This window comes from Astyanax mexicanus, chromosome 11, assembly GCF_023375975.1.
Source record: "Astyanax mexicanus isolate ESR-SI-001 chromosome 11, AstMex3_surface, whole genome shotgun sequence".
In the NCBI taxonomy this organism is placed as follows: domain Eukaryota; kingdom Metazoa; phylum Chordata; class Actinopteri; order Characiformes; family Acestrorhamphidae; genus Astyanax; species Astyanax mexicanus.
This window is the reverse complement of record NC_064418.1, coordinates 27,554,701-27,615,648: the sequence shown is the minus strand read 5'-3', so window position 1 is coordinate 27,615,648 and position 60,948 is coordinate 27,554,701. Positions and strand designations below refer to the sequence as shown.

The 60,948-nt window shown below is 36.8% G+C and overlaps 3 protein-coding genes across 3 annotated transcripts; 2 read left to right on the top strand and 1 right to left on the bottom strand.

The window, feature by feature from the left end:
- Positions 1-11,069: 11,069 nt before the first annotated feature.
- cln5 (CLN5 intracellular trafficking protein) lies at positions 11,070-13,887 on the bottom strand. The gene is made up of 4 exons (XM_007251693.4): positions 13,645-13,887; positions 13,156-13,330; positions 11,871-12,096; positions 11,070-11,768 (listed from the first exon to the last, which is right to left on the bottom strand). The coding sequence occupies exons 1-4, from the start codon at positions 13,767-13,769 to the stop codon at positions 11,278-11,280; spliced, it is 1,017 nt and encodes a 338-aa protein (XP_007251755.1). The 5' UTR covers positions 13,770-13,887; the 3' UTR covers positions 11,070-11,277.
- Positions 13,888-15,696: 1,809 nt separating this feature from the next.
- rsph1 (radial spoke head component 1) lies at positions 15,697-23,829 on the top strand. Its single transcript, XM_007251675.4, has 8 exons — positions 15,697-15,860; positions 16,929-17,042; positions 17,291-17,396; positions 17,496-17,586; positions 18,042-18,177; positions 18,285-18,356; positions 21,761-21,856; positions 22,807-23,829. Exons 1-7 carry the CDS (start codon positions 15,810-15,812, stop codon positions 21,827-21,829), a joined length of 639 nt encoding a protein of 212 aa, XP_007251737.2. The 5' UTR covers positions 15,697-15,809; the 3' UTR covers positions 21,830-21,856; positions 22,807-23,829.
- Positions 23,830-29,237: 5,408 nt separating this feature from the next.
- stx19 (syntaxin 19) lies at positions 29,238-39,136 on the top strand. Its single transcript, XM_007251674.4, has 2 exons — positions 29,238-29,538; positions 35,491-39,136. Exon 2 carries the CDS (start codon positions 35,588-35,590, stop codon positions 36,473-36,475), a length of 888 nt encoding a protein of 295 aa, XP_007251736.3. The 5' UTR covers positions 29,238-29,538; positions 35,491-35,587; the 3' UTR covers positions 36,476-39,136.
- The last annotated feature ends 21,812 nt before the right edge of the window (positions 39,137-60,948 follow it).

Here is a 60,948-nt window from a genome sequence, read left to right as displayed (position 1 = left end):
AGGGTCATGACTGTTGTCGGGAAAGGCCGCACTACCCCTTACAGCGCCGTTTCCAGTGCGTTTCCCCCTGAGTTCTTTTAAATGGTTGAGATGAGTAGAGAAGTCAAGAAGAGTCAGGATACCAAAGTCTTCAGCTAATTTAACAGTTTATTTCAGAAGATCTTCCGGGAACAATGCTCCGCTCAGAGAGTCGAGGAGAATGTTCGAAAACCAAAAGACATACACAAGATTATATAGATCATCCCACTATGGTGTGAGTGAAGAAGGTTGAACAGCCCCCCCCTTTGGTCCCATAAACTGTATCCTATCTTGACATGACCCCGTGCCTGCCTGACACCTACGTCTTCAGTATAATAAATCTATTGTCCTCCCGCCTGGTTCTGACAACATAAATAATAAAAAATAAATAATAAAATAAAGTTTATCTGTTGGAACATTAACTATCTTGTATTGTGTTAATGAATATCGGTTGAAAAGGATTTACAACACACATTAGACAGATTGGCAGACAGAACTATCAGAGCACTGCGCTTTGTCAGTTTAAGGCCATCCTTTAATTGGCCTTTGCCAATGTAGGGCCAGGATTGATCATATGTGGCCCTTATTTTATCTGAAACATACCAAAAAAATTTCCTTCATTGCTAAAAGGCACAATTCTACTAATATTTATCCAAAATATCTAATAGAAATGTATAAAATCGGATTCTCAGGTCTGGACAACTGCTTTAACTAATTTGAATTTAAGGAGATATGAAGTGAACTAATGGCTAGATGTTTAGGATGGAGGGGTAGGACAGTCCAGCACAGTAAAGTATAATATATTGCGATCTACATGACAGCAGACAGCTGTACAAAATCATTTGCAATTGCACTCCAAAGCATTTGCTGTTTCTGTAAAATTATGACAAATGGTTTCTGTGATGAGCACAATTGATTAGATGATGTGAAAATTAATTAATATTTTTGAGAAATTAAATGTTAATCTGCTCTAAAGGGACAGAGAAAAACTGTAAAATAATCATAAAGGAATAAAAATACTCACAGCATTGACAAATTCTCTACCTTGGTCAGTCAGAATCCGTTTTGGCACTTCAAATTGGTAGACAAATTTCAAAATGCTCTGTGTGACCTCTTCTGCAGACTTTGATTTTAGTGCATATGCCTGAGTCCACCTAGTACAATAGTCAATTATGACACATATGTACTGGTGGTTTTGCTCTGTCTTCACAAGCTTGCCGATGAGATCCATTCCCACCAATTCAAATGGAACTTTGGTCTGTCAAAAAAGGCAAAAACATACATATATACATTTATAATATTCATTGTAGGAAAAGAACAGAAACTAGTAAAAACCTGACCATAATAATACATACAAACATACATACAGATTTAAATTCCAGCATTGATTATTGAATCAATCAGGAATAAGAACAAATATTTAGCATTTTTGATAGTGACAAAATTGATTTATTTAACAATCAATAGATTTATGAAACCTACAGTCAGTATGGTATCTTTTTAGTAAGTATAAACATCAGTATAACCTATCTTTGGTAATTGTGTGCAGACTCTTTTACAACCTATGATTAATAATAATAAAAAAATGTCACAAGTGATTTGCAAAAATTGTATTTTACAACACAATGCCAATGCTTCACATGTCAGGGTGAAGACAATTTAAGTAATGTGAGGAGCATATTTCGTAAATTTGTACAGTCCTGACCCTGATATGTAGCCAACAATTGTAGAAAAATCTCCTACTTCATTATGACTACTGTTACTGTATACTAGAACAAATAAAAGAGAAAAAAAAACACATCAGAGGACTTGAGTAAATAATTTGGCTCCTTTCGTGACTGCTCAATCAGTGTCTAAATCTAACTTGACAATATAATTTAAAAAGGTATTATAGTATAGGTAGTATACTGTCACATTTGTTCATTTTATTTACTTGAAAATATATGGGCCAGAAGACTCAGTCACAACTGGGCCAAAACAAAGGCAAGGATGAGGCCCACAAGTGTGCCAGATAAAAAAGGGGTATTTTAAGTACTCACAAGGATTAAATATGCAAGTGTTATTTAGCAACTGATGTAAGTGTATACCTTGATCGGCTTGTATTCCGTGCTGGCCTTTATATCTCTCTTGTTTTTCTGGCAAACTGTGCACTGTGACACCTATATCAAAATATGAATAGATAAACATAATACGATCCCACAGTTGATTTGCTGAAGTAAGAAGTAATTGCAACTCAACATGATTAAATATATAAACATACCCATTTCTCAATATCCCCAGACATGCCAGGCCAGTAGAATCTTTGAGAGATTGCATCCCTTGTCTTTATTTGCCCACAGTGAGCTCCGATTCCACTACTGTGAAACTCGACAAAGAGAGCATCAGCCTCTGCCGCACTACACACCACCTTCACCTTGCACTCTTTTTCGGTTCCCCTGTGTCTTATGTAGTACAGTTCGTTGTCTAAAGAAGTCAACAGAAATCATCATGACTGACGTTTCTACAACATATGCAGGCACATATTACAGACAATAATTAGTATCACTAACAAAATAACCATTTTGAAGTATGTTAATGGCCTGTATCCTTACCAGTGATGCAGAAATTGGATGCCCTCCGTCTCAGTATGTACCTCTGATGCTTATCAAAAACATCAGGGTATTTGCCAGTGAGAAGAAATTCTCTGATTTCTTTGGCAGTTTTGGAGTCCATAATAAAATCAATCCATGTACCGTATACCGTAATCCGAAACTAGCTAACTTGACCACAACTAAAAAAAAACATCAGTTACAGAGCATGATGGGGGAAAACAGCCCCTCCCCCAACCCTACGTTTAACGTCCATGCACTGCAAGTGTAAACAATCAATATATTACACATTTTCTTCTTAAATATTAGTGTTCTCACACACTTAAAAATTATTATTATTATTATTATTATTATTATTATTATTATTATTTTAATGCCTAAGAAACAGATTGAAAGGACTAAGTGAAGGAATGCTGAGTAAACTGATTTGAAAAGATTTGAAAAGATTTAATTGGTTTCACACAATTTTAAATGAAGATGGAATAGGGTCACATATTCTGATGCCCGCTGTCAGAAAGTGTGACCCCTATTCTAAATCATTATGGTCAAGTCCAGTAATAAATGTTTTGTATAGCTGAAAAGGTGAAGTAATAGTGAGTAATCTGAGAAGATTTTATTGGTTTTACACTATTGTATGTGGAGATGGTATAGGGTCACATATTCTGATACCAGCTGTCAGAAAGTGTGACCCCTATTCTAAATCATTATGGTCAAGTCCAGTAATAAATATTTTGTATAGCTGAAAAGGTGAAGTAATAGTGAGTAATCTGACAGTATTTGGTTGGTTTTGCACTATATTTAATAGAGATGGTATAGGGTCACATATTCTGATACCAGCTGTCAGAAAGTGTGACCCCTATTCTAAATCATTATGGTCAAGTCCAGTAATAAATGTTTTGTGTAGCTGAAAAGGTGAAGGAATAGTGAGTAATCTGAGAAGATTTGGTTAGTTTTACACTATATTTAATAAAGATGGCATAGGGTCACATATTTTGATACCAGCTGTCAGAAAGTGTGACCCCTATTCTAAAGCATTATGGTCAAGTCCAGTAATAAATGTTTTGTATAGCTGAAAAGGTGAAGTAATAGTGAGTAATCTGACAGTATTTGGTTGGTTTTGCACTATATTTAATAGAGATGGTATAGGGTCACATATTCTGATACCAGCTGTCAGAAAGTGTGACCCCTATTCTAAATCATTGTGGTCAAGTCCAGTAATAAATATTTTGTATAGCTGAAAAGGTGAAGTAATAGTGAGTAATCTGACAGTATTTGGTTGGTTTTGCACTATATTTAATAGAGATGGTATAGGGTCACATATTCTGATACCAGCTGTCAGAAAGTGTGACCCCTATTCTAAATCATTATGGTCAAGTCCAGTAATAAATATTTTGTATAGCTGAAAAGGTGAAGTAATAGTGAGTAATCTGACAGTATTTGGTTGGTTTTGCACTATATTTAATAGAGATGGTATAGGGTCACATATTCTGATACCAGCTGTCAGAAAGTGTGACCCCTATTCTAAATCATTATGGTCAAGTCCAGTAATAAATGTTTTGTGTAGCTGAAAAGGTGAAGGAATAGTGAGTAATCTGAGAAGATTTGTTTAGTTTTACACTATATTTAATAAAGATGGCATAGGGTCACATATTCTGATACCAGCTGTCAGAAAGTGTGACCCCTATTCTAAAGCATTATGGTCAAGTCCAGTAATAAATGTTTTGTGTAGCTGAAAAGGTGAAGTAATAGTGAGTAATCTGAGAAGATTTTATTGGTTTTACACTATTGTATGTGGAGATGGTATAGGGTCACATATTCTGATACCAGCTGTCAGAAAGTGTGACCCCTATTCTAAATCATTATGGTCAAGTCCAGTAATAAATATTTTGTGAAGCTGAAAAGGTGAAGTAATAGTGAGTAATCTGACAGTATTTGGTTGGTTTTGCACTATATTTAATAGAGATGGTATAGGGTCACATATTCTGATACCAGCTGTCAGAAAGTGTGACCCCTATTCTAAAGCATTATGGTCAAGTCCAGTAATAAATGTTTTGTGTAGCTGAAAAGGTGAAGGAATAGTGAGTAATCTGAGAAGATTTGGTTAGTTTTACACTATATTTAATAAAGATGGCATAGGGTCACATATTTTGATACCAGCTGTCAGAAAGTGTGACCCCTATTCTAAAGCATTATGGTCAAGTCCAGTAATAAATGTTTTGTATAGCTGAAAAGGTGAAGTAATAGTGAGTAATCTGAGAAGATTTTATTGGTTTTACACTATTGTATGTGGAGATGGTATAGGGTCACATATTCTGATACCAGCTGTCAGAAAGTGTGACCCCTATTCTAAATCATTATGGTCAATTCCAGTAATAAATGTTTTGTATAGCTGAAAAGGTGAAGGAATGGTGAGTAATCTGACAGTATTTGGTTTGTTTTACACTATATTTAGTATAGATGGTATAGGGTCACATATTCTGATACCAGCTGTCAGAAAGTGTGACCCCTATTCTAAGGCATTATGGTCAAGTCCAGTAACTAATGTTTTGTGTAGCTGAAAAGGTGAAGGAATGGTGAGTAATCTGAGAAAATGTGGTAAGTTTTAAACTATATTTAATAAAGATGGTATAGGGTCACATATTTTGATACCAGCTGTCAGAAAGTATGACCCCTATTCTAAAGCATTACGATCAAGTCCAGTAATAAATGTTTTGTAAAGCTGAAAATGTGAAGGAATAGTGAGTGAAGATTTGGTTGGTTTTACACGGAGATGAATAGTGTCACATATTCTGATGTCAGATGTCAGAGTTTGAGTAAAGGCCAGTGATTGCCTCACTCTCACAAAAAAAACTTTATAACTCATGTTTAAGATAGGACCTGACAAAGGCACATTTTTACAGTTGAATCAAGTATCAGCCCATTTTGTCTCCAAAATAACAGAAAACAATGAAAAAATAACCTAACCCTTTTAATAAATGGAATTAAAATGGAATCTTTTAACATCGGATAGGGCATTATAACTACCATTTGAATAATTTTTAGATCAGTTTAAATATGATACACATTATCTAATGTATGTTTAGCATAATAGAACAGGTGTAAAGTATGAGATAATCTATTTTCTTCTGTTTTGCAATACTACTCAACATAAAAGTAATTGGATAAAAGTAAACATTTTCTTAGTGTTACTCAGTTTTCTGTTTTATCTAATATTTTACTGGTTCTGACGTTTTGGTTTGTTTAGGGAAAAAGCTTGTATTTTGCAGTGCACCCCCCCCCCCCCCCCCCTACTTTCTTCATACGACGTGAAAATGCAGAGAATTAATAATGAAACGTTCATGTTCAAGATCATTTATTTTATTTATAGACAACATAAAAATGTAAACACCCTTTTTTCATCGTTCGACAGCAGCAGAAAGAGAAAATAAAGCGAGTCCGCGTAGCTTACGCAGTCTACGCAGCGCGCTCGTGCCCGTGAACAGAAACTGTGAAGTAGCGCCCTCTGTGGTCACAAAACCCGACGGTCACAGAAAACGGTGTAACACCGGTTCAGGTATTAAGTCCCGCCTCTCAGTAGAAACAGCCAATCAGCTTGCTGTTTTTGCGGGGCGCGGAGGAGCGGGGGAAGCCCCTCCCTTGCTGTGAGATTTAGCAGCGGGATCGGACGCAGCAGCTTCAGCTGATTTAAAAACAGATCTGGATATACGGAGATTTTTCTCAAAAAAAGATAACGGTATGCTAAACACGTAAACTGTGATGATATGTTTCTGATAGCTGGTTAAAATACACTTCTTGTATCAGCACACAGATTAAACCCACTGTGATTAATAAACTGCAGCTGTGTTAGTGAGTTAGCTTGAGTTTGGAATTAGCTAGATAGGGAGTCAAGGTTTTAGAAAATAAATAAACTATATATGTAATGTTCAACTTGCCCTGTACCTGATCAGCTAATCACTATTTCACATATTTCACTGTCGTTATTAGTTTAGGATTACAGGAGAAAATGAATATAGCTAATTAGCTAGAAGCCAGATGTAGTGGATAGTCAGATTTTAGTACAGTACTTTATGTTTGTAGTTTAAAGCAGTTTCTTAACCCTGATCACTTAACTAAAATTGTGTTTTCCACCTGATCTTCATTTCACCTAGATTTTCACCTGATCTTGATTTTCACCTAGAGTGACAGCTGTCACAGTGAAAATGAAGCGGAGTTATGAAAGTGGTTGTGCTAAACGAAAGAAACGGGCAGAGAGCAAAAGAATCGCAGATGCACTGCCAAAATTCACCTCCTTTTTTACACCTCCTGAACCGATCAGTGTTTTTGGGGCCGATTCCGATCGCCGGTCGTCTTTCACCACGATGGGCCGATCGCCGATACCGATCTTGGGCGGGGCCAAATGCCACATTAATGCCACACAGGTGCCTGGCAAACCTGGCTGGTACCGATTCCCCTAATTACATCCACACCAAAGCAAACACTGGTAATTTACGCTGCTAGTAAATAAACATGAATGTTACTGACCAAAATAAACGCTTTTTAGGAGAGATATAAGTTCAAAATCAGTTTTAATGACGTTAAATAAACATCACTGTGACAGCGCTAGTCGCAGTTCCACCGCAGTAAAGGACGAGGAGGTGAATCACTTATCTAACCAGCCTTTACTGATTTCTGCTCCAATAACCCTTTCAATAACCTCCAATAGCCTTTAATAGTCTTCAGTAGCCTTCAACAGTCTAACCTTGCAGCCGTGGTGTGTCCACTAAACTCCGTAGTTATAAACATCATGAGGTTAGCAGCGCGCTAACTGACCTGTTTATAATGTAATCCGAGCAGTGCCTCCGTGACAACTGCTGCTGTTAGCTGCTTTGGCTGAAAGGTGAACTGTAGAGAGCTGTATTATCCGTTTTTAAAACCTTTTCCTACACAGATGAACTTAAAAAAAAACGTGTAAAAAAAAACGCTCCAGACTGGCTGAGCTGAGCTCTGTAGCCCGTGGCTGGGCTGTAGCTGTGACTGAGTGAAGAGAGCGGGGCTTGTGCTGCTGCTGCAGCTCCCACTAGTGGTTGGATGAGGAACTGCAGCTTCTTGTAAGTGAGCAGTTTCACCGGTTTCACCAGTTTCATCCACACACAGCTCTGATAAACTGCTTAACCCTAAACTCCTGAATCAGATCGGCTAAAATCATAAGAATATCTGCAGAACAGTGTTAATATGCAGAAGAATATATAGAACAGTGTTAATATGCAGAAGAATATACAGAACAGTGTTAATATGCAGAAGAATATACAGAACAGTGTTAATATGCAGAAGAATATACAGAACAGTGTTAATATGCAGTAGAATATGCAGAACAGTGTTAATATGCAGTAGAATATGCAGAACAGTGTTAATATGCAGTAGAATATGCAGGATCAGGGTTGAGAAACACTGCTGTAATGTGACTTCTGTTCATTTGTAGTTCACAGTAAGACCACATGTCCTGACGTTTATAAAAATCTCTATGAAACATAAAGTTACATTATTTTACACAAGGACACCATCTTAAGAAGAGCTCTCAGTAGAAAAAAAAATAAAAGTGCACTTTTTTTTTTACAAGAGTGGAGAAAATGTAAATATGAAAATGATACACAGACTATTAAATGTTTGAATAATGTGTCAACATTTATGCCTATGTTACATCACATATGCAGTCTGTTGTCCCCCCCCAACAACCCCCCCCCCCCCACCCTTCCTCACCCTGTTGGAACAGGAAAAAAAAGTTCAGGCTCAGGATTTTTTTTCACTATCACCCCTGTATACATGTATTATTAAAATGTGGTGCCAGTGTGACCAAATGAGATTAGTTAGTGGTAGGTGCTAAAACAGGCTTGTTCACGCAGTCTTCAGATACTACCTACTTTGCTGACTTTGGCTTTTAATGATTTGTATTTTGTACTTTAAACAGATATCTTATACTAAGGCAATGCCTTTTGGTTAAGCTGATGTTTTTTGTATGAATGGTTTTGTACAGTTAATATAAAGCACTTTAAATGGAAACCAAATTAATCATAACATATACACTATATGTTCAAATGTTTGTGTATACCCCTCCTAAAAACATCTTTCAGCTTCTGTAAGTTGCACTGATTGCTAACATAGATGTGCAAATGCACACATACACAATTGGCTAGGCCCTGTAAAGAAGTACTGCCAATAGAGTACGAATCTGGAGCAGATAAATATGAACCTGTTGGCACCATGTCTAATGCCAGCAAAAACTCCACAAAAAATAGCTACTCCAACAATAGAAAGACCATTTTTCCCAATTCCCAAGACTTCAGAAGAATCTATGAATGAGCAGGTATTCCCATAATACAGGTGTCCATACAGTGTATGTATATACATATATATATACATATATAAGAAATTTTACTTTTGACGGTTAATTTGTACATTAGCTATTTTTTTTCAGGATGAGTGTAAAAGCTGCTTTCAGTAAAGCTAGGGCTGCATTATAACACCATTAGTTAAGACAACCTGAGAGAGTAGGTTTTAAACTGAAGGTCTGTTAACTTTGAAGTCATTTGAAAGTGTCTTAATGGATGTGCGACACCTAGAATGAGTAGGTGTGGCTTCGCAAAACAGACAAGACAAATTATTTGATGTAATTTAACAATGCCATCCTGAACACATGTTCTGGTTGTATCACTCGTTTAAAAACTTAGAAATGCATTCAAAGAAATCGGTCAGGATCTGACTGCATATTTCATCATTGTGTCAGTTCATGTAGCTCTCGTCACTGGAATGAAGCGCATATTTTTTTCCTTTAAGAAGGAAGACCCGTTATGTCTGTATGTAAAATGCTGTGTGTTTTACTTTGAATAGAAATGTACTAATTTCTCCTGCAGCCCAACTCTGTCTGTGTTTAAAGTTTTAAAGCTAATCTTTCGTTTGAGTGAGAATGCTTCTTTGGTAGATCTCCTATCTCTCCTTGTGTATAACTTATTGTTAAACCTTTTTTATTAATCAACTCATTACAATTTAATGGTTTTATCTTTTCACAGGTGGAATTTATAACTTAGTTATTGACAAGCATGACTGTGTATTTTTTCCATCAGAGAAATAAGCTAATATAAGTACCGGTAATATACATTTTAACGAACAGGTTGTAAAAGAAAATAGTGTTAGTAAAGGTACAGAAGTGCCAGTGGAAGCTTAAATAAGTTGGTCTATGTTAAATCACACTAACGAGTGTAAAGATATCTGGTAGAATTTGATTTAGAATTTTGATCAGTTATTTGAGTTATGATCATACCTTGTTGATGAGCTGTGTTGTTTGTGCACAATCCTGGAAAATATGAGAACAAATGTCACTCAGTTGTATATACTGATTTATATGAGTGATATGTTTGTTATTGTCTATTTAAAAGAAATCAGACTCATAGCCAGTGGTGCGTAACTTATAACTGACAGTTTAACATACATAAATACATTGTTTTGGGGTGAAAACTTGGTATGTAAGCATCAGCTTGTCATTTTCAACATGCTTACTAGCTTCACATTTTGCATTGTTCTAATAAAATTGCATTAAATTCCTAATGTGTGGCTTTTTCCCATTAATCCTCATTTTATGTTTTGTGCTCTCAACTTAGTCACAACCTTTTTTACACAACCACTTAGTGTTCAACAAGCCCAAATGATATTATACCGTATTTTTTTGGACTATAAGGCGCACCTAAAATGCTTCATTTTCGCCAAAATCGTCAGTGTGCCTTAACGTTATAATCCATTGCTCCTTATGTATGAATTCCAACAGCCAGGTTGTAAGGGGGTAAGTAAAGCTACCAGTACTGATAAATTACATAGTATAAGGGAGATAACTGGGGCTGAGAATCACTGTTAACTGGGCTAGTTAGCCCAGCTAACCACGGCTGGCTATGCTGCTAACAGTAGCTGGTTATACTGCTAACCAGGGCTAGCTAGCATTGCAAACCGCAGTTGCCTATGCTGCTAACCACAGCTAGCACTCACATTTGGACAAATTACTGGAATTCTAAGCTTACTGTAAATAAACAGAAGCGCTTTACTTACCCAAATAAATAGTTTTCAGTAGAAAAATCTGTGTATATTAACATCCAGCGCTCGTTTAAATGTTTTTTAAAAAATTACAGTTTTGTTTACTTAGGCGCTTCTCCATTAGAGGGGAAACATGGCGACACCCATGCTAGCAAAATGTTACTCCAGCAAAAAATCAGGACTATACCGTAAATTCACATAGCCTTCTAGGTTTTAGAAAGGAACTGTTTTATGTAATGTCATCTAAACACTGTTAATGTGTTTTTCCAAATGTACCTTCCCCTAAAAAAGTAAAAAAAAAAAAATATATATATATATATATATAAGAAAACATGCATTTCATTGTTTGTGACAAAGACCAACTAAGTATTGTAAAATAGCATGATGAATAATTCAAAATAAATGAGATCTGGGAAAAACCATTTAATATCATGCATTCATTTCATAAGTCTCAATAAAATAAGCAATGACTGGTCAAACAAACAACAAACTGAATAACTGGTTTGGTAGATGAAGCCATAGAAAAATATGTAAAGTATGAGCCTTTTAATCCGTAGTTAGTCAGACTTCATTGGATAATCACAGTCAACAAAATCCTCATGTAAAAAATGCAGTCTTAATGTGGTAAAGGAACTTCCTCGTAAGTAATTTGGATGTACGGTGCCTTCATTGGCAGGTGCCAGTACTCAAAGTTGTAGTACAAATAGAATGTCTTCTCCAGTACTACTTTTTTGTAGGCTTCCATCAGACTGAGGATGAACTGAATCATTGATTGATGAGGCTGGAAAGAGTGGTAAAACTCTCTAATATCTGTAGCCAGAGCTTTCATGGAGGACTGGCCGAAGATAGAGTCATCGTCGCCGAGGTAGGTCGGCTCTCCGCTGTACAGGTATATTTTGGTATAGTTTGTCTGACTTCTGCTCGAGAGCTTGGCTCCCAGCTCTTTGATTTTCCTGTATGTGCGATGTACAAACTGTGAGCAGTCATATGATTCAAACCATGTTGTGGAGTTGAGCCCTGGGTCTGAGCGCACTGTCCATGTCTCATAATAAATCCCTGTCTCATTGTCCTCCTGAACCCATCGTGCCAGATTGTTAAACTGCTCACCTAAGAAAAAGAAGAGAAAAACTGTCAGTGACCTTTGTTGTTAAGCCTGTGAATTACACCATTAACTGTATGTACTAAAACCTTCTGCACTGAGCACAGTACCTGACATTTCTCCCACTTTCTCCAGTGTTCCATTTTGTCGCCAGTGCTCGTCATCTATGCCCTCATAGAAGCATGCAGCGCCTTGATTACACCAAAAAGGAGCTGCTGTGTCCTTTCGTAAATGAGGAAAAGTGCAGTTTCCAAGCTGAAAAAGCTCATACCATTCCATAGTATAGTTTCTTCCTGTCTCTGAGCTGGAAAAACCAATGGCATCGTGCATTATATGCTGAAACAAAAAGAAATAGGGCACTTACTACTGTGATCCATGAGAGACTATGCGTTACAAGACTATGAGATAAGTGGGTTGCTAAGTAAGATTTCTTTTTTAAGGATTATAAGACATTACCTTAGAATAGAACACTATTAAAACAGTGTAACTAACTGTATTAATGCAAATATGTTTTTTTTATCTGATAATGTGATACCCTAACAACAATCCCAAACTTATAACAAACTTATCCTGGTTAAACTTTGATCACAGTCAAGCAAAAACTAGTGTCCTCAAAATAACAACTTCACAGTAGGCCAGTCACAGAAATGATTGCACTATTATTGAAGAGACCATTTAAATGCCACTGACAAAGTGATAATAGAACAGCAAAACAAAGCATTCGTTCCCTTTTAAAGACAACACCTTTGTAATTAATCATAGTTTAATGAATTTATTTAGGGAATTTATTGTTACTTTTTCCCCCCCATATATACTTTTTACACCTACTGTTGTCCACACTGTGTGTGTTTAGCAGTTATTTTGCAGTTATTAAAGCATGTGAAGAAGCATACAAATAAATACAATATGATATCATGGTTATTAAAATGATTGAGGTAATGTCCATTTATTGTACTATAAGTAATTATCGTAAAAGGCTTAATTCACAGGAACTTCACATTCCTCCTTCCTTAATTTAGACCCAAATAAGAACTGCCAGAAAAATACCACTGTTTTTATTTACTAATTCATTACTAATAGTGAAGTAATTAAATAGCTAGAATTATGTTAGATGGTTTAAGTTTAGTTTAGTCTGGATTTTTAAGACTTTTTCTTGGAGTTTATGGAACAGTACAAGGACTCTTTCCGAGATTTTTCTAAATAAAATACATTTTCCGAGGAGGAGAAAAATAGAAGTTATTTTAAAGCGTTTATTTTGGTCCAGTTATTATGTTTTTTTACAACATAAAGAATAACTGTCGAATCCAAATTATTTTAAAAGTAAGTGAGAAAGTGGCAAAAATATATATATTTTTTTGGTGACAGTGATTAATGCATTCTGCAATAAGAACTTACAAATTTTCCCAAGAGATCCCCGTATTTAAATTCCCACACTGGAGTCTGCAGCCGAAACACAGAGATCACATCAGAGTCCCTCATGTAGGGAATACGACCATCAGGGTCTCCGGTGGGGCAGAAGGGGTAGAGAGCTTGACAGTATGGGTCAGTGACTGGACGACGGTCAAATCGCCTGTTTCAAAAGAGAAACACACTGCAGTGACTGTGAGTGTGAGTGAGGCCTGTAATCTAATATAAGCAGCAATATAAGCAAGCATTGTGGACCATCTGAATGGTGCTTGTCACTATATAATACCAGTCAGCTGAACTGTGGAATAAAAAAAACATGCTAGTCTCTGGAGTGATCTAACACTGGTTATCTAGACTAACTAACGTCAATACTAAAAGACTAGGTTTACAAAAAAAATAAAAATAAAACATACACAGAAGCTACACCACTGCATGAACACAGTTGAAACAGTCGGATAAATAATACACAGTTCTTACTTGTAAGGAACAGGCCAATCTTGAGTCCCATAAACACTCTGATCAGAGCTGATCAGGGCTAGAAAGCAGATCTGCAGAAGTGAGTAAAAACAGCGTGCTGGACTCATCTTCAGGCCCGTGTTCATGCTGGACTCCGTGCAGCGAAACTTTCCTCCACTCCGTCCACTCACTTCCTTGTTTTGCTTTTGCTAAATGACTGAGGGCACGTGGTACTGCAACAAGTATGTCACGAGGCCAAAACCGTTTTGTGGACACTATTTTAACTGTGAACCGCTAGAGGAAGCCCGCGAGTTAGTTCTCAGTGAATGGAGTGGAATGGAGCTAAACGGCTAAAACACAATTATAAAAGTAATTAATTTTCTTGTCGAGACATTCTAACTGTACAACTGTAGAAAGTAGACTAAAATATTTTGCTAAAAGATCAGAGAATTACTGCTACTGTGTGCTGACTGCTTGTTGAACTGATGCAGATGAAGTTAAAGCTAGAGAACCTTAAATGAGTTTAAAAGGATTATAACTGGGTAATAGATTATGTATGCACTAATTAAACATTTAATATTGTTCTTTGTTGGAAAAACGAGTACATTTTTCAGTTTAAAAATGATCAAACGTTTATAAAATATGATTTTGCTCACATGATCTACATAAACTTTATCCCACTGCACTCTGCAGTGTATTCATAGTTAGATTGAACCTACTACTGCACTATACGCACCTGTAAATAGCAATGTAACATCTATATTTGCACAGATATACATCTCTGAAAAAGAATAAGAGACCACTTTTGTTTCTGAATCATTTTCTCTGATTTTGCTATTTATAGGTATATGTTTAAGTAAAATGAATATTGTTGTTTTATTCTATAAATTACAGACAACATTTTCCCCCAAATTCCAAATAAAAATCTAGTAATTTAGAACCTTTATTTGCAGAAAATGAGAGATGACAAATAAATATGAAGAAGACTTCATATTCATAAAGTTTTAAGAGTTAAGAAATCAATATTTGGTGGAATGACCCTGTTTTTAAATACAGTTTTCATTCATCTTGGCATGTTCTCCTCCACCAGTCTTTCACATTGCTTTTGGATAACTTTATGCCACTACTGGTGCAAAAATACAAGCAGTTCAGCTTGATTTGATGGCTTGTGATCATTCAGCTTCCTCTAGAAGACTATTTTCAATTTGGTAAAAATCAAAGAAATTGTTTTTAAGTGTTCTCTCATTTATTCCAGAGCTGTATTAGTATTGTATGTTTATTTATGTGTATATATGTTTTGTTATGTTGTAAGTATTGTGTTTGTTCTGTACACAATTTTGTCACTCACCTCAGCACTTGTACTTATATGTGATGTGACATATAATCTAGTGTCTATCAAACCCAGAACATACTCTTAAGTAAGTATTATTGCACAAATTCCTACGCTCCAATCTCCAGCTCCATGATTGGCCAGTAGTTCAGTGTAGTAATTAAATTGTTTGAACTGCTTATTTTCTAGCCAATAAAACTGCACGAAGCGGGGTTTGTCAGAATGCAGGTGTTTTAAAATAAATGTGTTTTATAAAAACATAACTTGTGATAGGAAACATAAGTATATGTTATATATATAAGTATATGTATAATACAGAAAAAGCAGAGCATGATATGATACGTCAAAATAATTAAACCATGAAAACGTCTACAAATAAGCAAAACTTTTTCACATTCGTTACTCAGGTAGATTTATAAATACTAATGTTTTATTATTCCAGTAAACTAAGTAAGGTATTTATATTATTTTTTTTGAATATTTGTACTCAGTTAATTCATTTAACATTAATTCATTTAACATTAACATTAATTCAGTTAACATTTCAAACAAGCAGAGTTTGAATAATGTTTCGCAGCTGCTGTCTGCTGGAGGAACAGAGAGTTTAACCGCAGAGGCAAAAGGTTAAAAATGTTCACTGTGGAATTAAATAAGCGAAATGAAAGAGAAAAACCCTGAGAAATAATTGATTCATTTTCAATAGTCGACCAGCTGCTGGAGAGATCAGTTGGCGGATTCTGCGCATGTCTGTTGTAGTCCGTGCACGCGCATTGTCATGGTAACAGAAAGCGTTTCTTTACCGCTCCTCGACTGCGCCCGTTTACTGCTGGGTTTCTTTGTTAACTGAGAAAAAACGATGTCAGACTCCGGATCTGAAATCCTAGAGGATGAGCAGAAGTCAGCTGGAGTAAGTTGGTGTGTGTGTGTGTGTGTGTGTGTGTGTGCTGTGTGTGTGCTCTGGTGTCAGTAGCTGTGAGTGAGTTAGTAACTGTGGTGGTGTGTGTGCGTGTTGTCTGCGTGTGTGTGTGTGTGCTCTACTTAATGTCAGTAAGTTAGCTGTGGGTGAGTTAATAACTGTGCTAGTGTGTTTGTGTGTGTGTGTGCTGTGGTGAGAGTCGGTAGCTGTGGGTGAGTTAGTAACTATGCTGGTATGTGTGTTGTGTGTGTTTTTGTGTATGTGCTCTGGTCAGTGTCAGTAGCTGTGGGTAAGTTAGTAACTGTGCTGGTGTGTGTGTGTGTGTGTGTGTGTGTGTTCTGTAGTGAGTGTCAGTAGCTGTGGGTGATTTAGTAACTGTGCTGGGCTGGTGTGTGTGCTCTAGTGTCAGTAGCTGTGAGTGAGTTAATAACTGTGGTGGTGGCGTGTATGTTGTCTGTGTGTGTTTGTGTGCTGTGGTGAGAGTCAGTAGCTGTGGGTGAGTTAGTAACTATGCTGGTATGCGTGTGTATTTGTGTGTGTGCTCTGGTCAGTGTCAGTAGCTGTGGGTGAGTTAGTAACTGTGGTGGTGGTGTTGTGTGTGTGTGTGTGTGTGCGTGTGTGCTCTGGTTAGTGTCAGTAGCTGTGGGTGTGTTAGTAACTGTGCTGGTGTGTGTGTGTGCTCTGGTTAGTGTCAGTAGCTGTGGGTGAGTTAGTAACTGTGCAGGTGTGTGTGTGCTGTGGTAATTGTCAGTAGCTGTGGGTAAGTTAGTAACTGTGCTGGTGTGTGTGTGTGTGTGTGTGTGTGTGTGTGCTGTAGTAAGTGTCAGTAGTTGTGGGTGAGTTAGTAACTGTAAATGTGTCAGTAGCTGTGGGTAAGTTAGTAACTGTGCTGGTGTGTTTGTGCTGTAGTGAGTGTCAGTAGCTGTGGGTGAGTTAGTTACTGTGCTGGTGTGTGTGTGCTGTAGTGAGTGTCAGTAGCTGTGGGTGAGTTAGTAACTGTAACTGTGTCAGTAGGTGTTGGTGGGTGATTTAGTAACTGTGCTGGTGTGTGTTTATTAGGAGTACAGTGGGGAGCGGAATGAAGCCGGGGAGAGACACGGCTCTGGCAAAGCGGTTCTGCCCAACGGAGACATTTACGAAGGACAGTATGAACACGGGAAAAGATCCGGGAAGGTATTTAATTTAAACACATAGAGCACCCATTAGCAAAAACTGCATCTGTGTGGACCAAGAGAAATTACTTGTATTTAATTGAATTATTATTACTTGTATTAATTACAATGTTTTAAACTTGTATTTAAAATAGATTATTTTTTTTGTAATATTTATGATTTAGTACCTTACCTTACCTTCTTCCCGCAAGTTGCTGTTGTTTTTATGTTTTTAACAAAAACTAAAAGCTGAAATGTATAAATTTTCAGGGAACATACATATTCAGGAATCAAGCTCGATATATAGGGGAATATTACCTGAACCTAAAACATGGACAGGGCATTTTCTACTACCCAGACGGTTCCAAGTATGAAGGTGAGAGTTTAAAAAAAATCTTCAGAATAAGTAGAGTTCATTACTTTAAAGGTTCAGAATACAGTCTGTCTGTTCTGTTTCCTTCCTGTTCTCTGTTAGGTTTCTGGGTGGAAGACCAGCGGCAAGGTCATGGCGTTTATACATATTCCAATGGGGACACATATGATGGAGAGTGGGTGCAGCATCAGAGGTAAAACTGACAACCCAGTCCTCATAACTCACTATAATAGGCTATCTTTTATACATAGCATTTATTCTGTCAAGGAAAGTGTAGTTATGCATATTTTTTCTTACACCAGGGCAGTTCTTTACAAACATACAAGCAAAGAAAAGATCTTAATTTAGCTAAAATGGTTTATATGATATAAAAAAATAGACCAAAATAAATATTGATTACCATGAAAATATCCCATGGATAATTTTCAGTAAATCATGAATAACCAATAATTTTAAGGGCTGCAAAATGGAAATATGTATTTATATAAGCATATTTGAACTATAAGAGTCACAATGAGAGGACAAGGCCTTCTAAGGGGAGCACCCTGACTCATCCAGAAAACTGAATCATAAACAGATGCTACCAACAATAGCAAGGTCTATTATCTACTGACTTTTCCTAACTCTCCTTTTCTCTTCACTTCACAGGCATGGCCAGGGAGTGTACACATACCATGATACAGGCCTTAAGTACACTGGCACATGGGTCAAGGGTAAGATGGAGTCCGCTGGAGAGTTTATACACCTAAGCTACAGATACCAGGGCAACTTTTTCAACAATAAAGTAAGTCAGTTCTTTTTCACTCACATGCCACTGCACTTTGCTTTAAATGAATGCATTGATTTCTGTTGCATCAGTATTATGTTCTTTAAAATCACTTTTATTTTCAGCCCATAGGTCAAGGGAAGTATATATACGATAATGGCTTTGAACAGCACGGAGAGTATGTGCAGGTGGAGCAGGTCAGTTCTTGAATCTAAATGTGTTATATTGAGGAGTTTTATTAAGGTATACATTTGAAGTATATATGTTTCAGTTTTTAGTTCAAGCTAGTCAGCTTCCTTCTGTCTTGCATTATGATGAATGTGTGGTATGAAGCATGTGTATGAATACAGTCGTGACTAACACTCTCATATATACGGAGCCCGGGAGGGGCCGTGGATAAAAAAAATAATAAAATCGAGTGAACGATGTAGCAGTTCGTGCTCACGTTTTCTTTAATTCGAGTGAACGATTTGCAATTCGTGCTCACGATTTCTTTAATTCGTGCTCACGATTTCTGTAATTCGTGCGCACGATTTCTGTAATTCGAGTGAACGATTTCTGTAATTCGTGCTCACGTTTTTATGCGCAATAAGACAAGAAGCTCGGAGGGAAAGGAGCATTTTCTCTCTTGATCTGTTACAGGGGTGCAGTAATGATAATCAGTTATCTACCTTTATAACCTGCTGTTATTAATGCACTAGTGTTACAGTTAGATGTACAGTACAGTGAGCAGATTTTGCCTGGTGGTGGAATCTCTACAGCGCGTGGGGGAGAGCCGTCCGCGGCATCGGTTCCCCCGCCGCCAGACACCTGCCGCGCGCGCAGGTCTTCACGGAGCTTATTTACCAACAATGTAGACAAATACAGTCAATTCCAGTCATGAATAAAGGAAACAAACATTTTACTGATGCAGGACAACTGTGTGTTATTAAAACCAGATCAAAACAAAGTTATAATGCAATGTGCAAATGTGTTTATTAATTTCTAAATAACATTCAGCCAGCCTCCAAGGAAATGCACACCTTCTTAAATCTGGTTACATCATTATTACTTTTATGATAGATTTAATCTATATTTTAATAATTTGTATAATAAATAAACACATAATTCAGAAAATATACATTTAAGAAGTTTATAATTATTATATTTTTTTTATTTGAAGCTTGTGGCATGTTTCTGGGCAGGACACTGTGATTTGAGAATAAGCAGATATTCAGGACATTTCATCAGATATAGAAACTTAATTATTTTAGGAAACATATTGGAATAAATTATCAAATTGATCCAAATTATTATATGAAATGCCTATTTACTAAATATCTTAATACATTGTATTAATAGTATTTTAGACCAGCTATTTTGATTTTATATAGTGTTACATATTTAAAGCAGCTCTTATATGAGCCATTCATAGACAACTGTCACACCTTGCATTAATTTTGTATTATCTTTATTAACTTTTACAGTGTACATTTGGACCTAAGTCTTATAGCTGTATATTTATATAATTATACTTCTTTACGTTATACTATTGTTGGAAATAAGAAATTATAAACAGTTCCACATTGCATTATAACTTTGTTTTGATCTGGTTTTAATAACACACAGTTATCCTGCATTAGTAATGTTTGTTTCCTTTAATCATGACTGGAATTGACTGTATTTGTCTACATTGTTGGTAAATAAGCTCCGTGAAGACCTGCGCGCGCGGCAGGTGTCTGGCGGCGGGGGAACCGATGCCGCGGACGGCTCTCCCCCACGCGCTGTAGAGATTCCACCACCAGGCAAAATCTGCTCACTGTACTGTACATCTAACTGTAACACTAGTGCATTAATAACAGCAGGTTATAAAGGTAGATAACTGATTATCATTACTGCACCCCTGTAACAGATCAAGAGAGAAAATGCTCCTTTCCCTCCGAGCTTCTTGTCTTATTGCGCATAAAAACGTGAGCACGAATTACAGAAATCGTTCACTCGAATTACAGAAATCGTGCGCACGAATTACAGAAATCGTGAGCACGAATTAAAGAAATCGTGAGCACGAATTGCAAATCGTTCACTCGAATTAAAGAAAACGTGAGCACGAACTGCTACATCGTTCACTCGATTTAATTGTTTTTTTTATCCACGGCCCCTCCCGGGCTCCGTACATATAGGACTTACATGGATGAAATGTGGCCTAGGTGGGTTCCAGCCAGGTGGGCAAGTGTGTTTTTACAGCTCTGGAAAAAAATAAGAGACCACTTCACAATGATGAGTTCTTTTTAGTTTTACCAAATTCAAAACCACTAGATATAATCAAGAGGAAGATAAATGATCACAAGCCATCAAACCAAGCTGAACTGTTTGAATTTTATCACCAGGAGTGGCATAAAGCTATACAAAAGCAGTGTGCAAGACTGGTGGAGGAGAAGATACCAAGATACATGAAAACTGTGATTAAAACCCAGGGTTATTCCACCATATATTGATTTCTGAAATTTTTTAAACTTTATGAATATGAACTTGTTTACTTTGCATTATTTGAGGTCTATAAGCTCTGCCTTTTTTGTTATTGCAGCCATTTCTCATTTTCTTAAAAAAAATGCTCAAAATGGCAATATTTTTATTTGGAATTTGGGAGAAACGTTGTCCGTAGTTTATAGAATAAAACAACAACATTAATTTTACTCAAACATGTAACTATAAATAGCAAAGCCAGGGAAACTGATTCAGAAATGGTCTCTTAATTTTTTTTCTGGAGTTGTATATGTGTATGGACCCCATCATTACAGTCAAATGAGGGGTTCTTAAAACCTAGGTGGGATCCAGATTTAAAACCCCTAATGGTCCCATCACTGACATGCATATGTGGAGCCCACATGGAACACATGTTCAGAACTGTCTTGTTTCTAGTTGGGCTACCTACACAGGTCCCACATGAGCATGTTATCTGGGATAATATGTATAAACAAACATCTGGCATGGGAATAAGTGATGTATATGTTAGTAATATGTAGAGATGCTGTCTTTCATATACAAAGTATGATCTGCTTGATACATGTTCTAACTGATTAAAGTGCTTTCCCCTGCTGAAACTCCAGCCAGCACTATATGGAGATCCTGTTCAGGATGGGAAGGCCTTGATGTTGCGCTCCCAGCATATTCCTCAGGCCGAGCGCTATATCTCCATTACAGCCTTAGGAGATGAGGTTCTATGCGATCAGACAGAGACTGTTGCTGTGCCTCTCTGTTATAGTGTAGAGTCTGACTGTGGCCTTTGTGCATGCCAACAGAGGCTCATGAACTTAGAAGACCTACCCTAACTCTGTGCTTATTTCTGTCCTTGCTAGAAGGTTTGGACTTAGAGAATCAACCTAGTAGAAGTTGGATGCTGGAGTTTCAAATGTTTTAAAGTTTGATGTGTGTGAGGTTATGCTTTACTATATTTTATAGTTACTTTTTTAAGTCAACATGATTGGACTCACACACATCAAGCCTTTCAAAACATCTAAGCCTCTTTCAGTAAGCTGGAGAAAGTGTGTGAGTGTAATAAATATTAATAGTCTAAGTCTGATTTAGTAAGACATTTTCTGAATGAGTCTTCTTTGAATTACAGGAGATAGGAGAGGCAGAGGAAGAGCAGCCTGTCACTGACACTATACTGAAATGGATTCCAAAGATGTGACTGGTCTTCAATTTTGTGTTTATTCTGGTAACGTACACTCATTATTAATATACATAATCATCTGCAGTACTGTATTTTTAGCAGCTTTGGATCTATTAGTATTTATACTTTATTTTCAGTAATACTTAGTCACTGAATCACTTTCAATATGTGGAGGCCTCTGTAATGTTGAGAACTGATTGTTGATCAAATCAAATGACATAAAGCAGCTTTCATTGTAAAGCAAGTTTCTAACTAAAGGTCCTTAGATATGTATTTATTTATTCCTTATTGTTTCCTATTTCCTACAACACACCTAATTCAACAAACTATATATTTTGAAACCAGCTATTTCCTAAAAGGTTTCTGAGTGTGTATTACAGCAGGGAAAAATGTATGGACGGAAAGCTGTGAAATCTGTGACACCTGATGTTGTTGCAAAGCAGATTTAGCCCATACAACATTCACCTGTGAGGCTCTTGTGTAGAATGTAGGCTATGTTGAACATACTGTATGTGGGCATGGGCTCTGAGTGGGTTTGTACATACGTTGTAACTGGGACCCAAATAGGCCCCAACATTACAGCACAACACATCCAACATAATTCAACACATGTCCCATTTAGGCCTCATGTACACCGTTCATCCCAGATGGGGGCCATGTTTAACTCCTACTGAGTCTCATCATTGACTTTCATATGTTTGTTCCCAGTTGGGCTACCCATACAGACCCCATATGTGCATGTTATCAGAGACTGAATTCAGTAATAATACAAAAAATAAACCAAAAGTGATCAATAAACAGAGACATTCTATATAATATTCGGTTATTTTGTTTTTTACTGGACCTACAAAACCAATATGACAGAAGCCTCTATCACTGAAAAAGATTTAGCTTGACACAGACTACCATTACTTTAACCATGTAGCTCTGAAGAGACACTTTAGACACAAAAAGATGTCTTATGACAAGCTTTACTTTTATTTTTTTCCTTGTAGGCAACAAAACACCCATGATGCACAAAAAGAAGGAGCCCAGTCCAAGAAACCGACGAATCCTCAGATATATATAATACAGACCAAATGTTTGGACACACCTTCTCTTTTTCAATGCGTTTTCTTTATTTTCATGACTATTTACATTGTAGATTCTCAATGAAGGCATCACAACTATGAATGAACACATGTGGAGTGATGTACTTAACAAAAAAGGTGAAATAACAAAAAAAAGTATATTCTAGTTTCTTCAAAATAGCCCCCTTTGCTCTGATTGCTGCTTTGCACACTCTTGGCATCATTCTCTCAATGAGCTTCAAGAGGTGGTCACCTGAAAAGGTTTTCCAACAGTCTTGAAGAAAGGAGTTCCCAGAGGTGTTTAGCACTTGTTGCCCCTTTGCCTTCTTCACTGTGGTCCAGCTCACCCCAAACCATCTGGATTGGGTTCAGGTCCGGTGACTGTGGAGGCCAGGTCATTTTTAAATATAATAACTATATATAACTCCACATGTGTTCATTCATAGTTTTGATGCTTTCAGTGAGAATCTGCAATGTAAATAGTCATGAAAATAAAGAAAATGCATTGAATGAGAAGGTGTGTCCAAACCTTTTGCCTGTACTGTACTCCTTGAGTTACTGTATGGAAAATAAGACAACAGGAGTAACATAAAGCTATCCAAAAGCAAGGTGTAAGACTGGTGGAGGAGAACATGCCAAGCTGCATAAAAACTGTTATTAAAAAACAGGGTTATTCCACCAAATGTTCATTTCTGAATTCTGAAAATATATAATTTTTTTATAATTACATTTTAGTTTTTTTTCCAGAGCTGTATATTAGTATTTACACCATAAATCAATCATATAAACATATGACATATTTGAATAGTATTTTACTGCATTGGCTGAGGTTGTTTAAGATGTCAAACTACAAACTTTATCATTCTTGCTTGCATTCAGTTCAGCTTTTGTCTTTTGTAATGTTTTAGTTGTCTTTTATGACCTTTGATATTAAACTAATTTTAACTAGCTTGTCTCTGGTGTCTCTCTGTTGTGTAGCTGAATTCAGGACATGCACAGAAGACACCCATGAATTTATACGTTCTGATACAGATCAGACGTCAAAGGAAATAAATAGAATTCTGACAACCAGCACAGACTATTCCTGATACAGTCAGAAGAGGGAGGTATTTACTACCTGTTGCTTGGTGGTTTCATTGGCCTCTGTTTGTTTACTTAACAACACACAGTATGAAGTGCTATTAATCACTCAGATTCTTTTACTGCCTACAGTGACTTCAGTGACCTAAAAAAAATATTTATTTTACAATCAGCAACATAATGTTTTATATATAATTAGTGATATTTAATATTTAACTAATACATCAGACATGTACATATGCATACATACATACATACATACATACATGCACACCAACATCTTTACATAAAAAGTGGCATTTGATTTGCTGTGTTATTAAACCATAACAAACATCCTTGATCAGATTGCTGCATAGACTTCTTAGAAAGCAGGTTGATAGGTTTGCATGTGATGTGTGTACAGGTTTGCATTATGACAGAATCACCATGGAGCAGGGTGGTGTGCCTTACTCGGTTACACCTTTCTTTACTCTAAGCACACGCTCAACTTTGTCTTTAATTCTTGCTAACTGATTGCATTATAGTCAAAACCACTTTACTCAAACTGTTTCTATGTACTGTACAAAAAAAAAAATCAGTAAAACCTTTCCTGTGTCAGACAATTCAGTAAAATCTAAACTTATTGAACATAATGAGGAAAGTTTTTGGATAAAATTGTGCCAAATGTAATGAAAAAAAAAAACACTTTTAAACATTACATACAGGGATGAACCAGTCATGCTTTGGGCTTGTGTTGCAGCCAGCTGCACATAAATCATTTTGTCTGGTAAAAAGGGAATAATAGATTAAATGAAATATGAATTTATGAAACAGCATGATGAAAACCTTAAATATTTATTTGCAACACCAAACATGGAAAAAATTTGAGAATAAGAATGGAAAGCATATAAAATGCCTGTGAATTGAAAGACCCTTACCTTGCTACAAAAAGCATTCACAAGCCCCCCTCTAAAGGTAAAACCTGGAAATATAAAATAATAATAATAATAATAATCTTAATCTTTAACCTTTCACTTGCTTATGTTTACAGTAACATCTTTTTAAATGGGGTCCCCAAACTTTAGCATGTCAGTTGCTTTTGGGAGTTTGCTCCCCAAACTTTAGCTGTATCTTTATACATTAAAAATAGAAATGAAAATTCATAGGAGATCAAATCTATTGTTGTGTGGACAGACACTCACGGATGTAAAAACAGCAAATGGGTTTAAAGTTAGAAGGATCTGTAAAAATCAATGTCGGGCCAGGTCAAACAACAAAAGCAAAATCAAACACATGGACAAAACCAGTAAATATGAATAAAGAAGAAGAGAAAAACACAAAAGCCAAAAACAAATTACAAATAGCCAGACAGAGTTTACAAACACATAAACATAATCAAAGGGGTCAAAAGTGTTTACAATAATTACTCCGGTAGGAGTATAGATAAAAAAGGTTTAAAACTCAAAGTAACTTTTTTGGTTTCAAGTAACGTGTTTAGTTTCAAAGCTAAATGTAGCTAAAAGTACACTACCCCCCCCCCCCCCTTTTTTTTCTAAAAGCCACAGTGACAATACTGTTAAAATTAATAAAATGTAAATGTTGATAAAATTTTGGATGCACTATGCGTACCTGTTTCAGCCGCATATATTCCCATTGAAAATAAATGTATTTAAGAACATATGTTATGTAAATATATTAAAGAAGCTTAGTTGGACATTTTGCTCGCGTTCTCTTGAATCTCTGCACAGATCATCTTCATACTAGGCTTCATACGTCTGCTATGTTCTTGCTGGTGTGTGGGCCGTGACGTGTACAGGTGTGATGGATCACAGTATAAACCAATAGGGGGTCGGAATAGTATATGTTTATACTTCTCATCCAACCATTATCAGATTCATTTTATCTGGATTTTTTTTTTGGATGATGAGAAGCTGGAATGAAAACAAGCTGAAATGAAATACAAGTAACAAGGCTATTTTTAAAATGTAAGGAGTATAAAGTACAAATAATTGTGTGAAAATGTAAGGAGTAGAAGTAAGTTGTCTAAATAATCAATTACTCCAGTAAATAATACACTTGCAAGAAAAAATATGTGAACCCTTTGGGATTACTTGGGTTTCTTCTTCTTGTCATAGACAAACACAAACAATTATATGTTTGCATGTTTTTATTAAACACAACATAAGTATGTGAACCCCTAGGCTAATGACTTTTCTAAGAGCTAATTGGAGCTAGGATGTGATGAGATTGGATGTGTTAAAGCTGCCCTATAAAAACACACCAGTTTTGAGTTTGCTGTTCTTAAGAAGCATTGATTGATGTGAATCATGTCTCGCACAAAAAAGGTTGTGCACTGTTGCTACTCTCCCTAGGTGTGGTCGTCCTGTAAAGATGACTGCAAGAGCACAGCGCAGAATAATCAATGAGGTGAGGAAGAATCCTGGAGTGTCAGCTAAAGACATAGAAATCTGGCACATGCTATCATTTTTTTTTTTGACAAAACAAATCTACAATAAGTACAACATTAGACAAGATTGGACTTTATGGGAGGACACCACGGAAGAAGCCACTGCTGTCCAAAAAAAAAAACATTGCTGCACGTTTAAAGTTTGCAAAAGAGCATCTGGATGTTCCACAGCAGTACTGGTAAAATATACTGTGGATGGATGAAACCAAAACTGAGTTGTTTGAAAGGAACACACAATGCAATGTGTGAAGAAAAAAAGGCACAGCACACCATCATCAAAACCTTATCTCAACATTGAAATATGGTGGAGGGGGCATCATGGTTTGGGGCTGTTTTGCTGCATCAGGACCTGGACATATTGCTATCATCAACAAAAAAATAAATTCCCAAGTTAACCAAAACATTTAGCAGGAAAACTGTCCATCAACTGACCATCTGTCCACCAACTGAGGCTCAACAGAAGATGGATGATGCAACAGGACAACGACCCAAAACAGAAAATCAACAACCAAATGGCTTCAACAGAAGAAAATATGCCTTCTGGAGACAAAATGAGTGGTATTCTGGGTAATGCAGTCCAGAGAGTCAATATAAGAAATAGGTCCAGGAAAATATGCTCATATACATATATCCTCAAATAAAATCCAAATCTTAAGATGTGTTCTTAAATGCTTCTTAAAGTGTGCACTGAGTTCTGCTACTTGGCAGTAAAATAACTGATCCACTACTCCACGTTCTGTGGAATGTACACACAGTCCTTATTACAGACCATTTTAAGCTCTGTGATCATTTAATGCTGCACTGTCTTTTCAAGAGGGTCGGAGTGTGTTTACACTTTGTCCTTGTTTACATTTTTCCCTGCATGCTTTCATTATCCGTTTAACATCTATCACTCCAGTGCCTCTGTGACTAGTGTAGGAATGAAAGCAGGCTGAAGAAAACAGGAAAAATTGTTTGAAGGGAGGTTATTTGGAGGAAGCTGACAGGCCTTTGAATTTTAGATCTGCATGCCCGTCCAAAAGTGAAGAAATCCAGATCATATAGCAGCTCATTGTTTTATGATTGTGAGCTAATTAACCAAACTATTTTTTTTCCTTCTTTTTGTTAGAGTTACTGGTTTTATTATCGAGACCTGCATGAAGAAAAACAGTCATTCTGTTTTGTTATTCTGTGCTATCTGTCTCACCCTCATTTATCTTTGTGTACTGCAGAAAACATTGAAACATTAAAATAATTTCTATTTCTCTTCCATATCCAGTAAAACAACATAAATGTTTTGCAACCGTTGACTACAGATATCCTTACAAATGGAGAGGCTTTAGAGGAAGCTAGCACTTAGCACTTAGCACTCTTTGATGAAAGAAATTAGGTCCCACTTTATAATAAGTGTCCCTAAGTAGTATGTAATTACACGGTAACAATCCATGTAACTACAGTGTAACTACTGATGAAGTACACAATGATACAGATTAACTACAGAGGTACAGGTTATGTAATTACACATGTGTATTTAGGTTAATTTTGACTTGTGTAAGTACACATGTGTACCAGGGTGAGTGTACTTACACAAGTGATAGAGTAAGTGTACTTACACATGTGTAACAACGTGTGTGTACTTACACATGTGTAATAGTGTGTGTGTGATAAGTCAAGTATAAACTTATCCAACATCTATTGTCTAGTATGTAATTAGGGCTGATTGAGTACACACACGTTGTTACACATGTGTAATTGAATTCTAATTAAATACCCCTGGTTTAGATCAAAGAATATTCATGTGTTAGAATGGCCCAGTCTTAAATCACATTAAGCTTCTGTGGCAACACATGAAAACTGCTGTTTACAGATGCTCTCCATCCAATTTGGCTGAGCTTGAGCTGTTTTATAAAGAAGAATGGGCAAAAATCTCAGTCTCTAGATGCGTATATCTGGTAGAGACACACCCAAAAAGACTTGCAGCTGTAATTGCAGCGAATAGTGGGTCTACTAAATAGAGGGGGGGCTGAATACTTTTCACGTCCCACTTTTCAGATTTTTATTTGATAAAAAAATTAAAAACCATGAATCATTTTCATTACACTTCACAATTATGCAATGTTTTGTAATGGTCTATTATTTAAAATCTCGACAAAATACATTTAAGTTTGTGGTTGTAAGGTCACAAAATGAGGAAAAGTTTAAGGAATATGAATACTTTGGCAAGCCACTCTATAACTGGTCAGTAATAAACAAATACATTTAATGGGCTTAAATATAAGTTAGTCATTTAGATCACTTTTTTTTATTAGTGAAGAAATTGATTTAAACACATTTATATGATAAACACAAACCTAACATTTTTCAACATTTCCCTGATAAATGTAACAGTTTTCTGTTTCCCGTTATAAGGAGTAACACTACCAACACTCCCAAACAGGTTTTCCCAGTTATGATTCACACAGCTCTTTGTCTCTTGTTTCCACTGCATTCTCAATTACATATTTTTATCATATCATATTTTTATCACCTCACATTTAAATCTAGTGGTTGAAAAAAGGGAAAAAATAGCTAAAAAGAAGGCAGAACATTTGTGTGTGTGTGTGTGTGTGAACTGTGTGGGGGTGGGGTAAATTCTACTGTACTGGGCTGAGGAATTCTAAACCCTGTCAGAAACAATCAGAACAGTTCGATGAGCTTATTGTTGCATGAGGTCGCAACAGGCCCAGAAAACAGGCAGCGATTGGGCTGCAGCATGTGCTCATTCTGAGCTTTTTTTTTTTTTCATGTCACTCCTACTCCAACTCCAGAAAGCCTAACAAACCTCTCTCTCTCTCCATTGGATAAACAGAGTTCTAGCGGTGGCAGGAGGTGTGGTTGAAAACTAGCTCCACAAGATTTCCCAGCAGTCTGGACTGTATAACTGACACTGGCTGAGTTAAGGCAGACATTTTTACCTCTGGGAGTTCCTCTAAATCCAGGCTGGAGCTGGGAATGCCTCGCTACGATCCTGATTGCTACAAATTGACTTTAAGTAAAGTTACTTTTACTATTTTTTGAAGATATCCAAGGTGGCATAGAAGTGTGGGCTGAAATCCAGGGCAGCTCATGATGATGCAGCATGATTCAGTTCTCCAGGACCTGAGGGATAAGAGGTAAAATCTTTGTTTATTTCACAGGATTGATAGAGTAAATATCACAAATAAATATGCCTACAAAATATTCACAAATATGCATTGTTTTTTTGTTTGTACTGTAGTTCAATGCTATTTTTTTTTTTAGGAAAAAAACAAAATAAGGGATGTACAGTATGGTTTCTATATATTGTATGTAGAAATATTAGACATTTATAGTATGACACTATTATAAGGTGTGAATGTACTGCTTATTGTGCAGATTCTATATTAGTCAGTACTTCTCTTTTTGGTTTAAATTAGTAATTAAAGGTGCATACAGATATTCCATGATTATATAAAAGAATCAGACCACAATAAAGGAATATAAACGGAACAAACTGAATTAAAAGAATGAGATTATTTTCTGTCCTGATCTTTAACTACACTCTAAAAAACAGAGGTACGATATGAGTACTTTTTTGCACTCAAGGGTACACTCTTCATAATTGTACCCTCAAAGGTACAATATTGGTCTTTACAGGGTCAGATTTGTTCTCTCTGAAGTACAAAGTAATTTCTAACAGAAATAAGTACAAACTTGTACCATTTAACCTGCAGACAAAAGGTACATTCAGTATTCTGTATCACTGTACTAATAAACAATATATATTTAAACTGCACATTTTTATTTGAAAGCCAGATTTTGGATCATCAAGTTTTTGAGCCATATTTAGTTGATGATAATGTTTATAATATTTACTGGCACAAAAACCATGGGTACAAAAAAGGACTTTCACTGAAAGGTACTTTTTTGTACTTCAATATAAGGTACAGCCCCAGTGACAAGCTTTGTACTCTTTTAAGTACAAATCTGTACTTACTTTTCTTAGTGTGTAAGCAGGATTTGATATTGGCACACACTAAGAAAAGTAAGTACAGATTTGTACTTAAAAGAGTACAAAGCTTTTCGCTGGGGCTGTACCTTAGGTACAAAAAAGTACCTTTCAGTGAAAGACCTTTTTGTACCCATATTTTTGTGCCAGTAAAGATTATAAAGATTGTAAACATTATCATCAACTGAATATGTGTCAAGAACTTGATGACCCAAAATTGTCTGGCTTTCAAATGAAAAATGTGCATTTAAAATATATATTGTTTATTAGTACAGTGATACAGAATACAGATTGTACCTTTTGGCTGGTTAAATGGTACAAATCTGTACTTATTGCTGTTAGAAAAGACTTTGTACTTCAAAGGGAACAAATCTGACCCTGTAAAGACCAATATTGTACCATTATGGGTACAATTATAAAGAATATACCTTTGAGTACAAAAAAGTACTCGTATCGTACCTCTGTTTTTTAGAGTGCAGCTTATATACTGAAACAATACTGTTGACTAGTTTAACCATCCATGCTCTGATATAAGAAATTACTGCCATTATAACTTTTATTAAATGTATCTAAACTAAATTCACATGAATCCTAAAAGTCTGTCCTTACACAGAGAAACCAGCCCACGGTTGAGATATAGTATGTCAACACTATGAGACTTTGTATAAACATGGGCAGAGGATCCTCCCGTGAGGCATAGAAGTGAAAAGAGAGCAAGTCATGAGGTACCAGACCATTTACAATTATTAACTACAGACTTTAAACATAGTTTTTTGTAAGGCTGGACAATATAGCAATATTTTATTGTGTTATTGCAATAAATCTTGTTATTCCATACACAAACTACTTTTCTCAGCATGCTGTGGATATCATCAGTCTAATATGTCAACAGGAATTGTATTATAATAGCAATTTGTAAGAATTTATTGAAAGTAAATTCTGTATCATACAAATGTTAAATCTTTATATATTGTGATTATTATATTTTTCCCATATGAATCATTCTTGTTTGTTGATGTTTGTTGTAAATCAGAACAGAACCATGTGAACTGAATGCGAACAGATTTAGTGAGGAGGTAGAATAACTTTTCTTGGCTATGTGACACTGCCTCAGGAGGCCTCTCACCCAGAACCAGAGTGAACAAAGCCCACTCTTATATTTATAAGCTCTACCTCTAAGGGGATTGGGTGGGCCACACACACACACATCCACTCACGCATACAAGGTATTTTTAGTCTTTCCTCCTTGAAATCCATCTAGCAATTTGATAGCTCCGATTTGCACTACTCTGTTAAATTTCACTTTCTCTGTATTCTGCACTACAACAAACAGCTCTGGAAAAAAAATAAGTTTCTTTGATTTTACCAAATTAAAAACCTCTAGAATATAATCAAGAGGAAGATGGATGATCACAAGCCATCAGACCAAGCTTAACAGCTTGAATTTTTGCACCAGAAGTGACATAAAGTTATTCAAAAGCAGTGTGTAAGACTGGTGGAGGAGAACATGCCAAGATGCATGAAAGGTGTAATTAAAAACCAGGGTTATTCCACCAAATATTGATTTTTGAACTCTTAAAACTTTATGAATATGAACTTGTTTCTTTGCATCTTTTGAGAGGTATTTTATGTTTTTTCAGCCATTTCTCATTTTCTGCAAATAAATGCTCTAAATGACAATATTTTTATTTGACATTTGGGAGAAATGTTGTCTGTAGTTTATAGAATAAAACAACAATGTTAATTTTACTCATTTTAACATAAACCTATAAATAGCAAAATCAGAGAAACTGATTCAGAAACTAAAGTGGCCTCTTATTTTTTTTCCAGAGCTGTATCCTACACAAGATTACACAGCCTTTCCAATGCTACAACAAACAACAGGACTTACTGTGCTCCATAGCAGCGATTATAGTGTAAAGTCTTTGAATCAAAATATTTTTTTAATATCGCAGTAGTCTAATTTTCTTTCAAGGGTAAGGCCATTGGAGTGAAGTGATAGTGAAAGCTTAAACTTTTACTCCCCTTTTGCAAATAACAACTCAGGAAAAGCTGTGGAGTCTGGACATGATGTGCTTTTGTCTCAGAACATTGACCAAACTTTCCCAAACTGGATCTTGCATTATAATACATAAAATAAGCCAAGACTATTACAAAAAAATCTTCAGATTTTGGAATTGGCTGTTTTACTGCTCTGTTTTGGTTATGCCATTTCCTTATCAATGAAGGGACAACAGTGTTTGAGGTTAACTTTATCACAGCTAACAAATTTTGGTACATAGAACATTTTCAAAATTTTACAGCTTAGAACATCTAACCTTTCAAGTTTTCTGGATGTTCCTAAAACATTTTATTTAACGTTTTTAAACTTTCTGCTACGTATTTTGAAAACGTCAGAATCATTTTATGGTTACTAAAATATTCAATCTGTTAAGTTTTCTGGACATTTCTAAAAAGTTTTATTTAGCATTTTGAAAATATCTTCTAACATTGCTGCGGTGGTGTAAGGACTGGTTAAACCGTTTAAGAAACGTTTATTAATGTTTTGGAAATGTCTTTTATTAATGTTATGAAAAATGTCTCACAATATCACAATTTATGGTTCCTAAAACATAAATTTTTTCAGTTTTCTGTACATTCTAAAAACATTATGACAATGTTTGTAAACAAATGATACGACTTGATGAACTGTGCAAGAATATAAATATCTCACAGGTTGTCAAATGACAGCTGCATTAAATGGAAACACCAGTGTCAGCATCTTCGGTGAATGCTGACTGGTTAATGAAAAGAAAAGAAAAAAACGACTGCAATGACTTTTTATTGGTGATTCTGCCTTGAAATCCGGCATCCTGAAGTCGCCACTTCACTTTTGGGGGAACATTGAACAAGGCTGTGTACCAATTTTAAATGTTCCATTAATCTTACTGTGGGAGAGTTTTTTCTAACATTGGGGGAACTTTGAATAAGGGCATGTAACATTTTTAGAACACCAATTTGCATTGATTGAACTTTTAGACAACATTAGCCAAAATTGTGAGAATGTTTCCTGTTAAAGCTGAAAAATCTATTTAAACTGGGTGGGTGTGATGCGGTCTCCTTTCCTTCCAAGTTATGTTCAGTCAGAGAGAGAGAGAGAGAGAGAGTGCTCAGTCAGAAACTTCACTTCAACTAGACACTTTGTTTTTCTATGAGTGAATAAGCTACTGAGCTCTTAGTTTCCCCTTCTGAAGTCTCCATTGCTCCACCAGTCGCTCTCGTTCAGTAAAACTGAGCCGGATCATCTTTTAGAGGCTGAACGTGTGACGCAAGTATGTAAAGACATGTGATGTGGCCAAAAGAACTCCCGCAAAAAGCGACCCGACACCCCAGTTTTTAGAATGAATATATAAGGCTTAGCTGGGATGGCCCACTGGCAATATTAAACACAATATTTTATCCCTTCTCCACTCAAAATCACTATTGCTTTCAGTTCAATTCTGTTTGCTTTATTGACATGACAAAATTACATTTGTATTGTCAAAGAATTTCAGACAAACAGGACAGTTGGAGATTAATGGTTACAACATACAAATATAGAAGTGTATATATATATATATATATATATATATATATATATATACACAGTTACACACCAATACATGTATACATGCATACATAATGCTTTCAGTTAAGAAACAAAATAATATGGACTATCACTTTAAATGGGATGCAGTAGGAAACTGTTAAAGTGTTAGTCACATTGACAAATCAAGTGTGACTATTTAGGGAACCCAACTGTGAGGCAACAGTGAAAGAAGCTTTATTTTTGAGAATGTTGAGAATGTAGAAATTCCAAAATAACTGTGCATGTATAGTGGGGTCCAAAAGTCTAAGATCACATGGAAATATTAGATGGATTTTTATTTGTGTCCTGTTTTAGGCAAATTATCATGTTTACTGGTGGTCTTCACTGTACATTCACCACAAACTACAATAATTAGATTAAAGTAGAAGGAAATGCTTTGATGGCATGAGATAAACAAGAAACAAGATGCTTTGCTTGTGCGGTGTCATCAATTTTAAATGTCCAAATAGTGCTGGGCAGTATGACCAAAAATGCATGTCATGGTATTTTTCAAGATTCTGATGGTTTTACAGTATATATATATATATATATATATATATATATATATATATATATATATATATATATATATATATATATATATATATAACATAGGTTTATAAGTTACTGTACTGTTAGGAGTATATATAATATAAAACACTAAGGCTTTAAATTAAGGCTTTGATTAGTATTGGGTTTACTTTGTCCCACAAAATTACACAATATATGAAGAAATCTGACTTCATTATCAGAAAAATAGCTAAAGAATGTAAACAATAGTCCTTAAAAATGGATAAGCTAACAAATTTAACACGGCTCCCTTTACAAAATGAAACATTTTAATAAATAGTTCCATAAACACTATAAACAAACCTAAAATACTCAATGTTTAAGTATTCAAAGAGATATTTCTCAAAGGTTCTATTGCATAAGTTTAATATAAATTTACTACATGTTATTCGTGAAGCCATTATAGGCATTACAGTATTTAAATCAGCCACAATTCCCTTCTTTCTCCAGTTAACAAATACATTCAAATCATCCTTCAAGCTACAGTATTAATATATTTTAAAGGGCTGTAGTTACTGCTCTATTTCACTGGGATAAAAACACTCATACAGTAGAAACAGCAGCAGGAGGTGTTCTGATTTCTCTGCAGGACAGAGCTAGACCAGCGTTTGACTCTCTTCTCTGATGGTTCTGTTCCGCTTGGAGCTCCACAGCGCCCTCTAGCAGTATGGCGGTATGAGAGAAACGCATACCGGTTCAGGTTCAGCCCGCTGTATACCGAATAAACCGGTATACCACCCAGCACTGTGTCCAAACCAGAGTACACCACACAAAGAGATTTAAGAACATCCTAATGCTTCTGTAAAGTATTTGGTCAATCTGTTGCGTACAGTAAAAAGTATGTACCGTTATGTGCTTATAGGCATGCTCACACTATTTGTGCTATACTGATTTTCTTTTTTTTTTTCCATTCAATTACAGAACACAGGCTGGATGACATTTCTCACAAGAACGCATCTCAGCCTCAAACCTGCTCTGATTGCATTCTCACCAACAGCTCCCTCTCTAACTTGCAGCCATGAAGGACCGCATAGACGAGCTGCTTCAGCAAATGAAACGCATCGAGAGAGAACGGGATGATGATTATTTTACACAAGATGAGGAAGAAGACCCAGAATTCTCAGTTGCTCTGCAGGCTGTGGTGTTCGAGGCTGAGCCTGTACTGGACAACTTCCTGGAGGAGGCCAAGCGTGTTCGGGACAGCCTTGAAGACCTGGAGGCTGAAGTGAAGAAATTCAGCCAACAACAGAGGAACCTGGTGGCCACCATGCGGCGCCTCAGTGTCATGAAAAAGGAGAGCAGCATCACGCGGGACATCAAGCTGCAGGCTGAGAGTCTGCGCAAGAGGCTGGATGCCCTGTCTAAACAGGCCAAGCAGAGTGAAGCTGAACTGGGCCCATCGGCCGCCACAGCCCGCATCCAGCAGGCACAGCACGCAGCGCTCTTCCGCCAGTTTCAGCAGGTCATGCGCCAATACAATGACTCGCTCCTCAGCAAGCAGGACAAGTGCAAGCAGTTCATCATCCGGCAGCTGGAGGTGTCTGGCAGAGAAGTATCAGAGGAAGAGGTGGAGAACATGGTGGAGCAGGGCAAGTGGGACGTCTTCAACGAGAACATCCTGCTGGACCTCAAGATCACGAGAACCCAGCTGTCCGAGATAGAGCAGCGCCACAAAGAGCTGGTCACGCTGGAGAGTAACATGAAGGACCTGAGAGACCTTTTTCTAGATGTGTTCATGCTTGTGGAAGAGCAAGGAGTACGAATTAATAACATACAGGCCAACGTAGAGAATACTCAAGACTATGTGATGGCCACTAATGAAAAGTTCAAAATGGCCTCTAGATACAGGAGGAAGAACCCTCTAAGAAGACTCTGCTGCTGCTGCTGCCCATGGAGATGTCGATAGCATAGAAAAAAAATCAGTGTTGATTAAACCCAAAAGGAATCACTGGAACGTATAAAACCTGTCTGTAATAAAAAAAACAGTGTTTTTCTCCACTGAAAGTCTGAAAAGAATGTAGAGCATTGAGGATTGGATCAGTGTGATAGTATAACTAATCACATGTAGCTAATCACTTAAAAGTCTTTAAAAAAAACCCATCACAATCACAAATTGTCTTATTTATTAATACATTTATTTATAAGAGAGGTGTGTTTTAAGTCTACACTGCTTGAGGAGAGAGATGGTCAAAATCTAAGCACATCTCAGCTTTAAATTTTTAAAGTGATGTTATGAAATACAACAATAGCCCTATCCGGACAGGATTAGTTCCTCAGGGGGACATCTGTGAATAATATTTCACACTTCTATTCAGTGATAAAACTCTTGCATCCGGACTGCAATTGAAAAAACAGGAGGACAGTGAGTTGTTTGGCTTTCTTGGTCACATGACATCGCGTTCAGTAGCTCCTCCATTTCCACTCGCTGTTGTGTTTACGTGGATCTCCGTGGAAACATGCACCCAAAGTGTAATTACGATGCGTGGCAGTGGACAAAGAGCTATTTTATTAAACGCAAGATGATGAGACTAAAATTACCAGAGGACCACAGAGTTCAGCACAGTAGGCAATTCAGCCTATAATTTTCTCAGAGGACGTCTAAGAAAAACACATACATGGTCATTCTGGACAGGAATAAAATCACAGAGGACCCCCCATAAAAGAGAAAATTACCCCAGGACCCCTTGAGAAAGTAATTCTGTCTGGATAGGGCTAAAGAATGTGTTTACAAGTCTTCCAAAATTAGTTAATCGGTGATTTACTGCAGTTCTCTGAATATTTCGAGAAGTCATGTAAACTGCATACTCCAATTTCTTTGATTAGAATCACATCTAGAAATCCTATTAAGATTTCTTCTTAGTAATCACATTTCTCTGTCCATGTATACTCTTAACCAGAGTATTCACAGATACCACAGTCTGTGTCTGCGTGAAACAACGCTGTGTTTAACACAGCACCCACAAGATGGCAACAAATCACTTTTGGAGACACTCTGAAACTGAAGAATTTCAATAATCTTCATTTTCTAGCATATGTATGTTCATATTGCGTCTCAATGTGTGTAACGTACTTAAATACCAATATTTAAATAAAATAGTTTTTATTTAAGATTTTACATGATTATTATATCATGTTATATATGAAACACTGGTTTTAAAGCAAAAATCCATTTATTGCTTTAAAACCAGCTGGCACACAACCGACCTTCAACATTGAAATGTGGTTGAAATATGATTGAAGTACTGTCTGTTGTTGTTTCAATGTTAAATGGTTGTGCAAACGTACACAAATTAACGTTGAATCAACATAATGTCCTTAACCTTCTGCCTTTTGAATTATTTTTTACATTTTACATTTCATCCCCATACAATTTCAAAAAACGGTTGAATGGAGGGAATGAAAAAGTGTTTTTACTTCCATTTGCAGTTTTCGCTTTTTAATTTGGCACCAATTGGTCATCATACCTGTGAGTATGTTCATGTTTTTTTTAGTTTTACTGTTGTGTTTTTAAGATCAGATGTTAAATCAGATGTAAGTTTATTGTCAACGCTCTGTAAACCATAGGATTTTCTAGTTTTAGTGAACTATGGTTTATTAAAGGTTGAACATACAACGCTGACTTCGTTTTCAAAATCAACACCAAATCCAATGTTGATTCAACCATAACATCAATGTTGATTCAAACTCAGAGTTTTCCCATTGACTGATAACCTATAATTTCACGTAAATACAGTGATCAGATTACTGAAAAACTGTGATGTTCTGCAGTAGTCAGATTATAAATTGCATGCAAATGCACTTAATTATGAGAGAAGGTTGTGCCCCAGCCTCTCCTACTTCAGTTAAATTATACATATACATCATTATCACAATATTGGACTTTGTGGGCCATCTGACTTTTCACTGTTATTTATTTTTTTTATTGTGTGCTGTGATCACTTTGAACAATCTCAGCTGTTCCAGACAAGATCCAATCTGTTTTTATTCAATCAATGAAAGAGTTAATAGAAATAGTCTTTATCATGCAGCCCAAATATGCCACGTGTACACAACCCTGTATTTAACAATGTGTCAAAGAGTGATACAGCCCTATTTGATTTCTTTTATTTTTTCCTGTCTTTCTCTATGTAGTTTCACAATTTACCTAAAAAAAAAGGCTTTCGCTGAACAAATATGACTAATATATTGTAAAACAGAACAATAACATGAACCAATGAATTGAAATGAATTTCTAAAACTTTCTAGGTCAAGAAGAAGTAATAATAGAGTAATAATCTCATACATGTCTTTCTTTATTTGACCACAGTAAAATCTCCATTATTCATTCAGCTTCAAAGAGTGAAACTGGTACGTCACATGACAGACGGCGTATTGAGGACACGTTAGTCAGCAGTGCAGGTGTCTAATGTCAGGGAAAACATTCACAAGTGGGGATCTGGGTGTGTCTCGTTTTCTGTCCGACACCTGTTTGGCAGGAATCTAAGGAGAACAATATTGTTCAGATACCGCAGGATAAAGGTCAGTGCTGCTGTGTTTACCCAGGGTCAATAAACAAATTTACCATTAATTTTGCCTTTAGTCCTCATCACTACAAAGTGAAAATGTCTTTGTTTTTCAAAGTGGACTCAATCAAAGTCAGTCAGCATCACATACAGTAAATTTTATGTGCACATAAAGAGCATGGATTTCACATTACACTGATTAACTGATTCTGGGCCCATTCCAGTTCTGTGTTTCTCACACAAACACTCACACTAATATTTACAACCCAAGTCTCACAACTGCTTTCCTCTATTGACTGAACTAAACTATGAAACGGTGTGAAGTGAATCATTAAATGAAAGTCAATGTGCTTCAGTTGAAAATGCTACATCAATAGGCATTTGTCATATTGTAGCAGAACTCTGCCACCTGTTGGTTCAGACGGTCAATATCTGCTACTAACAGCACCTTCAAACAGTGGGGGAGCTGAACACCAGAATAGAATTTCTCTGTGGTGCATCAATGACAATACAATCTACAATTGTATCCTTTTCTTCTACAAGCACTGAACATCATTGCATTCCTCTACCAACACCAGCCTGTATATTTCCTTAGGGCAATTTCTACCATTTAGTATAAATGGGATTTCCTCAAGTTACCAATGCTGATCTTTAAAACAGGCCTTAGGTTTTTTCATTAATGTCACAGTGCTATTGTTAGTTAAATTTCCTCCCTAGAAGTCACTTTTTTGTGTGTTTCTTAGCCCATGCCAATCTCTTCAGATAAGTGAATAAGAGTTATGTATTTTTTTATTATTGCGAATGGGATATATTGTAATGGAATTACATATTATATTATATAATATTATATCTTTAACATTTGTTGAAATGTTGTCATCCTTTGATATCATAGAGAACAATGGGTGTAGTAGAGAAGTGTGTAAATCTGCATCCTTTTTGGTGATCCCTGGTAGGCATGACAATACACTTTTACATGCGTTATATCGGCTGTTTCCTTAATTTTCAGTGATGATAAAATCCAAAACTGAAAACTGGATTTATTGCCTATTTATTCACACTCACACATTGCTAATACAAATAGGTTTTCATGAAACTAAAAAGGATTTTCTTGTGGCGTCTTTAAGCATGTTTTTTTAGCAGGGTATATCATTTTATTTCCCATTTTTTCCCCAATTTACACGGCTGATGCAGCATTGCCTTGTATCATCACATCTCTGAGGAAAGCGCAGCAACTCGGTTCTGATTATTGTGTGACTGGACTTTCCAGACAGGTGTTTTAATACTACAGTCACCTGAGAAACATTTATTGCACTTAGCTGATTTCCATTCCACAAACTGTGAGACTGCTAGCACCAATTGTGGACCTCAGATACTTTAAAAATAAGTAAACAAGAAATCCTTTTTCAGATAATATATGCAATTAATTTAATTTTCATTTCTTTTTGACATTAACATATATATAAATTTGTTCATCCTTAAAAAGGAAGTTTTGACCATATTTCTTTTTTTTGTAATTCTTTTTTTTTCAGTGTACTTCCAAGAATTGACATTCACAATGTACAATTTTTCTTTTGTTATCATTTCTGATATCACAATTATCATTTTTTTAAGCCTTCAACATAAAATAAAAAAAATGCACACAGAACAAAGAACTATTAAATTGGAGGATGCCTTACATTATTGTGCAATAAAAATGAATACAACAGATATGGAAGGAACAGAATATATGTTTTCTGGGTAGATGTTTATTCTGTTTGAGTTTCAATGAAATCTGCTCTTTCTTTCCTCATGTAAATTGTCCATTTTGACCACCAAATTGATAGCAAATTTTTCCATTACAAATATTTCATTGACTATATTCATTAATTTCTTCCATAACTGGGGGTATACTGACCATATTCCAAATAAAATAAATAAATAAATAAATAAAAGGTCAAAACATTCAAAACATGAATTCATTTTATAGGCTCTGTATTCTGCAAGTTACATTACATTATATAAATAAACTATGGCACTAAGTGCTTAGGTTTATCCCTAGCTGTTAGCCTTTTTCATTTACTAAGTGGCATTTTTTTAAATTTGCTATATTTGTCCTGTCAAACTGTAGAAAACTCACTGAAAAGACAGAAAAGGAAGAAATCAAACAGACGAAAACTAAGAGGATTTAAGACTGAGCCCAAGTGGAAAAATGGATAAAACAGCTCATGACTGTGAGGAAAAGACTACCAACTCAAACTCAATGGAGGGTAGAATTGTGCGAAAGACATCAAAGACCTTTGAAGTATCCCCAGCTGAGGTCAGCATGCAGACAGAGCTGACTTTACAACTGACTGTCAGAGGAACACCGACATACAGTGGAAACCTAAAATACAGCCTGTCATAAATCATCACCTGAGTCAAAGAGGTTACAAGGGCCCGATCTGAATCGCCTGGCAATGTGAACCTCTGCACCTAAATAAAGCTACTGTATACAGTCTCTTAAAGAGAGCAGCTGCTGAAGACATCCCGCCTCAAAGAAGAGCTCGTCTGTGATTCTGACAGTTACTGTCTCTCCACAGTCTCCACAGCAGAAGTGAAATAAAAAAAAAGAAGAAAGAGAAAAGCAGAAGCTGAAGAAAAAGGACAATTTCGAAATATAATCAGAGACTCTTTGCAGCAAGTGAAGTTTACATGCTCTTAATATTTAGTGTCACTGCACATTAATGATTTCATCCACAGAACATAATAAACCTGACAGAAACAGCTTGATAATGGTTATGTTATATATTCTATTTAGTCATTTAACCCTTCTGTTATGTTCATTTATCAGGAACAGCAATGGTGCTACTGGATCAATTTGAACTGATGCATGTATGCATGTTTATTTATCCAAAAAAATTCTAACAAACAGTGTGAATATTTCATTACTCCATTACTAATTATTCTATCAATATTTAGTGCAATGGTGTTCCTTACCTCTAACAGGTAATGGTTCAATCAGGATAATTCACTCGTCTTTCATAAAAAAATGTTCAAACCTTTTTTTAAGTTTCACAACTTTATTACTTTTGAAGACCAACAAATACAACACAGTAGTTTTACATAACATTGAAACATAACATTGCAATTTTGTTTTAGTTTTAGTTTTTGCAGGAGGTGGTTACAAATATGTGAGATGAACCATTTTTATATTTTTTGTTAAATACATAAATAAAGGCATGCAGAAGTTTCATACTAAAAAAATACTTTTAACATTTTTTCCTAGATCTTCAAACTTTAAAACCAGTTAATCTGACACTTAACATAACAGGAGGGTTAAAGCATTTAAAATTTCCACGCTTACAATTTTATTTTTATTAAATAGTATAACTCTTTTACTTTAATTTCACCCTGTCTCTTTAGTTTCAATGGTCAGAAATGTTCGCTGTAGTCCTAGCTGTATTCTGAAGATCAGTGAATTGCATTATTCTTACATTCACACTGCTTTATAGGGATATTCCCCTTTTAAATCAGGATCAAGAAAAATAAACTAGTCCTCTTTTAATTCATTCAGTATGTAAGGTTGTACTTTTTTAATCTAACAGCAGGTGGCGCAGCAGGACAGGATGTGAGCTGAGGTCCCACACTGGACTATTTATGCCTCACTACTCTCTCTTGTGATTCTGAGAATGCTGAATCTGTAGACTAGTAAGATAGGACAACTACTATGCCTTTAATTAGATTTAGATAAATAAAAAACAATACAATAACTAATCAATTTACTTTCCATTGCTCTTAATGTTTCTGAACTAAAATTATATAATGTTAGTAAATAAAGTTGAGTCTATTTTTGAGACTAGACAACTAGAAAGTTTAAAAACGATAATACAAGTAGTTTAATCATAAATCTGAAACATTTTCTATAAACTCTGTGCATTTTTACAATATATATGTATATATACATATATATATATACATATATATACACACACACACACATATATATATATATATATATATATATATATATATATATATATATATATATATATATATATATATATATATATATATATATATTGAAACTCTGCCATCATATTACACACTGAGTTAATCCAATAAGACACAAATTTGAAATTGAATTTAAAAAGCATTTACTAGAGCTACAGGCTATTGACATTTCGCTTCTCTTCACTCACTTCAACTGGATTGATAGCCCAACAATATCATCAATCCATCCACAGCATAAAAAAGACTACAAGCCACAATGGCCTTTTATCAAATTTACCCAGCTGAGTAACTGCTTTAGACTTGGGTATGTAATCATATGAAGGTGGTGGGCAGAGTGTACTCAGCACAATTTCTGCCAGCATAATCCCCATAGAAATCTTACGATATCAATGTCTTTTAATATCATGTTCTGCTAAAGCTACAGCGTAATCGTCCTTGCCAGAGGACAGCGAAGTTCAGAGTATTCTCTCATAGCCTGTTAATCCATAAAAAAGGAGAAGAGGAAAATGATAAAAGACTGCGGACTTCATAAAACGGTGGCTGGCTCTTGCAGACCAATTATAATGAGGATCTGACCCATTCTGTGGCACAAAGTATACATTACATTCGTAATACGCATCTCAGTAGACGGAATATGATTTCTAGGCGTCATCACAGGGCAGTATTACAGAGCTGAGTGACCTTTTCTGCTTCCCCTTCAACTTGGGAGAACGGTCACTGAGCAAACCTTCATCCTCAACAGTGGATTACATCTAGCGGATCTTCTCCGATTCGTCTCTATAAAGTATAAAAGCACATCAGAAGGTTAATAAACTTTCACAGGCTGACCACGGCACCACAGACTGAATGGGCTTCTTTGTCCTGGGCCTATCAGTAAGCGGTTCTGTGGCTGGGTGTGTGGGTCGCCGACGTGGTTCATCAGTGAGGCAGATGGCGCTGTACCTGGAACAGGGCTGGGAACAGACACACAACATGAGACGCTGGAGCCCAGCTGGTCAGCCTGATTTACTGGGACTGGTGACACCCTCCATCTGAACCATGACTATTTGGGAGTGCTGTATTTTCCAGTTTCCTCTCATTAGGGTTCAGGGCGGCCCCAGAGAGGACTCCACATTTGTTAGGGAGAGGCTTTGGAATTGACTCATGCAGTGGATGTCACCTGGGTGATGCTTTTCCCACAGTGCAGAAAAACGCTGTTAATTAAAATTAATTTGGGAAGATATATCTAAATTATCTACATTAGCTGAGTTCCAAAGCTTAGGCTATAGTCAAGGTAGGTCAGGTACTTGGCCTAGGACCAGGCCTGTCCTTTAAATTCTTCTCTGCAGCCTGTTGGTCACACACATGGAAGAGAATGACGTGGCTTTGTGGTGAACCCGGAGAAAGCACAAATTGTTCTCAACCCTTGCTCTCTTTTCACCCTTCTAGTGTTTGGGGCATTGCTAGTATGCTAGTTCATATGGACAAGGATTGGGTAATTGGCCTTCCAAATTGAGGGAGAAAATAGTAGTGATTGGCGGATCGATACTGAAATATGGATACCTCTGATACCAGATCTTTGTGCTTTAAAATCTTTTTCACATCAAAATATCGACACTTTTGATACCATAGTCATTTAAGGCAATATATATCACTAACAGGAACACAGTGGAAAGTAACTAAACTATTGAGATCTTGTTTAAATGGTCTGCGCTTGGTGGGAACTACTTTTTCTTCTGCCTGGGTCAGTGCATAATGAGTAAGCACTGCGGCACGCTGCCCAGTCACTCACTCGTTCTGTACACAGTGCCACAGGCAGGCACTATATCCAGGTACAGAAGGAGAAAATGTGCAGCTGTAGGTGGCGCTCAGCACTGTCGCTGTTAGAGTTGTTCAAATTAATCAAAAAGATTAGTGAAATAAATGCATGCTTTAACAAAAAGCTGCAAAAGCTAAGCTCAGAGTAAAAATATGCTGATGATTTATTCAGGTAAGGTTTTCCGAAAAAATTAGATGATTTAATTGATAATCTAAAGTAGATTACACATACTAGGTGTTATTAAATTATAGTAATTGTGATTAAACAGCCATATTGTATAAAAAACTTTTGGTATTAATAAAATGTGTCCATTTTATGTACAATCTATTTCATTTGCTTTAACTGTTAAATTAACATATTCACATTGTCAACTATTATTTTGTGGCACTTCTTTACTGGCAATTTCAATTTGACTCACCAAGTATTATAAAACAGCAGTAGGCTGTAGGCTATTTGGAGAGACTACATGCATAGCTGAATCTGCATTCAATGCAGAAAACCTCAATCATATTTCCAAGTAAAAAAAAAAAAATCATTTGGATATCTTGTATTTTTCATCAAGCCATGATTTGAAATGCACTACATTTTAAGATTTACCTGACACATTGGGTGTATCGGTATCAGATTGGTATCATCGATACCAGACTGATTTTTACTCTGTATCAGATCGGAAAGGAAATCTGTGATATCAACATTACTAGAAAATAGGGTCTAATTAGAAATACATTGTTAAAAATGAAATAATAAAAGTTCACATTCCGAAAGGCTTCAATTTCCACTATTTTTGCCTGATTTATGAAAACTGTGCCAGTTTTACTTTTTTCTGTTCATGTTAGAAATGTGCTGAGAATCGTTTGTAACCAAGAGCCACAAAGGATTCATCAGCAGAGTCTTTCAAATAGCTCCAAAATTGGCTGTATGTCTGAGCTATATACAAAGGGTCCTTCTATGATATCGCAATTGAGAAATGCAGTCCACCTTATCTGCAGCTCAGGCTTTGGAACACAACTACAGTGTTTCTGAATCAATTACATTTACAGATGAAAAAATTACTTTATTATTATTACTCATTATTTATTAATCTGAAATGATAGATATTGTACTCTTAGTAAAGATTTTACCAATACTTTTTTCCAAGGCCTGTGAAAGCACTGAATATAAATGGATGCATTTCCTTTCGTAAGACTTCTGTCCCCAGACTATTTGTAAGGCTACATTACCATGGGAATTGTCCCTCTTTTACACACACAGAGGATTTGAAATCACACTGACAGGACAGGAAATAGAAAAGAGCAGTGATATATCACCCCTCACAATAGGTCTGATAGCGTGCCACAGAAAATGGAAGTGGAAAATGCTAATCGTGAAACAGATTCAACATGGCAGAGAAAATTTTATTTACAATATACTCTTTAGGCCTTTGATGGAGTTAATGAGATTCCTCATGTGAACTGCATTTAGATTACTGTTCAGTCTTTGGCTGAGTGTAACAAGGAGAAGAAGAAGAGAACGAGTGAGGCGACAGTTCATACATGACGCCGTCAAATGGTTTCAATGGGTTCTAAGGTTTTCAGCAGAGCAATTAGAACAGACAATGCGAGGAAAATCTTCGCCTCACATCTCCTGACATCTCCTCCAATGGGAGGAAGGAAGGAAGGGAAGGAAGGTGATGGTTTCTGAGGGAGCACAGAGCAGCCACAGTGGGGACATCTCTTATTCCAGCAAACTGTAAGGCATCAGATCACTGCCATGCTGCCAGACTGGGAAGACAGTGGGAATACTGAAGTGACACCACAGTTTGACAACTTTCTTAGCCATGGGAGAACGTTGCGAATAACAATGAGCTGCACTCCACATCTGATTGGGTTGTCAAGGCTCAAGAGGCTTTTGGCACGTCACACAGAGATACGCTAAGGGCCTTGTGCTTCTTGCCACTCAAGTCTTAAACTTCCCAGCTTTATCAATATTCCTCAGGCACCATTCCAATAGATTTTAATACGCAGAGCTGTCCTGGAATTATGGTCAATTTATAGCTTTCTTTGCCCCCTTGCTCTACATTTCTCTCAGTCTCAGATAAGGCTTTTATCAGACAGACCCCTTTGAATTTGACTTGTTAAATTGCTCTTGAACTGGAGGGAAAAAAAAGCATGCCATGTGGGTCTGCAGGAGAGCAGTGTGCTGCATTAGTCTTTACATGTTGTCTTTACTTGTTCCCAGCCTGTTCCTCTTCTCTCCCAGCAGACACGGCCAACGGCTGCCCTGACAGGTCAGGATCTGCTAAAACACAACATCTCTATCCCACCGATTCCCCTTCGTCCGACGGCAACTGGATGCACAAGGGTGCAGTTCCGCCTGCCCAGGTTTGGGAGAGTGATGGAGTCTGGCTTCCACACTGAAACTGATACTCATGAATTCCAAGTTGCAGTCTGAAGACCATAGCTGTGACATTTTGATGTCACAGCTGCCACAGTTGTACTTCTTAAATTTCTTATTCAAGCAACACTCATAAATATTGGCTGGACATGTTAACATTCCTGCAGCTGTTTTTCTGTTACTGCAGCATTGGTCCTCGAACGTCTCTAAGGTTTGTTCACACATCTTGTGGGGACATTTTATTGCAACGCTGATAAAAGCAGAGCACACAGTTCCTCCCAGAATCGGAGATTTCAGACACTGTTTAGAAGTCTCGGTAAACAGATTTCAACTTGGGGCCAGTATTTACTGCATACTTTCTCTCAAGCTTCCTCCATACTGTAACAGGTCATCACTCATCGTGACGGATAAATTGAAGAATCTTCGAAGATGATACTGGTGTAAATCAAAACTTTCAGTGACCTCAGTCTCTCTTTTTATACACAGAAATGACTGTAGTAAATCATTGTGGCCAGTGGTAATGCGTGAATAATCTGAAGTGATGCATTTATTATAGCGACACATTTAAAACCTGTGAGAGTGACACTGTAATTAAGTGGTTTTGTCCATTTAGGTCAGCAGGAGATCAGTTTTGTGGTTCCTGTGGTTAACGGAAGGGATTAATTCCGTTTAATGAATATTTTGAAAACTTGAAAACAAGATTGGAAGTATGTCATGTAGTTTTAGCAGGTGACAGTGTGTGTAAAGGCTAAAGTTAAAATAATAATATTATTATCAGTAGTAATAAAAATATAATAATTTCTGTACAAATGTGTCAATCAAAAACACTGTTTTTCTAGCTGACCGTGAATTAATCATTTAAAACTGTGTGCAGTGTAGTGTAGTAAGGTTTTTAAAGCATCAAAAGGCCCCAAAGCAATTGCCCCACCTGCACTGCCCTATGTATGTGCACATGTATGTATACTGTATGTGTTTCTACAGCATGTCTAAAAGTGGTACACAGGGACAAGACCATAAGAGATGTATCACAAAAGGAAGTGGGATAAAGATATAGAAATAAAACACAGTGAAACAGCAACAGAGCCAAGGGATTGTCTGTTCGGTGGCTTTTTGAAAGGCTGTCGTTTCACTGTTTTTCTGCAGGCTGTTTTGGAGGCAGACAGTGACAGGCAGGCAGCACTCAGGCTTCTGCTGCTGCCGCTGCTGCTGCTGCTGCTGCCGTCCCAGGAGCACCGGAGCTTCACCTTCACACCGCCCTGCAAATCTGACTGACAACCCTTGCGCCAGCCAGGCCTGCTGACATCTGTTTGCCAACAGCGGCCATGCAAACATCGATCAGCCGCAAGCTTGTGTCCAAATATTTCAGAATGTTGTATATCAAAGTTGAATCAAAGCCCTAACTCAACACAATTACTTATTTATAGGCCCATGAATTATTCTCCCTGATATGAGCCACAGTCACGTAATGCTAATTTGAAGACGCTGCTGTGGAGGGCCCAGCGCTGCCTCACCCGCCTGTGAGCCGTAGCCTCGTCCTAATGCTTTTATCCGCATACACACAGCGAGGGCTTTCCTAGATACTTAATGGCTACGAGCACATGGGAATATTACTGGATTTTACCTTCTTAATTTAGGTCACAATAGAGCGGACTGCTTTCTCAGCGAGGTCTAGATTCAGCATGCTAGCATATATAGCTCCTTCCCATACTTACGAGCAGAATGAGAACTGCTGGAACGAGAACAAGGATTCTACACAGTTCTGATGCTGCTGATGGTATACTGAAGTGGTAAAATAACCAGAAGCTTTAAATCTGAAAAAGGAAACCAAAAAAAAGAAGAAGAAAAAAAAAAAAACGTCTGTTGACAAATACAATGTGGTTGGTCTGATGCGCTTTTGTTTCAATCAAATGAATTATTGCCACCCTCAATAGAAAACATCTGTTTCAAATGTTCTATAATTGGCACACACACCAATGTTCAAAATGTGAAGTTTTCCACCAAAACATTTTGTGCTATAATTTGCATTTAACAGACTCATAAAATAAAATAAAATAATAAAATAAAAATATGCTATGCTTTGTTCTATTAATTTAATTTTTACATTTTAGTACATTAGTTCCCTCTGTACTACAAACTACACTTTGCACTTGCTGACATGTGTAAATGCAGCAGCCTTTTAAAAAGTTTTATTCACAAACTATTTGTCCTTTTCCTGACTCCAGGTCCCGATAGACTAATACACACTCCTGTTTTTAAAGGCATGAAATATCAGCTTGTGTATTTACTGTGGCAGGAAAATGAAGAGTTACAAGAGAATAAAAATTCCTGTAAAAGCTTTAGTCCTACCGCAGAGTCTTTAAAGCTTGCTCTTCTCTTTCCCAGACTGTCTGACTCTGGAGTGACTGCCTGCTCTCTCACAGCTCCCTGCCACACACACACACACACACACACACACACACACACACACACAGAGATGGTTCTGTTAGCCAAAACTGCCTTTTTTTAAGATAATCTTTTCACATATGGGCATTTCTTGGACCAAACATTGTTATAGAAGACATTTCAGAGGTACAGATTATGCACGCAAATCTTTTACTCTAAATACTAGAACCTAAAAAGTAGCACCTTCCCTTTTTTCAGAAAAGCATCTACATGTTTTGGATTATTTACCCCACATAAATGTACTAACTAGAACAACCAACCCAGAATATGGTGTTATGTTGTTATTAAATCATTATATTTTGTGTAAATGTGAACAAGAAGAAATAAAAACTCATACGTACAGTAATACATTTTTAAAGCATTTATGAAGAGAAGTTTACATTTAATAAACATTTAAAATCCATAATTTTAGTTGTTTCATACTGTAATTGGTATGCATATATTATTGTAACCAGCATATACTAGACATATACTAGACAACACCACAAAACACTTTAACACGTTCAAAAACTACATTTTAAATATAAAAATACATAAATAAAACATAAATATATTTTTATTAAATGTATTATGCGTTTTAGGATCAGTACAAAATATATTACACCTCTTCACCACCAGTATATGATTAGGGCCAGGTAGTTCGACACCAATATTTATATATATGTAAATATTGGTATAGCCCTATCTTCACCACCTACATATATATGTATTAACTAACTAGTGTATGATATTAATATTTTCAAGTAGATATAATAATAAAACTTGACAAAACTGCACTGAGGAGAGAAGGGGTTCTTGATTTCAGATATATTTATTGATTTCATAAACAAATATAATATATGTAATTCTGTTATTATTAAAGCTGTATTCTGTATGATTAAATCACTAAAAGCCCAGTATTGCCATGATGAATTCATGTAAATTTCCTACCACAACTGCAGGTGTTATAATTTGAAGCAATTTAATTTGCTAATTTAAACGTTTTCAAACTGATTAAAATATAATACCAAAAGAGAATTTAAGTCGGGAAGCACTTTTGATAAAACAAATAACCCTAAATGAATAAACAGAAACTGACTATTCCTGTTTTAATGTACTGTATTACCACACTTACCACATATAAACAACACTGAATATTTAAATAACTGTTAAAAAGAATCAAATCACTTTTGTTCAAAATCAGGATTATAATCAGAAGTGAATGCAAACTATTACCGCTAGTCAGCTGTATTCAATGTTCTGCTTCTACTCTTGGCACTTGTGCTCACAGTACATGTGTCTGTATGTGCTATGTGTGTGTTTATGAATGCATGGATGGGTTACAGGCAGAGGCTACATTCTATCTGTGTGATTTCAGCACAAGCATGATCAATACGGTTGCAAAATATATTGCAAATTAATTCAATCATAAACAAAAAGTTGAACCAATTGTATTTTTTTTACCTGGCCAAAAGCATTAAAAAGTTGGGTTGTATACTAAGTAATATGTCTGTTTACTTTTAATTTTTTTTTTTTTTACAAATATGTATACATGAAAATCTAAATATATAACATGATATTAATAGATGCATGAATAATTAATGATATGACGGGAGGTAATAAAGCAATCGTCTTCTTGATAACTGTTTCTCCAAATGCTCATCATGAGAGGAAATGGCTGCACATTTCATTACCACTTCATGCATTTCATCAGCATTAGCGATGGTGTTAACTTGATACATTCATTTCTCACATGATGAGCATTTACAGAGCAGAATGGTGAGTGGGACATTAGTTCTGGTTATACATGATTTTGTAATGTGCTGTGAATCGTTCTTCTCCTGAGCCGCCTAATGGCCTTCCTCACTTTATTATTTCATAGCACGTTCCCCAACCTGTTGAGATGAATGGCTCAGTTCCTGAGCTTCAGCTCTATTTGGGTGGGTACCAACAGGCTTTTTTTTTTAGCTGAGAGTGAGGGGAGGCATTAGACAATGCTGGGGCTTAATCTCCGCCGCTGAATAAAGATTGGGTCATTTTCCTGCCTGCCCACAGGCCGTCTGGCTGAAAGGAGCGCTTTCATATCTTTTATGATTGAGATCATGCTGGGTGTCAAGTAGTCTGAAACACAAAGGTGAATGGGCAGAGAAAGATATTACGGCAAACCAGCAGCAGAGCCTCTTTTGATAATTTAATGTTTTATGGGATATAAAAGCAACAAAAATAATCCACCTCTTTAGAAGGGTGTAAAAGTATACAATTACATATTTGTCTTTCTGTTGTTTTTTGACTTGTTTACGCCCTCATTATCTCACGCGAATGACACATGCTTCACATCAATTTCTCTTTTAACACAAGTGATATCATGGCCCGTTTGAGAAGGGCTATTTTATGCCAGACGTTTTATTCTTCCCCCAGCAGTGTTAAAAGCATAACTCAGCAGGCTCTCTCGTTTTTCTGTGAGGAGTTAAGCCAAGCTGTGCAAATGCAGCCCCAGATACAGGGCTGAATTTATACACTCCCGGGTTAGTGCTAATACACTCCATGAATAAAATGGCAGTGCTGTGTTTGTCAACTGTTTGCTTGGGCCTGGGGTAGAAAAGATTCATATGAATAAATAAAGCGTAGTATGACTGGCACTTCCAGTGTTTTTAAAGAATAACTGTGAGGAAAAGTTATTTTAATGGCTCAGTTTAAGAGGAATTTTTGGATTATTCATAGTGTTGAGTTTGAGGAAGTTATAAGAAAAGAGGAAAAGGGTCACGGAGAAGATCGAAATCACAGAGCAATGTTAGGATCTTCCCCCAGAATCTCCATAAATCTCAGTCTTTTAGCCTCATACGGATATAAAATGAATTTTAATGATCGCCCTGTAACCTATTTTAAGAGGATATGTTGGGCCAACACTATGGCGAGAGCTGGAAAACCACATTCAGTGTATGCCGGGACCATAATTGAGGGTGGAAAACTGTTAGCGCTAATAAAGCTGAATGGCTCAAAAGCTCATTTTAGAACATAATGCCATTCTGCCGTGTTAAATAGAATGTGGGCTGATGGTCTTAAGAGAAGATTGAATTCTCAGATCAGCCCTTTTCTCCATGGGAAATGACACATTCAGATGAAAGTGCCCTTGTTCTCAAACGCGGACGATGTGAGCTGCCACCTAATCAAGAGGTTTTTAATTAAATGGAAATGTCTTCATTTAAACACTGATTACAATTACACATGGAACGCAATTGAGCAACATCATATATTCCTCATAACAGGGTTAAATGACTCTACTTTATTTATTTATGTATTTATGAGAATGCCCTGGAATGGATTTTAATGTAAGCTTTCCTGACTAGAAAGTTAATCATCATTTATCATAATGAGTGTGGTACAGATATCATGTGCTCATGTTGGGGACAAAGTGCCAGAGAGCTTCTTGAGAAGTATGGACAGTTTACTTTAGATCTTTGTTCAACAGCTGAGAATGTAGAGAAAATGCCCTGCACCAGTTTGGCCCGCTTCATCACACTGCACTACAGGAAATGGACACAGAGATGCCATACATCACCACAGCCTCCCAGTGGCTCCCCTCACTCATCACCTGAGACACTGACAGCCGAACAGCAGGAGCTGGAGACAAGGTGCTGCTCAAATCCACTCTTCTAAGACAGGGATTTGCAGTTTTGAGGTGTCAGGGTATTCCAGTAATGCACTTACTGACTTTTAGTTTGCCACAGATGTAAATCGTGTGCCATTATAGTGATAATTTATTTCAGTGGCTGTCAGAGAACACACACTACCCAGCTGCTCTCGACTTTGAGGCGGCGTTCCATATCAAGCACGATTCATTTCAGTTATCAGACTCACTGTAAATAAAAAGCAGGAAGATCAGCTGCGCTCTAAGACAAACAATAAAAATGCGCTGCAGAGACAATAAAAGAGTGTCTTTGACAGGAAGCATGCCGAACGTGTCATGTTTTAAGCACACACATCCCCTGACGTTCCCAAACTCACTTTTGATGGATGACCCACAAACGGCACCCATGGCTATTGAATGCTATGTTTGAGAGCTTTTTGTGTGTCATAAATTAAGTTTGCTCGGATGTTCTGAATAGCATGTCTGCCTTCTCGAATTGCGTCCAGATGTCACTGCGTTTCAATTAAACACAAAGGCAGAAGTACGTGTTTCATAAACCCCGAGTTTCCTGAGCAGGTGCAGGATGATCAGAGTGTTCAGCAAGGCACCGGAGAGACTTGCTCTGCGTTGCCCAGCGATGACCAAAAACACAGACCTCTCTGACTCAGTGAAACCCAAACCCACACACCAGACTGCACATGGGCATTCTCGCATGTCAGCCTTTACTCATCTCTTTTTATTTCTGTTTATTTCTGTTGTAAATTTTACAGAATTCCACTGAGGTTTTAATAACAGACATTCGGTATAAAATAAGGTTTCACAACAAAATCAATCATTTCTGTTACTGAAATAAACCTTGAATGGTGTTAAAAGTTTGCTTTCTTTCATATATTTTGGAGATATTAGAATAGGGAAGATAAAAAGTAACTGAAGTTAATTAATTAATAGAAATATAAATTAATTAAGACAATTTTATTTATCTATTTAAATGTGTCTTGGCTTATTTGAATAAGTAATCATAAATGGAAGTGGCATAACATGTTCTTGAAACAGTGTTGTCTTGCTCCTTCAAATGCAAACCCTGCATAAGCAAACAATAGCTGTAAAACCGGCCAATTTCAAAATCCTAAACTATAGTAAAGAAAGCAAACCAGAAACTAAACTTACACAAAACAAAGGAATGAGTATCAAACAAAGAGAAATCAAACAAAATGCTAAAGCTCACATAGGATACAGTGGATAAAACACAAAAAGCAAGACAGTGAACAAAGGAACACATGGGGTATACATACACAGGCACAGACAAGGGACACCTGGTGAAGTAACGAGGGGGCGGGGTTACAAATGAGACAGACAGGGCTAGGGTGGAGATAGGAAAATAACAAAACAAGATCATGCTCTAAAAAAACATCTGACTGGGAAGAAAAACAGAGGACAGGAGCACATGGGACCAAAAGAGGGAAAAACACGAGACAGACACAGGCTAAGGTGTGACACCCACACTACTGCGATTAGTTTGTTGTATATACCATATAGTATCAGTGTGTATTAGAGTGTAGTCTGCCTAGAAGCTATCCCATGATGCTTTTGGATGAATTTTGTATTAAGTTAATAAAACACTTTTTAGTAGTACTTATAGGTTCTCATATGTGTTTTGTTGCAGTTTCTGCTTGGGCATTTTTAGGGTAATTTTGACTAGTCAATGTCATGATGTCAAGTAGAGAAAGAGCTTTACATAGCATTAATACCAGAAGTGGAAAGTGACTAATTACATTTACTTACATTACTGTAATTGAGTAGATTTTATGCGTAATTTGTAATTATTAAAGTAGTTTTCAAAATAGGTAATTTTACTTTTACACAAGTACATTTTGACACAAGTATTTTACTTCACTACATTGGAAAATTCACGGTTACTGAGTAAATAATTAAATGCTGGGGACAAAAAAAGAAATTGTCTGAATAAAAAAAGAAATTGAGTTTTGTTCTCCATGGCAGCGCAGCTGAACTTTTCCCAGCAGTGTTTATTACGGTTAGCGGGAGAGTCGCTGTGTGAATCAGCTGTGTAGCCTGGGGTCTATGATTGCGGCTCGGGGGAACCGGTGTTCTGTCGAGTTATGCTACCCATCGATATGTGCTTCTTTACGGCACTGTGCATGCTCCCACCAACAGTTTTTTTGTATGTTTTCATGTTTTTTATGCTAATTCCTTAAGTTTTTTATTGGGAACATTAAACAATCTGTTTGAAGGTTAAAAAAACATGTAAATAGCAGTTAAAGCAAAGCAATGGTAAGTTAAAAAATAATAATGACCTGTAAAACTATAAAAATACAGTTCATAGTCATCTATATGACCCTAACCGTTTAACAGTAAAGATGACAATGTGGGGACCAATGTTTTATGAACAAATACTGCCTGAAAGTCCAAATTATTTAATTTAATTATTATTTAATTTATGATTTGTTGTACTTTTTTTACATCAAATAAATAAAAGTAACTATGTAACTTTTACTCAAACTGAGTACTTTTTTACTTTTACTTGAGTAGATTTTTAGCAAAGTAAAGGTACTTTTACTTAATTACAATTTTTCAGTACTTTTTCCACCTCTGATTAATACATTCAGTCTCACTTTTAACCTGTTTTTGTTTATATATTTTCAAAATATTGAGATATGAAACTGGGACATATTTTTTTGGTACACTGGAACATTTTTTTAAATCAGTTGTGGTAAAATTCAAAGTCTTTTTTTTTGGGGTGGAATGTTTAAAATAGTGCACTGGAATGCCGTCCAGCTTAGACATCCATCTTCTGGGGTAAATGCAGCGTGCAGTCACGGGCAAAATGACTCTTAAATACTTTATATTAGTATATAAATAGATACACTTTAAATACAACACTTACTTGAAAACCTAATCAAATCTTTTTTATACATCTCTGATTTATGTGCGTTTGCTGAGTGGGCAGTGATTCTCATGCTCTCCTGCACTGGTCTCCAGACAGGCTCTTCATCATGGAGCCCAAGCCTTGGGAAGAAACCAGATTTGTTGCTTGTTAGTGACTTTGTCTCATGACCCCTTTCTTCATGACACATCATACCTAGAATAAATCAAGTCAATGAAAATTCCATTATGCACTTGCACCAGTGCCCTATAACTCAATAAGCAAATGCGAGCCATGCCCTTGCTGCTCTGTGCAGGAAGACACTTGGATGCAGCTTGTTACAAGTGCTCTATCCTCGTGCACGGCCGCATACAAATGGGCAATTGTGGGACTCCTGTAGGCGATGTCACCAGAGGTCTTACTCTCCTTACAGTAGAATGCAACTGAAACAGCCAGACAGCCATTTTAAATCACAAATTCTTTCACACATGCACACAGGCACTCCCACCGGTGAGTAGGAAATAAAGTGCACTTGGGTAGCAGAAAGAAAACACAATAAATTATGAGCATTATTCCAGAGTTAAGCTTTCACTTGCTCATACATAATGTGGGATTACCATTTCCAATCCATACATCACACCGATGGAGTCATTCGGCGAACAAGTCACAACCACTCATGCAGGCCCACAAGCCAAAAGCCATACATTAAAACCTGTGACTGAGAATGTGTTTTGAATGCTTTGCTGCAAATGTGTTGCAATACTTGTTATGCATTCATACGGCTGTATATTACAACATATTCCTTCTACATGAAAGCCACCGTATTGACTTAAATCAACCATTCATGCAATCAGTGTTCGCCACTTGGCAGATGTATTTAGAGAGCAGATTTCCTTGCAGTTTTTAAGCTGCATGTCTCCTTATGTATTATAGCATTGTCCTTACTCTCGCATCATCTAAGGATCAGACACAGGCTGGACCTTCTGATGACCCTCTGCTAAAAGTGCGTGCAGGCTGTGATTAGCAGCTGCAGATCTGTGTGATTATGTGCGGTTAATTGCAGAGACCTGGGCTTCTCTCTGAACACTCACCTCATTCTCAGCTCTACCACTGACCACCTGCTCCCCGCTGTCCACTGCAGCACTCTCAGATCTCAGCCCACCAGTGAGCTACGGCCAGGTCAGCCAGTCACATCTGCCATGAAGCTGGATGGGCCAACAACAGCCAGGCATAGATCATCCTGGAAAATGAACAAGAAGGAAAACATTCAGCTTCTGTTTTTTGGCTGTTTTTAGCCTCAGTAAAACACAAGCAAAACTTTAAACATGTTAAAAATAGGATTTGTTAATTCTTGGTTTTAATTACAGATTATATACAGTTTACTAATATACAGCTGTGTTTGTGTAGAGATGGGAGAACACATATGCAGCTCTGATAAAAAAAAAAAAAAAAAAAAAAAAAGAGACCACTTAAAATGATTAGGTTCTTTGATTTTACCAAATTGAAAATCTGGAATATAATCAAGAGGAAGCTGAACTGCTAATTTTTTGCACCAGGAGTGGCATAAAGTTATCCAAATGCAGTGTGAAAGACTGGTGGAGGAGAACATGCCAAGATGCATAAAAAATGTGATTAAAAACAAAGGTTATTGCACTAAATATTGATTTCTGAACTCTTAAAACTTTATGAATATGAATTTGTTTTTTAAAGGTTATTTCAGCCAATTCTCATTTTCTGCAAATAAATGCTAAATTAATATTTCAATTTGGAATTTGGAAGAAAGGTTGTCCATAGTTTCTAAAATAAAACAATTAATTTTACGCAAACATACACCTATAAATAGCAAAATCAGAGAAACTGATTCAGAAACTGAAGTGGTCTCTTAATTCTTTCCAGAGCTGTATTGGTTCCTAAACAAATATAACAGATAATAAAAAATAAGATAATTTGTTTTCTTTTCATTGCGATAAACATTTCAAAAAAGCTGCAAAAACATACTTCAAAACAGAACTTTCTAATTGTTTTAGCAATAGGGGGAGCTGTTTACAACACTGCAGATTGTGTCGACATAACATAACAAGGCTGGAGGCGGAGTGAGGTAGATGTCAACAGCCTTATCTCTTATTGCTTTTTTTATTTTAATGCTGTACACCCATAAATATGTTGACAGAAAGAAAAACATATATTTCGTGTAAAAAAAGAGCATTTTTATTTCTTCCCCCACCAAACAAGATAAAGCATGTTTCTCTGTAAGGAGGGCTTGTGTATAAACTGATGTCCTGCTCTTAATTAGCTTTTTTCCTGCATTTCGTCGATGGCCTGGTTGCAGACAAGAGTCATCCGTAATATTCCATTTTCAGAAATATTTCCAGACTGCAGACGCATTGTGGAGGTGCAGTAACCTTGGAGGACAGGCATGTTGTGGGGGAAGGTTGAAAGAGTTGGGGGGAGAGTGAAAGTGTTCGTCACGTTAACTGAACAATGGGGGACAATCAGGCCAGTGGTGGTGGAAGGTCAGTGTCTTGTGCTTTCACACAAGCACAGCCATCAATTTCCCCCTACAGGGGCCTGCAGTGGGGCCTCCAGGGGGAGGCGCAGATGCCTCAGCTGATGACACTGCTGGCCACACATGAGCAGCTCCGGGGTTAAGAGGTGTCCTTTCCTTAGCGTGGGCCTGGAGGCGGGGAGTTTCAGGGTGGACTGGCCTGCGCTGACAGTGATGGCCGAGCCTGCGCCGGAACAAGCTGAGGGCCTGACTCACTGAACCCTGACGCCGTGATCAGGACCCTGACCCAGGCTTAAAATAAATAAATAAATACATTTTAAAAACCCACACAAAATGAATACACAATACATTGTTTAGATTACATATTAAATTACACATTTACACAGAAAGAGGCCATAATTTAAGCTCATTAACAAGGTTTTGTGACAGAAATATCTAATATTTAAATCTCTTTTAATAATCTAATTGTTTTTTTGTCTGTATTAAATGCAGTATGTTGTGGCAGATTGTTTTCAAGGCACCAAAGTCAAGTCAAGCAGCTCTAAACACATTAGTGTGAATGAGGTGATCAAACTCAAGCTAATTAAATTGTGACGAAACAGAAGCCTCGAAGCTCCCACAGAGAAGAGCTATTTTGCAGCTTCACAGCGGTTGATAGATATCAACCTTAATTCCTCTCATTTCTCCTCTTTTATTTTAGACCTTCACAGGGAGTCATCCAAAGTCAAAATACAGTAGCTACCACTGCTGTCCAGAAGAGGGCGATCCAGCGGCATGCCTTCAACAAAGCCACTGACAGGAACTGTATATCTCTGCTTAAAACTCCAACTTCAGATTTTTTTTCTCTTAAGAAAATAACAAAACAACATAGCCAAACTAAAAATGACCTCTTTCATAAACAGATTCTCCCTCACAATTACAGCATTTTATCAGCAGGACGTGGCATCAGGTACAATTTACAGTCACAGCATGATACTCTGACTTGCAAGTCTGCCCCGGTCTTGCCGATTTAGCTCCCCCTCCTTCTAAGGGAACATTCTGTGTTAAAATTCAATGGTGATAATTAGCTCTACATTGTGTTCTTCCTCCCCCTCCCACTCCTTCTCGTTCCTCTATTCTGCACTCCGTAGCTGGCCCGAGATTTCTGCTGAAGGGTTTGCAGATGAGATTAATGGTCTAGAGGAAGAATAAGAATGATATGCAGACCTTATTTGCACCGAAATGGCCTTGAGCTCACACCACATCTATTCATTACTGCATCAAAGGGCCTCTCCTCTCTTCCTTCTCTGGCATAGGTAAATAGTTGGTTGGCTTGCCCTTTTGAAATGAGGAATTGAATAATTCCTCCTCTCATCTCAAAAGATTTCACTTTTTCCCGCCACCAAAGCCATTTACCTCGCTTCTCAGACACTGTAATAGTGTCATTTTGTGTTTCGAGCACTTAGAAACAGCCCTTAAAGTGGAGGTGGTGGATGGTGACAGAAATCAGGAATACTACAGTATAGGCATTTTTTGTGTGTGATTTTTTTTGGATTGCTTTTAGTCAGCCCTTGCTGCAGTTGTAAATGTGACTAATGGAAGCTACAATTTAGCTACAATCCTGTTGTTATTCACTGAATGACGGATGCATTCTAAGCTTGAATAAATGTGTCAAAACAATATGAAAGCTCAGCATGGAAATAAGTAGTTTTCAATGGTTTTTAAGGCAGCTGAATTTCAAAATAAAACTGTTTTGTCAGTGTTATAGTGTCTCACACACTTTTACGTTTATATTTTTAATAACAGAATAATGCTTTCTACTTTCTGTTAGAGATAACAACACATATGTTGCGTGTAGACGAAACAAGGTCAGACTAAGCACTTAGCCTGAGGAAAACATACAGTATCTGTGACGGTACTCGCTACATTTCAGCTTGAGGGGCTGTAGTCGGTTAACTAGGTCAGTCAGTGGTGGCTGAGTGTACAGAGTATAGCCTTCCTGCATGCTGCCTTTCTGGGAAGGAACAGAGGAAGGGGACACCTTGCCAGAGATGACCCCTGCCTTGTTCTAACAGCAGGAGGGGCTGCATGAGCTGACCTCACTTGACCACAGCACCTTTTCAGCATCTACATATAGAAGCTGGACCACAGCACAGAGGGAGTATTATGTCTGGAATGCGTCTCAAATGATTTTTTCCCACCGCATAATAGCTCAGAACAATCCGCTTCATTCGAACAGCGAAGGAGAGAAATGTGGACATTTCCAGTGGACATGGACTGTTGACTTGTGTTCCATCTTTCAAATAACATCCATTAAATCCG

Bases quoted from the DNA above. Each gene is read 5' to 3' on its own strand.
- stx19 (XM_007251674.4), top strand. From the start codon at position 35,588: ATGAAGGACCGCATAGACGAGCTGCTTCAGCAAATGAAACGCATCGAG.
- rsph1 (XM_007251675.4), top strand. From the start codon at position 15,810: ATGTCAGACTCCGGATCTGAAATCCTAGAGGATGAGCAGAAGTCAGCT. The intron at 17,587-18,041 runs GTAAAACTGACA...TTCACTTCACAG, and splicing joins GAGTGGGTGCAGCATCAGAG to GCATGGCCAGGGAGTGTACA. The intron at 18,178-18,284 runs GTAAGTCAGTTC...TTTTATTTTCAG, and splicing joins GCAACTTTTTCAACAATAAA to CCCATAGGTCAAGGGAAGTA.
- cln5 (XM_007251693.4), bottom strand. From the start codon at position 13,769: ATGAACACGGGCCTGAAGATGAGTCCAGCACGCTGTTTTTACTCACTT. The intron at 12,097-13,155 runs GTAAGTTCTTAT...TTTTTGTTTCAG, and splicing joins GGGATCTCTTGGGAAAATTT to CATATAATGCACGATGCCAT. The intron at 11,769-11,870 runs GTACTGTGCTCA...TCTTTTTCTTAG, and splicing joins GAAAGTGGGAGAAATGTCAG to GTGAGCAGTTTAACAATCTG.